Source organism: Rutidosis leptorrhynchoides, chromosome 2 (assembly GCF_046630445.1).
Source record: "Rutidosis leptorrhynchoides isolate AG116_Rl617_1_P2 chromosome 2, CSIRO_AGI_Rlap_v1, whole genome shotgun sequence".
Classification (NCBI taxonomy): Eukaryota; Viridiplantae; Streptophyta; class Magnoliopsida; order Asterales; family Asteraceae; genus Rutidosis; species Rutidosis leptorrhynchoides.
Window position 1 is genome coordinate 171,726,162 of NC_092334.1, and position 72,089 is coordinate 171,798,250.

At 36.2% G+C, this 72,089-nt stretch overlaps 2 protein-coding genes and 1 long non-coding RNA gene across 3 annotated transcripts; 2 read left to right on the forward strand and 1 right to left on the reverse strand.

The window, feature by feature from the left end:
* The first annotated feature begins 19,489 nt into the window (after positions 1-19,489).
* On the forward strand, positions 19,490-20,584 carry LOC139891564 (uncharacterized). The gene is made up of 2 exons (XM_071874536.1): positions 19,490-19,861; positions 20,146-20,584. Exons 1-2 carry the CDS (start codon positions 19,553-19,555, stop codon positions 20,419-20,421), a joined length of 585 nt encoding a protein of 194 aa, XP_071730637.1. The 5' UTR covers positions 19,490-19,552; the 3' UTR covers positions 20,422-20,584.
* A 1,098-nt stretch (positions 20,585-21,682) lies between these two features.
* On the reverse strand, positions 21,683-22,577 carry LOC139891565 (uncharacterized). Its single transcript, XM_071874537.1, has one exon. It carries the CDS (start codon positions 22,310-22,312, stop codon positions 21,869-21,871), a length of 444 nt encoding a protein of 147 aa, XP_071730638.1. The 5' UTR covers positions 22,313-22,577; the 3' UTR covers positions 21,683-21,868.
* A 45,929-nt stretch (positions 22,578-68,506) lies between these two features.
* Positions 68,507-70,151, forward strand: LOC139891566 (uncharacterized). The gene is made up of 5 exons (XR_011773705.1): positions 68,507-68,710; positions 68,879-68,993; positions 69,165-69,245; positions 69,897-69,985; positions 70,060-70,151. It is a non-coding gene; the product is annotated as an uncharacterized lncRNA (long non-coding RNA).
* The last annotated feature ends 1,938 nt before the right edge of the window (positions 70,152-72,089 follow it).

Here is a 72,089-nt window from a genome sequence, read left to right on the forward strand (position 1 = left end):
AAGGTGGTGATGATGGACAAGTTGAGGTTTTGCATTGCCTTCGCTGGTATACTCATGAATTGATGAGAAAACATGACCTACTAGAGAGATAGAGAGATGATGGTTCGAGTCTAACAAGAAGTGTTGAAGAACTTGTATCGGAAGTCTACTCTTCCGACATATGTGATGAGTGTGTGTGTTCCAAATGACATTTTTGGCAGTATGTATGATGGTTTGACAATCTTGGTTAGTGTTGGGTTGACGAAGATTAGGTTTTCTTAAAGTCTCCTTCAAGTGGGAAATTGTTGGAGTGAAGAAGCTTGAACAAAAATGAAGGAACGATGTAACTAGCAACCGTGAGCCTCTTGGTCGCGATCGCGAGGTTTGAGAAGGCAGGAGCTCGCGAGATGGAAAGCTGAATTCGCGACTAGAGTTTGCCATCGAAACATATCTTGCGATCGTAAGAATAAAGGCATGGACAGCCTCGCGATCGCGAACATGGGTCTTGTTAGGATTTATGGGACCCAACAAGACTAGTAATTTAAACCAATCATCAAACCCACGAATGATAAACGATAAAATAAAGCATTTAACGATAAATGTAAATGACACGAAATTTAACGTGGTTATATTCCAACTCCAAAACAAGGTGAATGGTTTACTCCACGGGCGCAAACCAGAGATTTTTCACTATGATTTTCGTGCACACAATTACAGGTTACATTATGGTGTTTATATAGCCAAGGAAACAACTTAAGAAGCAAGAAAACTTGATTCTAGAAAAATCAGCCCGTCGGGACTTGGGCCGCGTCGCGCCAAGAAGGGCCGCATCGTGCCTTAAGGTGTGATTTGCTGACAGCCTTTTTTTTCTTGTTGTTTTGATATCCTTCACACATCCAACAATCTCCCACTTGAAGGATGATCTAAACAGGGCCCATTTTTATCAACCAATCAACTATGTTAAACAAAACCACAATAACTCCAGATTAGCAGATTACCAACTCCTTTTGATACCGTCGGATGAGATACCCGAATCACACCGCACTTCACTCATTAACCCACGAGCAAGTGAAGTCTTTCGACACCAAAAAACACTGCTGAGCTATAATCCAATCTCTTAGTTACTAGCTTGGGCCATCTCGGTTTCTTTCACCACCATCTTCTTAAACTTGAAGATCATCTTCTTACACTAGAAGAATAATTGAAGTGAGCAAGACTTCAATCATAGGATTCTTCATAGGACAACACCACCTCACACATCGATCTAGACACGTCTAATCCCGAACACAGATGTCAACGACCACTCGTACAGATTATAACCGTCTATCTATGATTTCCTTCACCAACAAAAACGAATCCCCAACAGACACCTTTGTAGACTATTCCTCAAAATACCCTAGTGAGAACGCAATCACCACCTTGATGTCTACCACCTTTTCCAACTTTCCGCTTTCTCGTTGGTACAATAACCTCCTCATAGCTATGAATTTCACAAACCCCATCTTCTCATCCCAAGCACGCTCCCATTGTACGAGCAAGAATTAAACTGCGGCTAGTCGAGAAGAAACTCGGTTCGTATCACCGGTTAGTCACAAATTACTTTGTCATCGGAGAGTAAAACAAGTACTCGAAGCCCTAATGTTACACGGAATTAACACATTTATCTTGAGAACATTGGACAAACTCCACCAGTAGTCTAACTCCCACTAACTCGATAACTTCCGTCGGTTACTGATATGCAAAACGTGGTATATGAATTGTTATATGAAATAGTATGGAAAAATACCGATTAAAGATTTTTACACACTAACGGGCAATGTACCCGATCGTGTAGTATTATAAATAATGGTTTAGTTCCGTGTATCGTTCCAAGGACAGTTGTATTAGTCAAACTAGAATTAGAAACTATATTATGATTACTAAGTAAATAAAACTTAAAGGTACAAGATATTATGTTTTTGTGGCTATTTAACGATTTAGCCAAATCAGAGAAGATTAAAAGTAAAAACAATATTTTTGGTCTTTTAAGTTTATATAATGAAAACGAGTGCAAAGAAAGCAAATAAGATAGTTTGATTAAGATCAAAGATACGAAATGTTCATCTAGATATTTTACCCTCGGTATTGGATGTAAGTTACATAGTTAAGACCCGATTGAATGAATATGTGTGTAAGTTACCTAATAGATTTACCAAGAGTTCTCTTAGTAAATATGCAAACTCGATTACAAGATCAAGGGTTCCCTTTTCTCTATAGTTCTCGTGTTTGTAACCAAATAACTATGATATATATGCTAATCACCCAAATCGACTTGCCAAGAGTTCTCTTTAGCAAGTACTCAAACTAGAATTACTAAGTGGAGGGTTCCCTATCACCTAGACCTTTTCGTTTGTGACTAGTTGATTTAGCTAGATCAAAGACTTGAATACCAATTGTCTTTTACGTTCGCTCTAGACAAGTTGATTGTAAATCAATATGATACATCAACAAGAATTCTCTTTATCAATAACATATCAATTAACTAGATACAAATGATTTGACATCAATAAGTATGGTTCTTTGATTCAAGCTTTAATCTATCACACATAATACATTCAATCAATAAGATTACATCCAATACCTCAGTTATTAATCTAGACAAACATTATAGAGTTTAGCCAACAATCATATTAACAAACAAAATAACAATCAATTGATAAGTAGAATTCATTGTGAAGAACAAGAAATCAACCTAATAGAGAATGAATCTTGAACGGAGAAAGTGTTGAATCTTGATTCTTGGATGTTAAGCCTCTTCAAAGAGCTTGGAATTCTCTAATTTTGCTCCTAAAATCGTCTCAGAACTCCTCTGGTTCGTATCTGCACATTTCTGATCGTATCTCTCTTTTTTAAAGTAGTCAAAGTTGGTCAAAAAGCAAAAGTAGGCTGAAACGTACTTCTGGATGGCGTCCAGATTTCTGGACGGCGTTCAGTTGTAAAGGCCTGGACGGCGTCCAGATTTCTGGATGGCATCCAGTTGTGAAGGGCTGGACGGCGTCCAGATTTCTGGATGGCGTCCAGTTGTGCTGAATTGTACTGTCTCGTTTTTTCATAATCTCCCTTCATTTGGACGGAGTCCCAATCATTTTGGACGGCGTCCAACATACCTGAAGCCTTGTTTTATCATTTTAGAGCGCTAATTTGACCATAACTTGTATCGGGATCAACTATGATGAAATCACAACTTATAGAATGGTCATAATTCACCAAAACTCTTTATAAACCACTTTCCGATACACTTTTCATACCTTTGTGTTTTACTTGTAGAAACTGCCTTAACTATCCTTGATTCGAGAGTATTTCACACGATATTGCGAGATATATATATGATGTATTTGAGCAATATCAAAACACCCCACACTTAAACCTTGCTTGTCCTCAAGCAATTCATTCTTACAAAGTAGAAAACTATCAAACACACTTACACAATATAGAGTACACACATCACACAAGTTACGCGAAACACATGAAACACACACGTTTATTTGAAATGCAAACTCATGCTATATGAAACACATGCTTTAAGTATAACACACCTTTATTGTAATCACACTCACGCTATATACACAATGAGAACACACGCACACATTTTTGGGAGTTTAGAGCCAAGTATCCGAAAAATTTGATCCTACAGAAATCAGACCTTATGAAAAACGTTTTATGTTTTTGAAAATATAATGCTAGTTTTTACACTAGGCACGTTTTTCGATTTTTGTCGGATTTTTTGAATTTTGGAAAATGAGTGCGGGTTTCCCGCTATTGGTCAAGCCAATCCCTCCCACGGTACCTAACATCGCTAGATGTTGGTAAGAAAATAATGCGTTTAGGAGGATACACATTACGTCCAGATATCATCGATAATCATGAGGTAATCATCTAATCCGTTAAGTCAACCATAAAGATTGAGGTTCATCAGGCTTACAAGCTGATATCTTACCTTTTCGGAGGTTATCCACTGGGAATCTGATCAATCACTGACATTTTGTGTATCATGGTGCGCTTCCCATTTGGCCAGCAAATCTCCCTCATTGAGATAAGCTTTGACTACCAGTTTCTCTGTTTGACGTTGAGGCCTGGTAGATTTCCAGTCGATTTTACCAATGACTTTTCAAGATTTTTCGTCACCCTACAACTGGTCTGGACTACAACTTCTGAAATAAATCAGCAAGTGTGTCGTTCGGAAGACTTTACTTCCTTGAGGATGGAATGGATACATCCTATGGGTAATAATAAAGTGGTCGGACACAACATTGTCCTTGTTAGGAGAAACAATGAGGATCGTCCTGTTTTAGTTTTCGATCTGGAGCGAGGTCCGGTTTCCGACCACGCTATGCAATCACCGCTCCCTCACGGTTTACACTCGTTTTGGTACAAGTGACCTACAAGTTAGCTTTACTAAAATAGTAGGATTTTCATTCAAAATAATTGAATGATAGTACAACTTCGAAGACTATTAATAATTTAAAACATAACTCAACATTTCTTTTCTAGTTTTAGAACACAATGTATGTAGAATGGTTTTTTGACAATTTTCGTTTGTAAGGCTACCTGAAAATTTTAAAATTTTGATCATAAACGCCTTAATTTTTGTAAAACGAATTCTCGATAAATTTCTATCTCCCACCCCACACTTAAGATCATGCAAGGCCCTCATTGCATGAAATCAGAAAAAGGATTAAATTTAGAGGGCAAAGTTATAGGGTGATTGTAGAAATTTTCAAATTTTTAACCTGTAAATCGTGAAAAATGTAGAAGAATGCCGCTGAACTTACTGCCAGCATAAGAGCATCATCCATTCCTCGATTATCAACATACATACATCATAATATCAAATGTTGCTGAACTTAATGCCAGTCTTTGAAGTTCAACCACGCTGCACAAATTAACGAACCACACAAATAATAATAAAAATAACGGTGTTTCCACAATCACAACCATTATCAAACCACACAATTAGTTTAAAAATACAAACCAATATTGTTTTAATACACACCATAACAAATAAAAAGATTGTTTGAAAATGTAACAAAAGGATCATAGGCTCGCAGGCCTTCAGTTATCATAAGGCCAAAAGTAATTTTCCGAGCCATCTCTGCTTCGGCGTCCCTGCGGATATTCCTGCTTAAATCGGTTTCTGGCATCCTGCATCACACCGTTAGTATTATAAATTGGGTAAGGCGGAGGTGGGTTTTCAGGATCAGTGTAGTATTGGGGTGTCAGACGTGTTGTCCCATAGTACTGATCGGGGTTGGAATAATATAACTCGGTGTTATGGTTATTCCAATCAATACCATAACTGTTCCAACCTTGATTATGTACTTGAGCAATCTGGCGTTGCTCCATTCCTTACTGACTCACCCTCATGTTGTTCATATTGTTGACCAAATCATCCCAACCAGATTGAGACGGATACCAAGGACCTTGATCTTGAACATTTGTCTGGGCTTCCATTTCTGCTTCCTCTTCCTCTTGCTGTTCCTGTTGAACATTCGCTCCACTACCACTCGCGCCACCTGCCACAAAAGGTACCAAATGCCTATTTGCGTCGTACATCAAAATCTCAGCGTTAACATAAGAAACCTTTTTCAAAGGTTTCATTGCATGGTCACATTCTATCAGGCGATTAAGATCAATATTAAAGTGACGAGCAATCCGCGTAATGTAGTGGCCCCCTAGAAGCGGTTTGTCTCTTCGTGCATCCGTAGCGATACCCAGCAAATAGTTCCCAATTAACCCCGGTATATCGGTGTGACAACCCCGTTTTATTTGATCCATTATCCATAGATCTAGAGATTTTACCTTTTCATGTCCTTCGACTCTCACATTAAAGGTACATGCGATAAGTCGATGGAGTAGCTTATCGTCAGGGGTTGCTATTTCAGTATACATGTGTCTGCTTGATTTGAACGGGCTAGAAGCATTTGGCCCCCTAATCCTTCTCCAAAAGGATTGTTCATTAAAACCCACTCTCCCATGATACTCTGAGCTTATCAAATATTGCCTTAATTGTGCGTCAGTAAGCTCGTGAAAAATACACATAACTCTACATAACCCAAAACTACTCAAACTTCTTTCATCACCCCCTAGTTGGAATCTAAAGAAAGCATCCGAGAGTGGATCGCGAACATTATTGAATCGGAAAGTTGAGTAAAATTCTTTACATAGCACGGGAAACACTTGATCGTGTAGACTGAAAATTTGTTCCCATGCGTAAGTCAATATGTTACTATATGGTATAGCTAACAAACGAGTAACATGGGCATGCATACTCGCCTCAATCAAAGGAGCCCAGTTGAGATACCACGTAGCATTAATTGGCCTATGGGTAATTCGAGCAAAAGTTTCCCCGTAATCATCATTGTCCCGAAGATGTTCTAACCATACTATTGGATTATTTTGAGCGTCTTCTTCTTCGCCGGATGATGATGATGAATGTTGTTGAACCGGTGGTGGTGGTGGAACGTTTCTTGATGTTCTGCCTCTTTTCGGTTGTCCACCTCTGCTAGATTGTCCCTGCAAAACATAATAACACCAAACCAAAGAACATAGAAACTGTTGTGTTAATGTTAGCTAAAAACATAACCGAGTAGCAAGGGGAATTTGTCATTCCATTCAAAGTTGATAAGCATTGTGATTCATATAAGCAAGAGTGTATGTTTAGAATAATTGATCACAATCAACCAAAGTCAACCTAAACTAGCAAATACACTCTCACAAAAATGTGGTTCACAAAATTCACAATTAGGCATCAACTTAGGACTTAAGCATGTTGCGTTCATAGGTTATGACATTTAAACTTGCATTCTAACGATATTCATTACAATCATAGCACTAGTTATCACAATTTAGTTCAAAATGACCATTATAACGCCACTACATTATAGCATTTCATACCATCCATCCACTTCAATAGGCTTAAACAAATGAAAATCAAGCATACATCCTTCATAAGATCATTACAATTCAAAGCATGCTAAAAATTCAAGAACATTCAATTTATGACCGGCCAAATTAACATCTATATCATCAACATTAATTAAACACTTCACAAGCTTCATAAGCATTACAAACAAACTCAATATCTTGAATTAACTACCCTAATTTCGGATTTAATCATCACAAACCCTAGAATCATGAGCATACCCCTAAAACATGTAATTATTGTAGAATCAAGACATAATGGGTAATTAAACAACTAAGGCATGTTAACCTAAACAAGAATCATGCAAATCAAACACCCCACACTTATCTTTCACCAAATTATACATATAGACATACAAATCAAGTTAAGAAAGACAAGTATGAAAAGAGATTAGTAATACCCTAGAAAACATGATTCAAGCTTCAATTTGAAGGAAGAAATCGCGAATTTGAAGGAAGAAATTAGGGTTTTTAGAGAGTTGGTTCGTTTGTGGGATAAGAAATAAGAGAGAAGTGTGTTTTGTGGTTGAAAATTGGGTTAGAATGTGTATAAAACGCGTTTTTTTCTGAGTCAGGCATCTGGACGGCGTCCAAAATTCTGGATGGCGTCCAGTATTGAAGAGCTGGACGGCATCCAGAAATCTGGACGGCGTCCAATAAAGAAAAGCTGGACGGCGTCCAAAATTCTGGACGGCGTCCAGTTAAACTAAAACTTACTGACTTCTTTTTGAGAAAATCCTTTGAAATTGGATGGCGTCCAAGGGTTTTTGGACGGCGTCCCACTGGTCTGGTGGCTCAAAATCTTCATAAAACTCATAAAAATTCCCATTTTCAACACACAAAAGCTCATATCATCATCATAGATCATTTTGTACATTAAAAACAATCAAACCAGTCATAAAACACTCAATTCACACTATTTACACGCGCGAACTTTCTTTAACGAGTCGTTCACCCAACTCGTCCCCATTTTGATTTAGGCTTTGTTCTCGAAGTTGAGGCTAACCTCGTCTTCGATTTCCAGGGGACCATCAACGTAGTGCTTGACCCGGTGGCCATTCACTTTAAAAATATCGCCCTTCCAGTTCACCACTTCAATTGTACCATAAGGGTACACTTTTCTAATAACAAATGGTCCCAACCATCGGGACTTGAGTTTTTCTGGTGATAACTTGAAACGGACATTGTAAACAAGGACACGATCTCCTTCCATGAATTCCTTTAGATTTTTCAATCTCTTGTCGTGCCATTGATTGGTATTTTCCTTATAAATTAGAGAGTTGTCACAGGCTTCAAGCCTCAACTCGTCTAATTCATTCAACTAGGTCAAACTTAACCGACCCACCTCTTGGTAATCCAAATTACATGCCCTTAGCGCCCAATGCGCTTTGTGTTCAATCTCCAAAGGGAGATGGCATGCTTTTCCGTATACCATTCGGAAAGGAGTGGTTCCAATAGGTGTTTTGTAGGCCGTTCGAAAGGCCCACAATGCATCGTTTAACTTAATAGACCACTCTTTTGGATTTGCACCAACGGTCTTTTCAAGTATGCGTTTTAGAGATCGATTGGTATTCTCTACCTGCCCACTTGTTTGAGGGTGATAAGATGTTGAAATTTTATGGATCACTCCATATCTTTTCAACACCTTTTCTAATTGCTTATTGCACAAGTGGGTGCCCCGGTCACTGATAAGGGCTTTAGGCGTGCCAAACCTTGAGAAAAGTTCCATTAAAAAGGTTACTACAACTCGGCCATCATTTGTGGGGAGAGGTTTTGCCTCCGCCCATTTGGAAACATAATCAATGGCTACAAGTATGTAGAGATAAGAATGAGATTTTGGAAAGGGTCCCATGAAGTCAATTCCCCAAACATCGAACACCTCGCATACTTGGATGCTTTGTTGAGGCATTTCATCCCGTTTAGTGATTTAACCGGCCCGTTGGCACGCGTCACAAGACTTACAAACGGAGTAGGCATCTTTGAATATTGTAGGCCAATAAAAACCGGCCTCGTAAACTTTCCTCCCCATAATTTGGGGACCAAAGTGCCCACCCGTTGGACCACGGTGACAATCAAGAAGAATTTGAGTGCATTCCTTTCCCGAAATGCACCTCCGAATCATACCATCTGCGCAACGCCTAAAAAGAAAAGGGTCTTCCCAGAAGTAGTATTTTAGTTCACTAAAGAATTTCTTTCTTTTCTGATGTGACCAACCGGTTTCTAAGTACCCTCCAACAAGATAGTTGGCTATGTCAACAAACCAAGGATCAACAATTTTCTCAATTTTCATGAGATTTTCGTCCAGAAAGTTATCTTGGATAACAGTCTCATGGAGAACCTCAAGATTCGGGTTCTCAAGGCGAGAAAGGTGATCGGCAGCTAGGTTTTCGGCCCCCTTTTTATCTTTAATATCAATGTCAAATTCTTGCAAAAGCAAGACCCAACGTATTAACCTGGGTTTAGCATCTTGCTTAGCAAGCAAGTAATTTAATGCTGAATGGTCTGTATAGACAACCGTCTTTGCTAGTACCAAATAGGATCGGAATTTATCAAATGAAAAGACAATTGCCAGGAGTTCCTTCTCAGTGGTAGTGTAATTAAGTTGGGCTCCTTGCAATGTCTTACTAGCATAATAAATGGGCTGAAAATGTTTTTCAATTCTTTGCCCCAAGACGGCACCAATAGAAAAATTACTAGCATCACACATAAGTTCGAATGGAATTGACCAATTCGGCAATATGAGAATGGGTGATTGCGTGAGTTTTGCTTTAAGGAGGTTAAAGGCGTTAAGACACTCGTCCGTGAAGACAAATGGAGCGTCTTTCTCAAGAAGTTTGTTCATCGGGGTCGCAATTTTAGAAAAATATTTAATGAACCGGCGTGCCCCAGAAAACTTCTTACACCTTTCACATTTGACGGTGGTAGTAATTTGGCTATGACTTCCACTTTAGCTCTATCCACCTCCAATCCCGCACAAGAAATTTTATGACCTAATACAATGCCCTCTCTTACCATAAAATGGCATTTTTCCCAGTTAAGTACAAGATTAGATTCTTCACACCTAATCAACATACGCTCAAGATTATGAAGACATGAGTCAAAAGAATCACTGAAGACTGAAAAGTCATCCATGAATACTTCCATAAAGTCTTCAATCATATCATGAAAAATAGCTACCATACACCTTTGAAAGGTAGCAGGAGCATTGCATAAGCCAAAGGGCATACGTCGGTAGGAGAAAGTACCATAAGGGCATGTAAAGGTGGTTTTCTATTGGTCCTCATGTGCTATATGGATTTGGAAATATCCCGAGAAACCTTCAAGAAAACAATAAAAGTTCTTTCCTGCTAACCTTTCCAACATTTGATCAATATAAGGAAGGGGAAAGTGGTCTTTTCAGGTAGCATCATTTAATTTTCTATAATCAATACATACCCTCCAACCCGTGATAGTCCTAGTGGAAATTAATTGATCATTTTCATTGGTGATAACGCTCATGCCACCCTTTTTGGGTACACATTGGACCGGACTCACCCAAGGACTATCCGAAATTTGGTAAATAAGACCCGCATCTAGGAGTTTGACAATCTCCTTTTTAACGACCTCTTGAATATTAGGGTTCAGTCGCCTTTGTCTTTGTACACATGGCTTATAGTTATCTTCCATTAATATCTTATGTGTACAATAAGAGGGACTTATACCCTTGATGTCATGAATTTTCCATGCTAGAGCCGGTTTATGGGCTTTTAACATGGAAACAAGTTTAGACTTCTCACTTACAGAGAGTTCGGATGAAATGATAACCGGAAGAGTAGAATCCTCTTGAAGGTAAGCATATTCCAAGTGACTTGGAAGTGGCTTGAGTTCCAAAACGGGAGGTTCTTCAATCGATGTTTTACATCGGTACTCATTTTTTAAATCCAACTTCCTGTATTCTTCATCATTTGGCTCATAACCGTTAGCCATCAAGGTGGTCAACATCTCCACTTCTTCCACCATGTTTTCTTCATCACCTTCCGCCAAAATGCATTCTCCTAAACCTTGCAATTCTGGAAATTCCTGCAACAACTCCGAATATGTGTCTATGGTTTGCACATAATAACATTTATCATCAGTAGACTCGGGGTATTGCATGGCATGGTCAACGGAAAAAGTTACCTTGACATCCTTAATACTAAGGGTCAATTTCTGCCCATAAACATCTATCATAGCCCTAGCAGTATTGTGGAAAGGTCGACCCAATATAAGAGGCACACGTATGTCCTCTTCCATGTCCAAAATTACAAAATCGGCCAGAAATACTAGGGTACCCACTTTTACTAACATATTCTCTAAAATTCCACGAGGGAATTTAACAGAGCGGTCTTCTAGTTGAATTGCCATTCGGGCTGGTTTTAGTACCCCGGGGTCTAGCTTAACATATAATGAATAAGGCATTAAATTTATGCTAGCCCCTAAATCTGCTAATGCTTTAATGCATTCCAAATCTCCTAGGAGACATGGTATGATAAAACTCCCGGGATCTGCTAACTTCTTTGGTATTTTGTTCATCAAGATTGTGGAACAATTAGCATTCATGGTGACTGATGAAAGTTCCTCCATTTTCTTCCGATTAGTAAGTAAGTCTTTTAAGAACTTAGCATACTTGGGCATACCTGAGATTACATCAATGAAAGGCATATTTATGTTAATTTGTTTAAACATATCTAAAAATTTTGACCTTTCGGCTTCGAGCCTCTCTTGTTGTTGTTTCCTTGGGTATGGGAGCGGTGGTTGATATGGCTTCACTACGGGTTTCTCCCGTTCTTCCTTTTCAACCACTTGTTCCGGCTCCTTAATCGGTTCATCATTTTTGTTCAACGGAACACTGAAATCAGAATCTTCGGGCATTCTTGGAGCTTCGTATGCTAGACCACTTCGTATGGTGATAACATTAGCGTGCTCATTTCGGGGGTTCTTATTAGTATCGCCCGGTAAACTCCCTGGTTTTCTCTCACTAAGTAAACTAGCTAAACCACTCATTTGCTTCTCCAAATTCTGAATTGAGGCTTGTTGGTTTCTAAACTGGTGTTCGTTTTTCTCGTTTATTTGGTTTATGTTTGTAACAAGCTGAGTTTGTGATGCAATCAACTTTTCCAACATACTCTCCAAATTTGACTTTTTATCTTCCTGTTGGGGTTTTTGATAAAAATCCGGAGTTTGTTGTTGGAACCCACTACTTGACCCTTGTTGGTAATTGGAATTTTGACCTTGAGGGTTGTATGGGTTGTTAAAGTTTCGGTTAAATTGGGCTCTTCCTTGAAATTGATTATTATTTCTTTGGCTTATGAAAGCCACTTCTTTTTTTTTTGAGCCATTGTTAAACAGGCATCACAATCTTTTCCTAAATGGAGACCACCACAGTATTCACAACCTACCTTCATACTATGAATTTCCTTGGTGATTTTGTCCATGTTTCGAGCAACACCGTCTATTTTCACACTTAGGGAACTAAGGTCATCATAAGCACCGGTGCTATGGACTTGAGCATTACGAGTAATTGGTCGTTCTTAATGCCACTCGTGAGAATAATCGGCTAGCTTCTCGATTATCTCATAAGCCTCTTGCTCGGTTTTGTCCATGAGTGAACCTCCGGCCGCTTGATCAATGGAAATTCGGGTTGCAACATCACAACCCTTGTAAAAGATTTGGACTTTTTGGAAGGTATCCAAACCATGGTTTGGACAACCTCTTAGCATTTTGGAAAATCGATTCCATGCTTCGTACAAGGTTTGCATCGGCTTTTGACAAAATTGGGTAATTTCTTGTTGGAGTCTCGCCGACTTAGAAGCTGGAAAATATTTCTTAAGAAATTTTTCCAACATACCATCCCAAGTTTCTATCGTAGCCTCGGCCAATGAATCTAACCAACTTCTTGCTTCCCCGTGGAGTGTCCATGAGAAAAGTCTTAAAAATATGGCCTGGTCAGTGTCTGGTTTAAGTTTGAAAAGAAGACATATCTCTTGAAAAAGACGAATATGTTCGTTTGCATCTTCATTCGGACCACCACCAAATTGACACCTGTTGTTAATCATTTGGAGAATAGGTCCTTTTATTTCAAATTTTTCCTCACCCGTTGGCGGAGTAATGGCACTACCTTGTCCGGTTCGGGTTGCTTTCATCTTGGCCGCCATTGATTGTCTTGGTACCACCTGCCTTGCCTCTCCTTCCATTTCAAAATTTGGAGGTTGAACGGTTTCACCAAATTCAGAGTATCTTGGCTTGGTTGTACTTGATTCTGAATCAAAAGTTTCTTGCTTTGATGAAAATTCAAAGAGTTTAAGTACTTCTTTTGGGATCCTACCAAGCTTTCTATCAGGTTCTGTAAGTGATGTAAGTAATGGAGAATCTGAACTTCGGGTATGTGGCATATGCAACCTAAAATCTGTCAATCACACAACTAACAAAACTTATTAAACGCACCGATTCTATAAGTCTAAAAATCAAAGACTATTAATAATTTAAAATAATTAAGAAACTACTTAATCACAAATTAGTTAACAATTCTATTTTGACACAAAACTGTCCCCGACAGCGGCGCCAAAAACTTGATGTGCAAAACACGGTATATGAATTGTTATATGAAATAGTATGGAAAAATACCGATTAAAGATTGTTACACACTAACGGGCAGTGTACCCGATCGTGTAGTAGTATAAATAATAGTTTAGGTCCTTGTATCGTTCCAAGGACAGTTGTATTAGTCAAACTAGAATTAGAAACTATATTATGATTACTAAGTAAATGAAACTTAAAGGTACAAGATATTATGTTTTTGTGGCTATTTAACGATTTAGCCAAATCAGAGAAGATTAAAAGTAAAAACAATATTTTTGGTATTTTAAGTTTATGTAATGAAAACAAGTGCAAAGAAAGCAAATAAGATAGTTTGATTAAGATCAAAGATACGAAATGTTCATCTAGATATTTTACCCTCGGTATTGGATGTAAATTACATAGTTAAGACCCGATTGAATGAATATGTGTGTAAGTTACCTAATAGATTTACCAAGAGTTCTCTTAGTAAACACGCAAACTCGATTACAAGATCAAGGGTTCCCTTTTCTCTATAGTTCTCGTGTTTGTAACCAAATAACTATGATATATATGCTAATCACCCAAATCGACTTGCCAAGAGTTCTCTTTAGTAAGTACTCAAACTAGAATTACTAAGTGGAGGGTTCCCTATCACATAGACCTTTTCGTTTGTGACTAGTTGATTTAGCTAGATCAAAGACTTGAATACCAATTGTCTTTTACGTTCGCTCTACACAATTCATCCCTATATCGTCTAATCGTTTTGATCTAATTTACCCCCTTGGTCCAGTTTAGTAAACAATCAATCTAAGACAAGTTAATTGTAAATCAATATGATACATCAACAAGAGTTCTCTTTATCAACAACATATCAATTAACTAGATACAAATGATTTGACATCAAGAAGCATGGTTCTTTGATTCAAGCTTTAATCTATCACACATAATACATTCAATCAATAAGATTACATCCAATACCTCAGTTATTAATCTAGACAAACATTATAGAGTTTAGCCAACAATCATATTAACAAACAAAATAACAATCAATTGATAAGTAGAATTCATTGTGAAGAACAAGAAATCAACCTAATAGAGAATGAATCTTGAATGGAGAATGTGTTGAATCTTGATTCTTGGATGTTAAGCCTCTTCAAAGAGCTTGGAATTCTCTAATTTTGCTCCTAAAATCGTCTCAGAACTCCTCTGGTTCGTATCTGCACGTTTCTGATCGTATCTCTCTTTTTTAAAGTAGTGAAAGTTGGTCAAAAAGCAAAAGTAGGCTGAAACCTACTTCTAGACGGCGTCCAGATTTTTGGATGGCGTCCAGTTGTAAAGGCTTGTGAACGGCTGGACGGCGTCCAGTTGTGCTGAATTGTACTGTCTCGTTTTTTCATAATCTCCCTTCATTTGGATGGAGTCCCAATCATTTTGGACGGCGTCCAACATACCTGAAGCCTTGTTTTATCGTTTTAGAGCGCTAATTTGACCATAACTTGTATCGGGATCAACTATGATGAAATCACAACTTATAGAATGGTCATAATTCACCAAAACTCTTTATAAACCACTTTCCGATACACTTTTCATACCTTTGTGTTTTACTTGTAGAAACCGACTTAACTATCCTTGATTCGAGAGTATTTCACACGATATTGCGAGATATATATATGATGTATTTGAGCAATATCAGTTACCGAACTCATACCGAGTTCCCAACACCCTCAACGATCCTAGAAAGCTCAAGTTCTGGGACTTACAAGATTATCTGCCCCTATCCATCACCTAAAGACTCCTAATTGATCACCTTCGAAGAAAAATGCACCCTTTGTTGAAACGTCAACCAAAAAACCCGAGCAACAGTCGAACGCGTTCTATCCGACTCCTTTCGACAATCAATTTTCTTAGTGACAAGGAACTATAACATGCCCGCATATTCCATTGGCTTGAAATATTCGACCATACACTTGGTTACCCAGTTTGATACCCACGCAAGCAACAAACTTCTCCGATAACTCCCACTATCGACTTTCAACTCGATGCATCCCGTTCATTACAACGCCACCCACATCTGAGTAAATCACCCTATTGAGCTTCCGTAACAAACTAACATCTTTGAAATCACAGGTCGTATCGCTTGAAGTTTCACGAGACAAAACCGTCTCACACTCTCGTCATCAAACCCGAAAAAGTTCAACCCTGAAACTGCCCAAATTTGGAAAATCATATCAGCAAATCTAACGGTCCAATCTGCCTCGAATGTTTACCACAACTAGACCTATGTGTGTAGATTCACTAATATCGACTAAAAAGTCACGTTTTCACCCCGTATTAAGGCCCAAAAACAAGAAAGATTCAAACTTTATCAGCAAAATACCCACTTTGTTGGTTAGAATTGAAGAACAAGTAATTACGAAGACAGTGCAAAAAGAATCAAGAGAATCGGAGCTAAAATGAAGATTCTAGAGTGAAAACGGTGAAAGACAAGAAATCAAGTTACGATCTAGGAAAGTCAGGATAGCAAAAGGCCTGCCATACGGCTTGCCAAACGGCCTGCCAGTATGGCAAAAGGCCTGCCAAACGGTCAGATCAAATGGGCTCGATAAACGGCTTGCCTTAGCAAACGGCCTCCAAAAACTGCCTGCCAAACGGCCTGCCAGCCGTTTGCAGGCAAAAATCATGTTTATTTAAAGGGTCTTTGTCATTCATTCCAACACACACTTTAATTCACTTCTTTCTCTCTCTTGTACAATATTAGTCATACTCTCAAGGCCTTCGACTCCGTGCAGAAAACCTAGTACCCGGAGAAGAACGCCGAAGATTGTATTATGAGCGGTCTGGAGTCTTGAAGTTGTCACTTTTGTATTCGGAACTCGTTTAATTTACTGGTACTTCTATCCCTTATCTTTATATAATGTCTTCTATCATTATGTTGTGTGATATTGTTGCCATGATTAGCGAGTAGTTATCTTTAGTGTATGCTATGATGTAAGCAGTTATAATGCCAAAATAATATTATGGTCTGTGTATGCTATTGAAATGCTTTTCGATTATGCTTTAAACTCAATCGCTTTTCCAACTAATAGAACGTAGTTATTGGCTCTGTTATTGGGAAGTCGCGAACCCCGATTCAGAGTACACTATCAGTGTCACCCCTTGGTAAGAGAAGTCTATCGGATACAACGTAAGATCGACTGAGGCACACCGGTTGTAGTAAGTCTATCAAGCTTTGGATTCCGACTGAGGACTCTTTCGTAGTGAAACATCTGACTAGACCCTTAGTACATTGTCGGTCCTAGACCATGCTAGTGTAGTCACCAAGCATATAAACTTCGTACGTGCATGCTGAAGAACAGCGGTTGTTGTAAGTTGTACCTCTGCTAAATAAGGCCATGGAACCCGGTCAGTGTTGATTAGTATACTGCACCATAACGCGGTCTCAAGCATTGCACCCCGCTTGAGGGATTCTTAGTTAATTAAGGAATTATTTGTTGAGACACATAAAGGATTGGACCGTTAGGATAACTGAACGTGTTTATGGAAGTCAGCTTGACTTGGCCATGGTGTTCTTTATGGTTGAACTTTTTTTAAGGGCCTAACTATCTTTTAAAACCAATCATTAACGAAAGCATTGAAACACACCACGTCTCTCGGATATGGTAAACCATGTATTCTATTATACTTAAGAAAGTTTAGACCATTGTGAAATGTTAATACGTCACCCAACCGAGTCGCTCAATTGGATGAGCCGTCTGAACGTGTATGCCTGTAGTCAGACTGCACGGGCATCGGGGGTAAGAGACGTTGATGTCTATTCAGAATCTTCAAGCCTAACGCAGTACTCAGTGACATGTCTTATGACAGGGGCATTTAGGACCAGTGTAATGAATACAAGGCACCTGCCTATTCATGTGCCAGCATTCCATAATCTCGGCAGAATAACTGATGAAGTCATAGTATGCACTCACTTTAACCTTATCTGAATTACGAATTTTATCGCATTTACTTTATCTGTCTTATAAATTAGAAAATCCCAAAATTAAGTAACCACTACTCCTTCCTAACTATCTTAGGCTTAAATATAGGTTCGATTCTACTGATATCTCAAAAATACGACTCTAGGTCATACTTCCCTTACTCATACTAAGGAGTAGTACGATTTAGGCCCCGCTAAATATAAATTTAAAACAGTACCTTCCCCCCTGGGTGGCTGATCCTGGCGCGCTGCGTTCCGACGACACCGCATGAATAAAAACCGTCCGTTTCGGCCATATCATTCACCGTCCCAAATATCAAGTCGATCCAACGATATACGGACCCACAATTAATTTTCTCGCACAGCTGCGCAAGCAAACCCTAAAAGGGTTTTTTCTGGCGGCTGCAAAATTCGTAAAAATATAACTCCATATTGAACGGTTCGATCACTACGAATTTTGGATACGTTTTATACCTACATGTCTACCACCTAAAAAAAAGTTTCAAGATGATCCGACGGTAAACGAAACCTTTATGAATTTTCGACCACAACCCTGCAATTAAACCCTAAACCGAGTTACTGCAACTTCGAAAAATTTTATCTCCCAATCCAACCGTCTGATCACTTTCAAATTTGGAACACCACTAGACCTGTGAGTCTAAAACTTACAGTTAAAATATCACAGAGATCCAACGGTTAACGAAACTGTTACGAATTTTCTACCACAGCTGCGCTAGAATTCTGAATTTCGAAAAAATCTCTCTTTCACAACAAAACCTATCGATCCGACCACCGACTCTGTTACCACCGCGAACTACCACAATAATCTATTATAATCATAGACAATTCTAATAGATTATATCACGAGTACATAGACCATACCCGCGAGTTCTTCTCGACCTTGTAACTAAATCTTTTTATCTCGATACATGTTACACAAACTAGTCGTTTGTTCACCATGATTTCAAATCGTCATCGCTCACACTCGAAACCTTGAGCTCTTGATACCACTTGTTAGGATTTATGGAACCCAACTAGTCCGGTGATTTAAACCAATCACCAAACCCACAAACGATAAAATAAAACATTTATCGTTAAATGCTTTATTTTATCGTTTATCGTTCGTGGGTTTGGTGATTGGTTTAAATCACCGGTCTTGTTGGGTCCCATAAATCCTAACAGGTCTGACTGGCCAAAGTTTCCAAAACCGAGTTTCTTGGTCCCTAAGTTGTTTCCATGTTATGTTATGCCTATATAAACCCCCTAACGTAACCCATACCATGTATCACGAATTCTATCAATAAAATCTCTCTAGTGTAGTCCGTGGATTAAAGTATTCAACCATAGATTACATATAATCGCGTTAAATTATCGTGTTCTTATTTTCTTTGCTATTGTCTTCGTTTGTCTTTGTGGGAGGGTGATTTTTCTGGAAATCACTCTTATTGTTGGGTCCTAAATCCTAACATTTACATAAACGAAATTTTCTCAATACCAAAAACCAAGAACTGAAATTGAAACCGAAACTGAATCCCGGTTGTTTCAACTTTCGGTATCGATACCGGTTCGATTTTGGTCCGGTTTAGTTATTTTAATTTTTGCTCATCCCTACTCTGCGATAAATTAGTAAATTGATATCGGGTCAAAAAATTTTGAGGATTTTAGCCATCCAGACCGAGTCACTGTAAGGTAGGCGGGTTTAGCCGCCCTGATGATCAACTTTTTATTTGATACAATGTACAATACAATTTTGTGTAATTAAATGTGAAATTGTTAATCGCCTCATTTAGAAAAATATTCTTGGATCCGCCAGTAATTCAACATATCTTGGTAACTATCCAACTTAAACGTTAGTTTGGTAGCAAGTATTTGTCTCCAATAATAGGCAGAAGGATACAATTCAATAACGTCAAATTCAAATGGTACACCTGGTACTATATGTACAAGTTTCACCATATATATATAACTAAATACAATCTACTTATTTGGTTTCATATTAATATTAAATATTAAATATCATTAAACACAACTAAATTACCTCTATTGTATCCAAGATCAGATATGATCATGTTGGGTGCAGGACATAAGAAAAACAAGAATGAAGGAAGAAGTAGATTCAGTAACGAACAAATCCAGTTTCTTGAGTGCATGTTTGAGACACAGTCGAGGCCCGACTTAAAATTGAAACAACAGGTTGCGGACAAACTTGGGCTTCATCCTCGCCAGGTGGCAATATGGTTCCAGAATAGAAGAGCTCGTTCAAAGTCGAGGCAGACTGAGCAAGAGTATAATAACCTCAAGCACAACTATGATACGTTAGCTTCTAAGTCTGAATCTTTGAAAGAAGAGAATCAGGCCCTGCATACACAGGTACCATGATAGTTAGATTTGACATAATGGGCAAGTCAAAACGGGTCATATTAGGTACATGTTGAACTGGGTCAGGTCAGAGTGGGTTGACCAAATCACTTTTTCTCCAAATTTCTTTATACATAAGCAACGTATCATTTTTTATTTTGACATATTTTAAGTTATTTTCGGTGATTTTTTTAAAGTTATTTGACATGTTTTCTTTCATACTTAGTTTACCCTTTTGCCAGTTGCAAATAAGCACAACTCAAATCAACTCTTTTGCCATGTAATTTGATCAACAGTTGCAAGTGCTAAAAGATCTAGAGAACACAAAAGAAGGGAATCAAGATACGAATGCTGGCAACAGCAACAAGAACATTAACCAAGAATTTGATGGTAGCATAACCTTGTCAACGACAAACAATTCAAAAGTTTTATCAGAAAACTATAGCCATGAATTTAGTGTCCCCTTCTATTATGGAACTTCAAATGATGGAGAAGATGTTAGAGGATTCGAAAATGAAGAACATACGGGCTGCTTGATTGGTTCAGACCGTTCGAGCTGGTGGGAACTCTAAATTTTCTTATTTAACTTAATTACTTATAGATAGTACAGGCTAGAGTCTTTTGTAAATTGCTGGAAATGTGTTACTCTTGTTTCCGCAAATATTGTTCACTGAATACATTATCATGTTAGGGTGCGTTTGATAAAACTGAATGATTTAGTATTGAATGGATCATAATCTGAATGATACAAAGGTTTTGAATGACTTTACTTCTGAATGACAATAACCTGTTTGATAATCATTTTGAACGAATAATATGAATGACGTAAAATTACATTATTAACCTTTGATATGAATAACAATTTCAAAATAGTTGTTTGATAAATGTTCTTGTTCTCAAGTATTTGACCCGTACATGATCAGTATCATACAGTTCAATATGTGAAGTTTTGCGCAGAGATTGCCTAATCAAACGTTGTTCTAACTTGTATGAAAAATAATTATGTGAAGGGTTAAGTGCTAAAGGTCACTTATTGTTACCTAATCTCAAAATGAATGCTAACAAGTAAATAATGTGGTATCACTTTCAAGTAATTCTCAATGTGATGTCATTAGCAATATGTTGTGACTTGATCTCTATCTTTTGCAGTCCCATCAAGGCCAATGATAAGCTTAGCTTTACAAGTATGAAAAGATCAACTCAACTTACAACATTATACTAGTTCTATATTAGATTTTATTTTTTTAATAAAAAATCAACAAAAATAAAGATTTTCTTGGATTTGAAGGGTAACTTAAAGGACATATTAATATTAATAAACAGAGTTAAATGACAAAGTTAAATCCTGTTTTTTTACTTTCACAATATTAGTCAAATCAATATTCATCACATCTACACCCTTGCAAATCGGAAATGTGTAATGGAAAACCAAACCATGGAAAAAGAGTTACTGATGTAATTGTTAAGTGTTAACCATAAAAGTATTAAAATTAACCACGTTATAGGTAAACAACTAACCGGATAAAGTTATCCTGTTCAGGCTACCTGTGGAGGCAAGAATATAAACTCAGATGTATGTGGTGTAAGGGGTTATCCCATGATTGTTTTCGACCCTTGTTCTTGGAAACCCGTACCACGTTACGGGTAACTCTAAAAAAAAATTCATTTGTTTGAACCAAACTAAAACTAGAACTAAGTTTTAAGATCAACAAACCAGTCGTTAATCCAGCTTAATGAAAACAGTTGCTTAACTTGTACACATAATATATATTTCATACTAGATGTAGCCATATGAAGGAGAAAACTTCACTTTTGGTGATCTGAAGAACCTTGTGTTTGTGTTAAACACTTGAGCATAATTAAATAACAAGTAACCCATATCATCCATGGTCACATAGGTGATTATCTATTCATCGCGATCAAAATAACATACAACTCAAAACAATAAAAATAAAATCGTCAACTTTTTAAAAACACTTATAACAATAACATAACACAAGTCAAGTATAGAAACTTGATTTACTTCTTGTCCTCAAGATACTTTTTCTTTTCTTCATCAGTCATAAAAGCCGTTACAGGAAAAGACTTTCCTACCCCAACCGGAATCTTGAAGTAAATTGTCGAACTATTTTCATCTTTCATACTCATCTCAACAATTGGTACCCACATCAAAAGCTGTTTACTTTTAACTCCAGTCATTTTTTTCATCTTACATTTTTCAATATATGCAGTCACTTCAGTAGCATAACTAACACGCGTATTTGTCCCTTCGAAAAAATGCTCATACGGCTCCTTTGTTTTCATCCAAACAAACCCCGTTTCACGAACTCTACCACACTCTACAAGATCCTTTAACGGGAGTACGCCTCGAGGGAAACCTAGCTCGTCTAATAGCTCGATTGAATGACGATGACACTCTTCGGCTCCGTACATGATCTCGGCCCCAGCTCTATTGTCTGCCATTTTTTATTTTTATTTTGTAACAAAGAGTGAATGTGAATATAAATATATTGTTAAGGTGAATATATACTTATTGATTGAGAGTGAACAAGTATTGGGTTTTATAGAATGGGTTGGTGTGTAGGGGTTGGGCTGAAATGATAAGTTTGGTTGGAATGGTGGTTCACCTATAATTATGATTCGGTTTATGGGTGGTGAGCCAACTGCATTTGTGTGTTAGACTCATGTAGCTATTTTGGGTTTACGGTTTTTGTTTGACTTGCATGTTTTTACTTATAATAGGAATTAAATGCTAAATATAAATTCAAATTTGTTGACGTATCTTATGTTGTTTTATATCTAGATCTATCTATAGAAAATGGAAATTATTTGTGGTCACGCAAATTAATATACACGTTACACCCGAAAATACTCTCATACGTTACACCTGTTACAATGTCATGATTAAATTGTTACATAATAAAAGGGGAGTAACGAGAATTAACTTATTTTTATATACATATGACGTCGATGGATTTAGTAGTATTATTATGAACGGAAGCAGTTATTTGAGAAAATTGTTTATTTTCATTTAATTAATCAAAGTGACTACAAAAGTTATTAGTATACATACAACTAAGACCCTCTCTATTGTGCGTGCTCTGGTTTTTTTTTTCATCAGCACACCGCTAACACCGGTGGCGAATCTAGGATCGTAATTTTATGGAGTTCTAAAAAAAAAAATTTCCTCGATAACTTGCTTAAACAAAAAATTCAACTTGTCAAGTCGGGTCGGATCAGATCAGGTCATTACAAATACCATCTAAGACTAAATCTAACGCGGCGTCAGATCTATACGCGTTAGACGATCTGGCATAATCTGACGCCCCTGACGCCTCTAATACGGCGTCAGAATCTGACGCGTGGGGGCGTCAGTTGGCTATTTGACGTGTGGGAAGATTCTCGTCAGGGACGCGTGTCACGAGCTGGGTGGATGGAGAATTCAACGGATATATATCCGTTTGAATTTCTTTCTTTTTTTTTTATTCCAAAAATTATTTTATTTAAAACTTATTTATTTCTTCGATCTTCATCATATATCTTCCATCTTCATCATTCTTCTATCTTCATCTCTTTCCTTTATTCAATCTTCATCCTTTTTCAACTTTTTCTCCAAAAAAAAATGTCACACCCAAATCAAAGACCAAATACTCCACCCGATTGGTACGGTAGTTATACGGGAGGTGGTTCATGAAACCCGAACAACTATCAACAAGTTCCATTGATTGCGCCTCAATTCCGAATCTTGACACCCGAACAACGACATCAACTTTTCTTGGAACAACAACGGCGCTATGAAGAAGCCCAACAATTTCGCAATTTTCAATCCCCGATGACTCCGATTTATCAAGAAACGGTGCCGAATCCGATCGAAACGGTTCCGGAAACACAAGATCGTTCCAAAAGAAAGCATAAAAAAAGAACGTCGAGTTAGGTATAAATTTTTTCCAAATTTTTTTTTTTTTTGCGTATGTTTTTTTCTGTTTTCTTTTTTTTTTTTTTGTATTTTTTCATAATTTTGTTTTACTGTTTTTTCTGTTTTTTTTGTAATTGTATGTGAATGTATATATATATATATATATATATATATATATATATATATATATATATATATATATATATATATATATTAGTTAGTATATGTAAATATGTATATGTATTTTTTAGTATATATATATATATATATATATATATATATATATATATATATATATATATATATATATATTAGTTAATATGTGTTATTTTTTTCGTATTTTTTTTCTATTTTTTCATTTTTTTTATGAATGTGTATATTTTTTTCTGTTTTTTCATGTATATGTATTTGTATTTGTTATATATTTGTTAATCGTATGTTTATATTTGTAGGTGAGGATCAATTTCGTTACTCTCCGCCCACCAAGAAGGTCACGGCGTGGTCACCGGAGGAAGAAGCATGGTTAGCTCAGTGTTGGGTTGATTCGTCTGAGGATAATCGAAAGGGAAATAATCAAAAGTATGTTCTTTGTGGGGTACGATTCACACCAAGTTCAACAACAATAACAACGGGTGGGCACGAGATGACGACCAATTGTCATCAAAATGGCAAAACATCAACAAGGCTTGTAGTGAGTTTGTCGCGGCGTTCAACGAGGAGGAACGCAATTGAAAAAGTGGATCAAATGATGTCGATGTCTTGACACGAGCCCACCAAATCTACGTGATTAATACAAAAGGAAAAAAGTTTAACAACCTAGACGCTTGGTATGTGTTGAAAGATAAATCAAAATGGCATGTTCCGGGCACGGGTGGTCGAGTTGATCTTGGTGCGAACGAGGAGGGTTTTGAACCTTCGTTGTCTCAAAACGATGTTTTTGATGATGATTTTGTTCGGAGGTCAATGGGACGTGACAAGGCTAAAAAGAAGGCCAAAAAATTACATGACTCCGATTCTAGTCAATCGTCTCGTTCCTCTCGTTCGTCAAAAGCGGAGGATGCTTTGAACGCTATTTAGAAGCATAAAAAGGCACAAACTAAAAGTATTAAACTTTTAGATCAACAAAAGCTCCTCCGAACCGCTTTAACGGGTGCGGGTGTTTTATCGGTGAAAACCGAAGATATCACCGACCCGGAACTACGAGACTTCATCACAAGGCTAAAGCAAATGTACCTAGATAATTTTAAGCCTTTGCTCGACAACCCACCGCAACCACAAAATCAAGACTCCGACGAAGATCAAACCGCGAAGACTAGTTTTATTTAAGTATTTGTCCTTTTTTAATGTTTTTTTTTATTTTTATATTTTTTCGGTGTGTTTTTTTAATAAAATGTTGTATTTTTTTATGAATAAAATAAATTAATTTTATTAATTTTATGTTTAAATATAATATGATAAAATGAATAAAATAAATAAAATGAATAAAATAAATAAATTAGTGGACCCTACTTACATTTGACACACTCCACTTGACATTTTGGATTATTGGGGTCAAATTTTGACATGATCCAGTCACAGGCACCTTACACTTTTTAGGCCAAAAAGTACACTTTTGCCGGCACGGTTAGAACTAATCTAAGAATAACTATATTATGCTCCCTCTTTCCCATATTTTGATATTTATTGTTGAGTATTTTTTTAGGATGCCTCAAAATAATTGTCTGATTTTTATTTATTTTTTTGTCCTACATGTATACAGTTACGAGTAAGTATATAAAAACTTTACATTCTTATTATTATCTATTTAAGGAAGTGAACTATTAATTTAGAACATCCCAAAAAGAAATACAGGACAATAAATTAGGAACGCGGAGAGTATTTTTCAGTGACTCATACTATAAAAATTATAAGTGAGCTGTAACGACCCCAAATCCGTTTAACAAAAACAAAGCACTATTTTTGTTTAAGTTAGGTCCCGTTCATACGTTCGTATTACATACCATTTCGATACGTTTAACAATTTATAACGACCCTTGGTACACAAATGATACATTACAAAAGTATTTGTAATAATGACCCAACCACACAAAAATCCGGGTTAATACTCAATAACCCAACCCGATACCAAGAGCATAATCTCGGGGGCTACCAAATCCCCAATCCGCGTTCAAATATGTAACGACCCAACCCGTTAAACATCGCAAAACATTTATTATTATTTTTTTTACAAAAATTAGACAGGCCAAGCCTGTAAGACTTAACCCGCGGTGCGGGTGGTCTAGCCGCGGCATGGCCTAACAAATACTCGCATGGTCAGAACCAACAAACCCTCGACATCACTTTTACCCTTTGACCCGCGACGCGCCCATTAGGGCCGCGGCGTGGCTTAACTCTTGGGCTGCTGCTTACTTTGATTTAATTATACAAGTCCCAAATTTTCGCAAGAACCGACAAAACTCATCACAAAGGATTCCCGCAACATAACTAAATAAAGTTTACATATTTTAAAGACTCCAAATCAAGTATTTGACCACTGAGCTTCATGCGACCATTTACACTTCAAAATGTAAGTTTCGACCGACAAGTTTAAATACCAAACAATAACCCGAGCATGGTGTTTGGGGTTAAACTACTCAAATCCTAGGTCAAACTTCAAAAGCAATTCTCTAGCGTAATCATATAGGGAGCCCGCTAGTCCAAACGTATACCCTTGCCTTTATCCGCGCCGGAGCTTAAAAAGGTAAACAACGAGAGGGTAAGTGTGACGATCGCTCCAAATCCATATGGACAATACGTCATTCATTGATTTCATTGCGAGGTATTTGACCTCTATATGATACGTTTTGTAAACATTGCATTCTTTTGAAAAGGCACACCATAAATGAATATTTAAATCAAAGGTTTTTAACATCTGATGATTTCTACATATAGACAATCACTGTAAATAATAGTTTACAATAGTACTTCCGTTGACAGTACAGTCAAAATAAGATACATGGTGATGATTTGGTGAATGCAACGTTTCCTTGAAAAATATGCCATGTATGACTCCATGCACATAGCTTGTCTAACATATAAGCAAACAGCGGAAGACTTCTAGAAACCTGAGAATAAACATGCTTCAAGTGTCAACACAAAGGTTGGTGAGTTCATAGTTTTAATATTACACATAATCCGTATATCAATGTGGATTTACAAAAGTTCAGTTGTTTTATTCAAAACGTTTATCAATAGGTTTTACATAAAAGGTGGATCACAAGATTTCAGTTGTTTCATCCGAAACGTTTATCAATCGGTTCTACAAAATTGAGCACCCTGGTAACTAAACTTTAATGCTTATATAATTTGTACCCTTTGTATAATCATCTTAATAATACACGTAAACCAACGTGTACGCTTCTCAAATAGCATACGTCCGTTAAAAGGCTAGTGCTCTAGCTCGGACGGGGATATCAAGCCCTATGGATCCATATACTACTACTCGCGCCCACCAGTTCTTATAACCGGCAGTTACTAGTTACCAAAGCTAAGGGATTTTCGGTTCAAACTCAGTATAGAATTTAGTATGTACTTGTGTCCATTATTTAAAATAAAGTGCATGTATTCTCAGCCCAAAAATATATATTGCAAAAGCATTTAAAAAGGAAGCAAATGAAACTCACGCATATAAATATTGTATATCGGTTAATAAAGCAATTGCATGTATTCTCAGCCCAAAAATGTAGAGAGTAAAAGGGATCTTATGAAACTCACTGTTTAATATTGATATACAATATTGCAAGAAAGCACGTAGACGCATCGGAGATGATAAACACGAGGTTTGATTCACAAAAAAAATACCCCCGAACATTACCCATAACCTCTGTAACATCCCGCGTTTTTCCGTTAAATTTATTTTAACACCGTCTTTTTTTTTTAAATAATATCTTTCGCGATTTAAATTTGTATCTTCATTAACTAACGTTCATAATATCCTCGTTATTTAAATATAACGTCACCCGTTTACTCGAGCGTTTTTAAAATATTCGTTTGGTTAATTCCCGCACCCGACTACAAACTCGAGGGACCATTTTTGCCATATGGCCAAACTAATCACTAGTAGTTGACTAAGTCAACTACTTCTCCACCATTCCCCACATTTTTAATTTCTTTTCTTTCTTCTTTTCTCTCAACCAAAAACTCAAACCTTAAATTCTTCATCATCTTCAATCATCATCCAAATTCAAGCAAGGAATCAAACATCAAAACAAATTGTACTTTTGGAATCCTCGTTTCATCCTCTTCGATTTGATACCAACCTCATTGATTTTGGGTAACATTTCTAAAACACTAAATTTCTCTAAATTCGTTTTAATTACTTGAAATGTTGTTAGTTAGTGACTATGGCTCGTGTATAACATGAATATATGATTTGTTTGCTTGATTTGTTGATTTTGGTGTAACTAGCTTGAAAATGAAAATTGTATGCTTAATCTTTGATTTGAATGATTAAAGGTTGTTAGATTGTTAAAGTTCATGTTTTAAAAGTGTTACTAGCATCATTAGCTTCATGTTGATATATAGATTGATCAAAGAAACTTCAAAAACGTGATTATTGATTTTGGTGTTGCTTGACTAGGGTTTGCTAGTTCTTGAAATGAATTTTTGGATGCTTGAATGCCATGGAATGTTAATTGTTAGTGATTAGTTGTAATGTATGCTTCATTACCTTCAAAACGGCATATCATATGTGTAAATTGGATTCCCGGAACTTAAAATGCATATTGATGAACTTGAGGCTTTGAAATGAGCGTTTATTGATCACATGACGAGAATTCGATTGTTGTAAATGATGTTTTTGTTTGAGGATTTGTGTTTAGTTGTGTTCCTTGTCAAAAGAGCTTTCCAACGGTATAAGATACGTCTTCTAATTGTTTGCGGTTTGCGTTTTGCGTTTGTTTGAAGTTTTGACCAAGACTTGAACCTTGAAAACGACCTGACACCAGACCATGTGTTATGTCGCGGCGCGACACCCCTTGCCGCGGCGCGACATTTGCCTTGTCCAGATTCTGTCCAACTTTTCCATTTTATCAAAAATGTTTGCCATGTTCTAGACCTCCAATTCACATGCAACTTGTTTTAACATGCTTATATATGAATAACTAGCATAGAAAATTTGTCCGAGACCCGACCCGAACGTGTTGACTTTTTCGTTGACTTTGACCAAGTTTGACTTTTAGTCAAACTTAACCAAATGATTTTTGCAACCTTCCTAACTTGTTTATATACTTGTATCTTGCATGAAACTTGACAATTTGATTTCACATGCTAAATAATCGAGTCGTAACGAGCCATAGGACTAATTGAACATCTTTGACCTATCGTGTTTACCGTTATTAATACAACCTATTTGTTTAGGTCAAGACTAGCATTGTTCTTTGCACACGTTACTTGTCGAAGTACTTTTTGGTTCGTGCATACAAGGTGAGATCATAGTCCCACTTTTACTCTTTTAAACTTACTTTTGGGATGAGAAAACATAAACGATTCTTTTGAACTAAGTGAACACAAGAACGGGAAAACAAACATTCTACATACGAGTTTAGAACGAAAATCCTCAATCCGATTATCATTAGTTACATCAGATGGTGTAAGCGAGAACTTATGTTATATGGCCATATGGGTTTGACAAACCCTCATTCAAACGGTTCGCTACCGTTTACGAATGAAATATATTTTCGGGAATAGTGTTGTTCTAGCACTAATTGATGGGGTATTCAACGGACGGAACGTTAAGCTTTGATAATTGGGTGCTCGTGAATATTAACTTTTAGAATGTACTATGGCTTTATCGATGTTGCAAATCTTGTGGTTCAACTTACTATTACTCATTTACTTATTTAAACCTATGATTTCACCAACGTTTTCGTTGACAGATTTCTATGTTTTTCTCAGGTCACTACACGATATGTGAAACATGCTTCCGCTTACTATATGATACTTGCATTGGATGTCGAGTATACGTGCATTTCATGGAGCGTCTTTTGACTTACCTTAAACTGTGTCGCCTAGATTTCAATCGTACTTATAACGTTGTAACTTAACTTTTGGTTGAACAATTCTGGTAAACTTTGAAACAATCCTTATTTTGAAATGAAGGCGACATATTTTGGTCAAACGTTATCTTAAAGACTTATAATCAGGTAATGGGACCCACGTAGTCGACGCCGTCACTTGACGATTTGTCGGGGTCGCTACAAGTGGTATCAGAGCCTTGGTTGTAGGGATTTAGAGTTCATTTGTGTCAACCCCGAGTCATAGGGTACATAGGTGAATCTAGACTACAACCGGCATATAGACTGAAGTAGGAATTACTTGACTATTTGTGCATTTATACTCGAACTCTTCTATCATATCTGACTTGTATTCGATCTTGATCTTACGTTGATAAATTTTGTTGATGCGCCACCTTGACTTTATGAAGTAATGTTAAATGCACATGAGAATCAGGGTAATATAATTTCCGGGATTATATTACGGTGATTCACATGGACGTTCCGACATTATGACATAAAGAATTTAAGGCGAGTCAAGGAAAATTTTTCTCTCTATCCTTATTCCATACTCCGGTTAGTATTGTTGAAAATACTAACCAACGATATTCTTGTGTCATGAAGGAACAATGGCTTACCAAGGTCAACACAATACTCCTCTCGAAACTCTGGAACAAACTCTTCAACGAATGATAACCACCGCCGTGGGTACGGCCGTGGCCGATCGCTTTTCTAACAACAACAATCATGGATCTGGTAATTCAAGCGAAGGTTGCTCCTACAAGAACTTCATGAAATACAACCCTCCCACTTTCGATGGAACCGGAGGACCGGTTACTCTCACCCGATGGTTTGAACAAATGGAGACCGTTTTTAACACAAGCGGTTGTCGAGACCAAGATAAGGTCAAGTTTTCCACTCTCACTTTCACCGGCATTGCTCTCTCGTGGTGGAACAAGTACGTACAATCGGTGGGTATCGATGAAGCCCACACACTCTCATGGACCGAATTAAGAGAAAGAATGATCACCGAATATTTTCTGCGCGACGAGACTCGAAGGCTCGAACAGGGTCTAAGGAATTTAAAAACGGTCGGGAATGACCTCGGAGCTTATAATCAACGGTTTACCGAACTAGTCTCAATGTGTCCGAATCTCATGACTCCCGAATCCCTAAGAGTCGAACTTTACATGGATGGCCTCCCTAAGAGCATTCAACACGGGGTAATGGCATCCCAACCCACTAACCTACAAGAGGCTTTAACAAAGGCCCACCAAACTTTAGAAACGGCGAATGAAATGGAAGCACCGGCACCAATGGTCGAGAACCACTCGAGTAACAACAAAAGAAAATGGGAAGCCTCGCAACCAAGCAACCACAACAATAACAACCGCTCCAAGAAGCCTCTCACCCCCGGCGGCAAGAAAGGGTATGCCGGAAATCTACCTTATTGTAACAAGTGTCGCAAACATCATTTTGGTGAGTGTGGCAAACCATTTTGCATCAAGTGTCACATAAGTGGACATGTGGCCCATGCCTGTAAGAGTACCGCTACCGTCGCTCGAAAGGTGCCCAACGCACACAGGACGGGTGCTTGCTTCGAATGTGGCCAACTAGGTCATTTTAGGAATGTGTGCCCAAAGAAGAAATCAACCCCAACGCACGCCGTTGAACTATCAACATCGACCCCTAGGATGCCCGAGACAACGATGGACTAGTCACGGGTACGTTTCTTCACAACAAACCGTATATTTCATACTTATTCGATTCGGTTACCGCTAGACGTTTTATAACCAAGGCTTTGACTCGTGCTCTTTGCACTCCACCTTTTCCCCTAGACACTACTTAGGCAATTTAAGTGACCAACGGAAAATATTGTGTGCCTATATATTTTATCGGAGGATATACGTTAAGAATTTTGACTTGACACCTATAGAACTAAGGAGCTCAAAACCTATTCGTTAGAAAGAAATTGTTTCCCCGACGTCTTGTATAGATCATTGTGAACTAAGTAATTTTCGGTTGAAAACCGATACCCTCTTCCTTGTATCCATGACCTCATGATTATTGCATGAATCCCGTGTGCGTCCTAAATCGACCTCCGTTCCGGTTAGGGGAGACGATGTCTCCTAAGCCATCTTCCGAACTCACAACGTTAGTTGTAAATCTCTCTTAGTACCATTCGATTTATTTAGGACTCTGTCCGTATTCATGAACCTCCTAAACCACGTATGCAAACTTATCTAGACAAATCGGTTATCGTATTTATAGATGACATCTTGAGTTATTCAAGTAAAGAAGGAAAACGAACAACATCACCATCTTACGCTCGAACTTTTGAGAAAAGAGCAACTCTATACCAAATTCTCCGAGTGAGAATTTCTGTTGAACGAAGTACAATTTTCTAAACCATGATGTGAATGGTCTAGGCATTTCAATCAATCTCGAAATCAAGCCACATGTAATCAGGAAACTCCCCCGACTCAGACTTGTATTCGTAAAATCTTAGATCTCGCCGGTTATTACCGAAGATTCATTTCTGCCTTTTCTCGTGTTACACGACTTTTAACCTCGTTAACTCACTGAGGGAAAAATTTAAACCCCCCCCCCCCATGTCCGAACCTTGAGCGTGATACTTCACACCAACATTTCTAGTTAAAATCGTATAGCACCAGATGGAACTCAATTATGAAAATATTTCTACATGAACGCCGGAAGGCATGCTCTCTCGACTCAAAATCAGTGTAACTGAAATTCGTTATTTTGCGCGAAAAATTCTAATACTAAATTGTGGATCCGATCAATTTTCTCGTCATCACATACCACGCTACATATCTCTGTTATTTCACCGTTACCGTCTGATATTACTGGAACTTAAGATAACACACGATCCAATGATACTTCACTCTTCTTTGACTTAATGTCATTGTGTTTCTAATAATCGGCCAACTATTATTCAACCCCGAACTAAACAACTACGTGTACGATCTCGTTTCTCTTTCAGACTTCAACTTTTGACAACTAGAGGCATGATATGGCAACCTCGAGATGTAAGCCCATCCTATTCTAAGTCCTCATTTCACTCCTATCTTTATCGCTCACATTTCCGTTTAAGGAAACTCCTTGTAACATTTCTCCATGGATAGAGAAACTCCTCATATTACATTAGTATTCGCCACGAGGGTGAATAGTCCTAACGAACATTTTTCGAACCCTAACTGACTTGTTCAAACATATCTTAAGAGATTCTATTCCAACACGGTGTATCCTTGTCAATTATCCCGTATCGAAATACTCGTTTCACTTCTAGTTTTACAAGAAACCTTGGAGACCCGCTTAGACATGAGTACCGCGTACCACCCACAAACCGATGAACCAAGCAAACGAACGATTTACGTCTTGAAAAGACATGTCACGAACTCGTATTGTCACCTTTAGTAGATCACTCTTACAACAGTAGTTACCACTCGTGTGTTCGCACGCACTTTCCGAAACCCCATATGACTGCTAATGTCATACCCCTGTTCATTCAATCAAAGCAAATCACCGAATCTGAACTCCATCAAGAAACAACAATTGAGATCTTTCAAGTCCGAGAAGGGCTCGAGACAACCCATGGTCGCCAGAAGAGTTATACCAAACTTAGATGAAAACCTCACAAATCCCAGTGTGTAGCCGCATAATGTTGAGAAACCGCACCTTGGAAAGGTGTAATCCATTTTGGGGAAATCGAGAAAGGCTAGCCGCAATATCGAACCTTTTGAAACCTTGGGGCGTATTGGGACCGCTTCCTACCGCTTAGAACTTTCGACTCAATTAAGTTTCCGTTTACCCTACATTTCGTGTAACAAATTTGGAAACGTGTCCTGCGGAACAGGAACGTGCAATCCTGCCAGATACACCAACTATTGATGACAAACTTCTCTTCATGGGAAAACCAGTTAAAACCAGGGATCGTGAAACCAAACCTTAAAACAACATATGATCCCGACCGTCAGGTTCGCTGAAATGTCCAAGGACGTACCTTCACTTATTCGTAGAATTGGCAACACGAGATCTGGAGGAAGATTCAACAAATACTACTTCCAACTAAATTTCGGGACGAAATTTCTTTTGAGGTGTGGATAATGTAACATCCCGCGTTTTTCCGTTAAATTTATTTTAACACCGTCTTTTTTTTTTAAATAATATCTTTCGCGATTTAAATTTGTATCTTCATTAACTAACGTTCATAATATCCTCGTTATTTAAATATAACGTCACCCGTTTACTCGAGCGTTTTTAAAATATTCGTTTGGTTAATTCCCGCACCCGACTACAAACTCGAGGGACCATTTTTGCCATATGGCCAAACTAATCACTAGTAGTTGACTAAGTCAACTACTTCTCCACCATTCCCCACATTTTTAATTTCTTTTCTTTCTTCTTTTCTCTCAACCAAAAACTCAAACCTTAAATTCTTCATCATCTTCAATCATCATCCAAATTCAAGCAAGGAATCAAACATCAAAACAAAGTGTACTTTTGGAATCCTCGTTTCATCCTCTTCGATTTGATACCAACCTCATTGATTTTGGGTAACATTTCTAAAACACTAAATTTCTCTAAATTCGTTTTAATTACTTGAAATGTTGTTAGTTAGTGACTATGGCTCGTGTATAACATGAATATATGATTTGTTTGCTTGATTTGTTGATTTTGGTGTAACTAGCTTGAAAATGAAAATTGTATGCTTAATCTTTGATTTGAATGATTAAAGGTTGTTAGATTGTTAAAGTTCATGTTTTAAAAGTGTTACTAGCATCATTAGCTTCATGTTGATATATAGATTGATCAAAGAAACTTCAAAAACGTGATTATTGATTTTGGTGTTGCTTGACTAGGGTTTGCTAGTTCTTGAAATGAATTTTTGGATGCTTGAATGCCATGGAATGTTAATTGTTAGTGATTAGTTGTAATGTATGCTTCATTACCTTCAAAACGGCATATCATATGTGTAAATTGGATTCCCGGAACTTAAAATGCATATTGATGAACTTGAGGCTTTGAAATGAGCGTTTATTGATCACATGACGAGAATTCGATTGTTGTAAATGATGTTTTTGTTTGAGGATTTGTGTTTAGTTGTGTTCCTTGTCAAAAGAGCTTTCCAACGGTATAAGATACGTCTTCTAATTGTTTGCGGTTTGCGTTTTGCGTTTGTTTGAAGTTTTGACCAAGACTTGAACCTTGAAAACGACCTGACACCAGACCATGTGTTATGTCGCGGCGCGACACCCCTTGCCGCGGCGCGACATTTGCCTTGTCCAGATTCTGTCCAACTTTTCCATTTTATCAAAAATGTTTGCCATGTTCTAGACCTCCAATTCACATGCAACTTGTTTTAACATGCTTATATATGAATAACTAGCATAGAAAATTTGTCCGAGACCCGACCCGAACGTGTTGACTTTTTCGTTGACTTTGACCAAGTTTGACTTTTAGTCAAACTTAACCAAATGATTTTTGCAACCTTCCTAACTTGTTTATATACTTGTATCTTGCATGAAACTTGACAATTTGATTTCACATGCTAAATAATCGAGTCGTAACGAGCCATAGGACTAATTGAACATCTTTGACCTATCGTGTTTACCGTTATTAATACAACCTATTTGTTTAGGTCAAGACTAGCATTGTTCTTTGCACACGTTACTTGTCGAAGTACTTTTTGGTTCGTGCATACAAGGTGAGATCATAGTCCCACTTTTACTCTTTTAAACTTACTTTTGGGATGAGAAAACATAAACGATTCTTTTGAACTAAGTGAACACAAGAACGGGAAAACAAACATTCTACATACGAGTTTAGAACGAAAATCCTCAATCCGATTATCATTAGTTACATCAGATGGTGTAAGCGAGAACTTATGTTATATGGCCATATGGGTTTGACAAACCCTCATTCAAACGGTTCGCTACCGTTTACGAATGAAATATATTTTCGGGAATAGTGTTGTTCTAGCACTAATTGATGGGGTATTCAACGGACGGAACGTTAAGCTTTGATAATTGGGTGCTCGTGAATATTAACTTTTAGAATATACTATGGCTTTATCGATGTTGCAAATCTTGTGGTTCAACTTACTATTACTCATTTACTTATTTAAACCTATGATTTCACCAACGTTTTCGTTGACAGATTTCTATGTTTTTCTCAGGTCACTACACGATATGTGAAACATGCTTCCGCTTACTATATGATACTTGCATTGGATGTCGAGTATACGTGCATTTCATGGAGCGTCTTTTGACTTACCTTAAACTGTGTCGCCTAGATTTCAATCGTACTTATAACGTTGTAACTTAACTTTTGGTTGAACAATTCTGGTAAACTTTGAAACAATCCTTATTTTGAAATGAAGGCGACATATTTTGGTCAAACGTTATCTTAAAGACTTATAATCAGGTAATGGGACCCACGTAGTCGACGCCGTCACTTGACGATTTGTCGGGGTCGCTACAAGTGGTATCAGAGCCTTGGTTGTAGGGATTTAGAGTTCATTTGTGTCAACCCCGAGTCATAGGGTACATAGGTGAATCTAGACTACAACCGGCATATAGACTGAAGTAGGAATTACTTGACTATTTGTGCATTTATACTCGAACTCTTCTATCATATCTGACTTGTATTCGATCTTGATCTTACGTTGATATATTTTGTTGATGCGCCACCTTGACTTTATGAAGTAATGTTAAATGCACATGAGAATCAGGGTAATATAATTTCCGGGATTATATTACGGTGATTCACATGGACGTTCCGACATTATGACATAAAGAATTTAAGGCGAGTCAAGGAAAATTTTTCTCTCTATCCTTATTCCATACTCCGGTTAGTATTGTTGAAAATACTAACCAACGATATTCTTGTGTCATGAAGGAACAATGGCTTACCAAGGTCAACACAATACTCCTCTCAAAACTCTGGAACAAACTCTTCAACGAATGATAACCACCGCCGTGGGTACGGCCGTGGCCGATCGCTTTTCTAACAACAACAATCATGGATCCGGTAATTCAAGCGAAGGTTGCTCCTACAAGAACTTCATGAAATACAACCCTCCCACTTTCGATGGAACCGGAGGACCGGTTACTCTCACCCGATGGTTTGAACAAATGGAGACCGTTTTTAACACAAGCGGTTGTCGAGACCAAGATAAGGTCAAGTTTTCCACTCTCACTTTCACCGGCATTGCTCTCTCGTGGTGGAACAAGTACGTACAATCGGTGGGTATCGATGAAGCCCACACACTCTCATGGACCGAATTAAGAGAAAGAATGATCACCGAATATTTTCTGCGCGACGAGACTCGAAGGCTCGAACAGGGTCTAAGGAATTTAAAAACGGTCGGGAATGACCTCGGAGCTTATAATCAACGGTTTACCGAACTAGTCTCAATGTGTCCGAATCTCATGACTCCCGAATCCCTAAGAGTCGAACTTTACATGGATGGCCTCCCTAAGAGCATTCAACACGGGGTAATGGCATCCCAACCCACTAACCTACAAGAGGCTTTAACAAAGGCCCACCAAACTTTAGAAACGGCGAATGAAATGGAAGCACCGGCACCAATGGTCGAGAACCACTCGAGTAACAACAAAAGAAAATGGGAAGCCTCGCAACCAAGCAACCACAACAATAACAACCGCTCCAAGAAGCCTCTCACCCCCGGCGGCAAGAAAGGGTATGCCGGAAATCTACCTTATTGTAACAAGTGTCGCAAACATCATTTTGGTGAGTGTGGCAAACCATTTTGCATCAAGTGTCACATAAGTGGACATGTGGCCCATGCCTGTAAGAGTACCGCTACCGTCGCTCGAAAGGTGCCCAACGCACACAGGACGGGTGCTTGCTTCGAATGTGGCCAACTGGGTCATTTTAGGAATGTGTGCCCAAAGAAGAAATCAACCCCAACGCACGCCGTTGAACTATCAACATCGACCCCTAGGATGCCCGAGACAACGATGGACTAGTCACGGGTACGTTTCTTCACAACAAACCGTATATTTCATACTTATTCGATTCGGTTACCGCTAGACGTTTTATAACCAAGGCTTTGACTCGTGCTCTTTGCACTCCACCTTTTCCCCTAGACACTACTTAGGCAATTTAAGTGACCAACGGAAAATATTGTGTGCCTATATATTTTATCGGAGGATATACGTTAAGAATTTTGACTTGACACCTATAGAACTAAGGAGCTCAAAACCTATTCGTTAGAAAGAAATTGTTTCCCCGACGTCTTGTATAGATCATTGTGAACTAAGTAATTTTCGGTTGAAAACCGATACCCTCTTCCTTGTATCCATGACCTCATGATTATTGCATGAATCCCGTGTGCGTCCTAAATCGACCTCCGTTCCGGTTAGGGGAGACGATGTCTCCTAAGCCATCTTCCGAATTCACAACGTTAGTTGTAAATCTCTCTTAGTACCATTCGATTTATTTAGGACTCTGTCCGTATTCATGAACCTCCTAAACCACGTATGCAAACTTATCTAGACAAATCGGTTATCGTATTTATAGATGACATCTTGAGTTATTCAAGTAAAGAAGGAAAACGAACAACATCACCATCTTACGCTCGAACTTTTGAGAAAAGAGCAACTCTATACCAAATTCTCCGAGTGAGAATTTCTGTTGAACGAAGTACAATTTTCTAAACCATGATGTGAATGGTCTAGGCATTTCAATCAATCTCGAAATCAAGCCACATGTAATCAGGAAACTCCCCCGACTCAGACTTGTATTCGTAAAATCTTAGATCTCGCCGGTTATTACCGAAGATTCATTTCTGCCTTTTCTCGTGTTACACGACTTTTAACCTCGTTAACTCACTGAGGGAAAAATTTAAACCCCCCCCCCCCCATGTCCGAACCTTGAGCGTGATACTTCACACCAACATTTCTAGTTAAAATCGTATAACACCAGATGGAACTCAATTATGAAAATATTTCTACATGAACGCCGGAAGGCATGCTCTCTCGACTCAAAATCAGTGTAACTGAAATTCGTTATTTTGCGCGAAAAATTCTAATACTAAATTGTGGATCCGATCAATTTTCTCGTCATCACATACCACGCTACATATCTCTGTTATTTCACCGTTACCGTCTGATATTACTGGAACTTAAGATAACACACGATCCAATGATACTTCACTCTTCTTTGACTTAATGTCATTGTGTTTCTAATAATCGGCCAACTATTATTCAACCCCGAACTAAACAACTACGTGTACGATCTCGTTTCTCTTTCAGACTTCAACTTTTGACAACTAGAGGCACGATATGGCAACCTCGAGATGTAAGCCCATCCTATTCTAAGTCCTCATTTCACTCCTATCTTTATCGCTCACATTTCCGTTTAAGGAAACTCCTTGTAACATTTCTCCATGGATAGAGAAACTCCTCATATTACATTAGTATTCGCCACGAGGGTGAATAGTCCTAACGAACATTTTTCGAACCCTAACTGACTTGTTCAAACATATCTTAAGAGATTCTATTCCAACACGGTGTATCCTTGTCAATTATCCCGTATCGAAATACTCGTTTCACTTCTAGTTTTACAAGAAACCTTGGAGACCCGCTTAGACATGAGTACCGCGTACCACCCACAAACCGATGAACCAAGCAAACGAACGATTTACGTCTTGAAAAGACATGTCACGAACTCGTATTGTCACCTTTAGTAGATCACTCTTACAACAGTAGTTACCACTCGTGTGTTCGCACGCACTTTCCGAAACCCCATATGACTGCTAATGTCATACCCCTGTTCATTCAATCAAAGCAAATCACCGAATCTGAACTCCATCAAGAAACAACAATTGAGATCTTTCAAGTCCGAGAAGGGCTCGAGACAACCCATGGTCGCCAGAAGAGTTATACCAAACTTAGATGAAAACCTCACAAATCCCAGTGTGTAGCCGCATAATGTTGAGAAACCGCACCTTGGAAAGGTGTAATCCATTTTGGGGAAATCGAGAAAGGCTAGCCGCAATATCGAACCTTTTGAAACCTTGGGGCGTATTGGGACCGCTTCCTACCGCTTAGAACTTTCGACTCAATTAAGTTTCCGTTTACCCTACATTTCGTGTAACAAATTTGGAAACGTGTCCTGCGGAACAGGAACGTGCAATCCTGCCAGATACACCAACTATTGATGACAAACTTCTCTTCATGGGAAAACCAGTTAAAACCAGGGATCGTGAAACCAAACCTTAAAACAACATATGATCCCGACCGTCAGGTTCGCTGAAATGTCCAAGGACGTACCTTCACTTATTCGTAGAATTGGCAACACGAGATCTGGAGGAAGATTCAACAAATACTACTTCCAACTAAATTTCGGGACGAAATTTCTTTTGAGGTGTGGATAATGTAACATCCCGCGTTTTTCCGTTAAATTTATTTTAACACCGTCTTTTTTTTTAAATAATATCTTTCGCGATTTAAATTTGTATCTTCATTAACTAACGTTCATAATATCCTCGTTATTTAAATATAACGTCACCCGTTTACTCGAGCGTTTTTAAAATATTCGTTTGGTTAATTCCCGCACCCGACTACAAACTCGAGGGACCATTTTTGCCATATGGCCAAACTAATCACTAGTAGTTGACTAAGTCAACTACTTCTCCACCATTCCCCACATTTTTAATTTCTTTTCTTTCTTCTTTTCTCTCAACCAAAAACTCAAACCTTAAATTCTTCATCATCTTCAATCATCATCCAAATTCAAGCAAGGAATCAAACATCAAAACAAAGTGTACTTTTGGAATCCTCGTTTCATCCTCTTCGATTTGATACCAACCTCATTGATTATGGGTAACATTTCTAAAACACTAAATTTCTCTAAATTCGTTTTAATTACTTGAAATGTTGTTAGTTAGTGACTATGGCTCGTGTATAACATGAATATATGATTTGTTTGCTTGATTTGTTGATTTTGGTGTAACTAGCTTGAAAATGAAAATTGTATGCTTAATCTTTGATTTGAATGATTAAAGGTTGTTAGATTGTTAAAGTTCATGTTTTAAAAGTGTTACTAGCATCATTAGCTTCATGTTGATATATAGATTGATCAAAGAAACTTCAAAAACGTGATTATTGATTTTGGTGTTGCTTGACTAGGGTTTGCTAGTTCTTGAAATGAATTTTTGGATGCTTGAATGCCATGGAATGTTAATTGTTAGTGATTAGTTGTAATGTATGCTTCATTACCTTCAAAACGGCATATCATATGTGTAAATTGGATTCCCGGAACTTAAAATGCATATTGATGAACTTGAGGCTTTGAAATGAGCGTTTATTGATCACATGACGAGAATTCGATTGTTGTAAATGATGTTTTTGTTTGAGGATTTGTGTTTAGTTGTGTTCCTTGTCAAAAGAGCTTTCCAACGGTATAAGATACGTCTTCTAATTGTTTGCGGTTTGCGTTTTGCGTTTGTTTGAAGTTTTGACCAAGACTTGAACCTTGAAAACGACCTGACACCAGACCATGTGTTATGTCGCGGCGCGACACCCCTTGCCGCGGCGCGACATTTGCCTTGTCCAGATTCTGTCCAACTTTTCCATTTTATCAAAAATGTTTGCCATGTTCTAGACCTCCAATTCACATGCAACTTGTTTTAACATGCTTATATATGAATAACTAGCATAGAAAATTTGTCCGAGACCCGACCCGAACGTGTTGACTTTTTCGTTGACTTTGACCAAGTTTGACTTTTAGTCAAACTTAACCAAATGATTTTTGCAACCTTCCTAACTTGTTTATATACTTGTATCTTGCATGAAACTTGACAATTTGATTTCACATGCTAAATAATCGAGTCGTAACGAGCCATAGGACTAATTGAACATCTTTGACCTATCGTGTTTACCGTTATTAATACAACCTATTTGTTTAGGTCAAGACTAGCATTGTTCTTTGCACACGTTACTTGTCGAAGTACTTTTTGGTTCGTGCATACAAGGTGAGATCATAGTCCCACTTTTACTCTTTTAAACTTACTTTTGGGATGAGAAAACATAAACGATTCTTTTGAACTAAGTGAACACAAGAACGGGAAAACAAACATTCTACATACGAGTTTAGAACGAAAATCCTCAATCTGATTATCATTAGTTACATCAGATGGTGTAAGCGAGAACTTATGTTATATGGCCATATGGGTTTGACAAACCCTCATTCAAACGGTTCGCTACCGTTTACGAATGAAATATATTTTCGGGAATAGTGTTGTTCTAGCACTAATTGATGGGGTATTCAACGGACGGAACGTTAAGCTTTGATAATTGGGTGCTCGTGAATATTAACTTTTAGAATGTACTATGGCTTTATCGATGTTGCAAATCTTGTGGTTCAACTTACTATTACTCATTTACTTATTTAAACCTATGATTTCACCAACGTTTTCGTTGACAGATTTCTATGTTTTTCTCAGGTCACTACACGATATGTGAAACATGCTTCCGCTTACTATATGATACTTGCATTGGATGTCGAGTATACGTGCATTTCATGGAGCGTCTTTTGACTTACCTTAAACTGTGTCGCCTAGATTTCAATCGTACTTATAACGTTGTAACTTAACTTTTGGTTGAACAATTCTGGTAAACTTTGAAACAATCCTTATTTTGAAATGAAGGCGACATATTTTGGTCAAACGTTATCTTAAAGACTTATAATCAGGTAATGGGACCCACGTAGTCGACGCCGTCACTTGACGATTTGTCGGGGTCGCTACAACCTCCTTGGCAATAACCCATAATTTCCTTAGCTCTAGCTTGCTTGAAAACTCATTTTGAAAATTACTTGGACAGCACTCTGTCGTAATATTTTATGTACATTATTATTTTTGTATCGCAAAAATAATAACACTAATAATAAAAATAATAAGATTAATAATAATCTTATTATTATTAATAATAATAATAATAATAATAATAAAATAAATAAATACGGAGTAAAAATAATATATATGTGTGTGTGATTTATCTGGCCAAAACTCGAGAATTTATAGCACTTGGCCTGAAATCTGGAGTCATGCGACTCGCATGGAAATGGCCTTCTGGCCATGCGACTCGCATGAGGACCAGGGACAGCTCACATTGTTTTGTAATTTAGCTCGTCGACATAATTAATTATTAATATAATATATATAATTTAAATAATTAATTATATATTATATTAAATTCACGTGCATAGTTGACTTGTAATTTTTGTTCCGATAAGTCGTACGTCATCACTCGACTTATGTCCCGGTTCTGGTTTTTCGAATGTCCTTTCGTACGCTGAGAAAACTTGCATTTTACGTTTCGTGACACGTACCTTTGTCAAAATATAGCCTTAAGTTATCCATAAACTATACCACTCATAGTATATCTTAAACTTTCGAGTATTTTGGTCATTTACTTCTATAAATCATCATCTCGTTATTTGCTAAAAATACATTTTAAAATAGTGTTTTACTGTAGCAAAGTTACTGTAGCAAAGTCAAATTTTACTGTAGCAATTCACTGTAGCAAATAGTGATTTTCGAAAACACTGTAGCATTTTGAGTAATGTGGCAATTTGAAAACACTGTAGCAAATTAGTGTTTAACTGGTTCATCTTAAACGCTTTAGTTAACTTATCTAAATATCAATTGAATCAATAAACGAATGTTACTATCGTTTATTATATATATGTATATATCTTTTTAATATACATAAATCAGCTTTTAAATACACATTGGACGTTATTTATAAATAAATTTTAATAATAAATATTTAAATTTATCATATACATTAAAATAGATATTTAAACCAATAAGTTTAATGTACGGTATCAAACAATTAATACATTGTTACCTTTTCATGTTATAGTATATATGTATCTTTTTACATATAATTGTTCACGAATCGTCGAAAACAACCGAAGGTATTTAAATATATAAAAGTAATTCAAAAATTTTGAGATTCAGTTTTACAGACTTTGCTTATCGTGTCGGAAATATTAATCATACAAAGATTAAGTTTAAATTTAGTCGAAATTTCTGGGTCATCACAGTAAGCAAAACGCTTAGTGAATACAATAATTATACACATACATATATAATATACCTACTTGCAAACACTTACTCACATACCGCATACACGCTAGCAATATAATTAGCATATCATCTCAAGTACGAAGCTAATAACCTCCAATACCGCAACTAGCATAATCAATAGCATATAATCGAAAAAATACAATATGCTACACTACAACGCATACGCAAACCATATGGTTAACCATACTCGCGTCATGGTGCTACCGGCTCTTTGGTTCACACCATACGCATTAGTCATGATGCTACCGGCTCTTTGGTTCACATCACAACTCGAGTCATACTCGAGCTAAAGTGCTACCGGCTCTTTGGTTCACACTACAACACACGTACTACGATGCTACCAGCTCTTTGGTTCATATCGTAGCACACTCGCACATGCTATGGCACTACCGGCTCTTTGGTTCATACCATAGCATTACAAATAAATACATTATATACATACGCATATAATTATTCCACTCACCTTGTATCCAAAACGAAGGTAAGCCAACAAGCTCTTCAACCGTCAATGAAAATTACCTATTACATTAGCATAAAATCATCACTTATCTAAGAGAGCTTTCGACCCGCCCAATTAGACACCTAGTGCAAATGTCCACCATTAGCACCCACAACGCCAATTGCAGGTCTAGATCACCACTAATCACTAAAGCTAGTGACCATGGCATTAAACCACCCATCCATACATCCCGAGGTCATTAAATTCGTGCTAGTGCACTTTTGACCCAAAAAACCATTTTGACCTAATAACGGGTCAAACCCTAAACTTGTAGTCTCATTCTCCAAATCACTAGTAAATCAAGTTCATTAGTGAACCTTAGCCAAGATTTACTCATATTATCATCAATTTCCACAACTAACTCAAAATCACCAATTTTAGGTTACTTACTCTTTCACCCATACCAAAACCCCCAAATTTTACCCAAAATTAGGGTTGATTACTTGCAAAACCCAAATATGAACTCTAAACACAATTACTTACAAAATTCGGTTTAGAGGCTTACCACAACACTCGATAAGATGCTAGAAGGTAGAAACACGAAGAATTGGACCCGCTCTAGCAAAAACCCACTTGAAAAGCTTCAAGATCTACTTTCTCTCACTACTCTCTCTCTCTCTCTCTACTTAAAGTGGAAGATGATAAGGTTGGTGGATGTGAAATAACGACTCCAACCAGCCTTTTAGTGGCCTTAACTCCGGCCTCAAGTGAAAAGACCAAATTACCCTCTCTTAAAATATAAATAAAACAAGGGATCTTCACCAAGCCGCAGCCACGCCGCGGGCCATTTGGCCACGCCGTGGCCCAAAGCTGAAGCTGATGCCGCCAGCATTTAATTTTATACAAAATGTACAATTTAGTTTCGGGTCTTACAAAATATCCAATAGCTACCCCATCAAGCCCAAGCGCTACTACACATCTAGTCTAACAACTAACTAGCTTCACAATCACAATACCTATAAAAAGGTAAACAACGAGAGCAGTAAGCATAAAGCTTAGTGAATGCAATAATTATACATATACATATATAATCTACTTACTTGCAAACATTTACACAAATACCGCATACGAGCTAGCAATTCAACAACCATGCAATCACAATGCAAAACTAATTATCCGCAATTCACAATAAGCTAGCATCGCCAATAGCGTATAGTTCACAATTTAATATGCTAAAACTACAACACATAACCATGGTTAACCAATCGTACAAGGGAATGGTGCTCGCGAAAGACCATCGATGTTCACAACATCCGTTAGCGTACTTAACACCGCGTATCACTAACCCCCGTGTGGTATCTTAACACTTCAATACTTCACCCATCATACATACCGGAGTGGTGTCTTAACACTTCGACCCATTATACTTTTCGGAGTGGTGTCTTAACACTTCGACACTTCACTCGTCACGTGAAATGTGGGGTCTTAACACTTCGACACTTCACATCTCACGCTACACAAATAAATACATCATATACATACACATATAATTATTCCACTCACCTTGGAATGCCCGCACAAGTCATGTATAACATGATCTCCGTCCTCAAATCCTAGAAAGTAACCACCTATAACACACATAGGCATAAAATACACATAAGTATATATTCTATAAAAGAGAATCCAATACAATCATCTCTTAGCCGAGGGATCACACCTTGCTCGCCAAAACCCGCCCATTTAACACATAATGGACACAATTCAATTACCACTTCGCGTGATAATTCAAACCCACACTACAAAGTACAATTTAATCCAAATTATACTTGACACCAAATTAGACCAACCTTGGTCCCGACACTAGGTTACTACTTAGGTAGTGACCATTTCAAACGCCAATTACACCAAAACTACAACATGTGCAATATTGACCCATATTGCACTTGACCACATTTGACTTATGTTAAAAACATCACTTTGACTCAAAATCACTTCTCATGAGCGATTACTTCCAAAAACGTCATTTAACACTTAACACACGTGTTTAAACATCTATTTGACCAAGACTAGTGTCATTCCAATTTTTGACCCATCAAAGTCAACCCATTTTGACACAATTCATAAAAACACCTATAATCACTAAACGGCTAGTGATTATATTTCTAAAATACCAATTAACACCTAAGCCAAGTATTTACATACTTGATCCACCAAAACTTTACTCAAAACTCTTTTTGACACCAAACCAAGTCAACACCTATTTTGACTAGCAAACTTGTTCTTAAGAACATCAAAATCACTAACAAACTTACAACCTAGTGATTAAACACCCAAACCATGACAAATACTACCAATTTCGTCATCAAACCTTAAACCCACAATAATCGGGTTCACTTACACTAACAATACAACAAAACCCCCAATTTCATGAGAAATGGGGTTTATAACCCTAACTAGCTCAAACCCTAAACCTGAACAAGAATCTTAAACAATGAATTTTGGAGTTAGAACTTACCAACACTACCACAACGTAGCCGTGAAGGAGGAGAACAACTTTAACTCTTGCACTCTTGACCGAATCACTCTTCTTCTTCCTCAAAATCCCAAATCTCTCTCTAAAACCTCTTGTTTCTCACTCTAGGGTTTCATGTGTTTGGATGAGAAGAAAAAGGAAGAAATGAGGTTTGGATAAGGTTGAGATCAGTTTTGAGGTGTTAGAACCGTCCATAAGCAAAATACCCATTTTACCCCCTCATTTAACCCCATTTAAAAATGCTGAAAAACCATCTGCTGCAGTTATAGCCCGTGGCGTGGCTGAATGCTGAAAAACACCCTCGACACTTTTCAGTAAACTTCACCATCATCTCACATTTTAGCCGCGGCGCGGCTCTAAAGCCCACGACGTGGCTCAATGCTGTATCTGATTCTGATTTGAAGTTCAGGGACTGAACTTGTCTGACTCTGATTCTGATGCAATTTCTGAAAATTCATAAGTATAAGTAGACTTTTTCTGACACTTTCTGAGAACACTCTCTGGTGACACTTTCTGGTGGCATTTCCTGATGCATAAGATTCAGGGTCTTGTTGTAAATATTTTTGTAGTAGCTCATATTTTTGTAGTAGCTCATATTATAAAATTATAAACTTGAAAAATATGCGGTGTCCTACTATTATATTTAGTGGTGACCTGTAAAAATTTTAATAAGCATTTGTAAAAAATTTGTCATAATTAGTGGTGTCACGGGACCTCCTTAACATACAACTACATTCGCCACTGGCTAACACGCTTCCAACGAAGCATCATGCTCACATCAAATTAAAGTAGGTGTGCCGCGTGCTCATTTTACGCTGCTAACACTGTAACGACCCAACTTCGTTTTACCAAAAACGCGACTTAATTTTTTTTTTTTTAAACAGACCATCTGGACGGCGTCCAGATCTCTGGACGGCGTCCAGTTACAAAGACCATGACGGCGTCCAAGGGTTTAGGACGGCGTCCAATTGAACTAAAGTTGACTGTGACAGAAAAATCCCAACCCACGTTATACTGGACGGCGTCCAACCAAACTAGACGGCGTCCAGGATACTTGATCAGTCCCATTTCATTTCAAAACACACTTAACACTTAAAATCAACAACCAAATACTTTGTAACACCCAATTCAAGTTTTACAACAACTAAAACGTTAAATAAAAGTGTTTACATCACAATATACGGGTTAAGACTCAATAAACCAACCCAATACCAAGAGCATAATCCCGGGGACTACTTGATGTTATGCGAGGTGTATATAAAATAGTTATTATTTTACTAGGAAAATACTATTAAATACGATACAATTTTACACAAGATATTTATTTATTTATAGAATGGATATACTTAAACCTTGCTACAACACTTATAGGCAGTGTACCTAATCGTACAGTAGTGTAGTTTTTAGTAAGTCCGGTTCGTTCCACAGGGAAATCTTTAAACAAAGCTCAACGCTATATTAGTTTACTTTTATAAAAATACAAATATATATAAGTAATATTATTATTATAAAGGGGGGTTTTTACCGTTTAATGACCGGTTTGTCGATTTTAAGACTTTAGTCGCAGTTAAAACCTAATGTAAAAAAATAAATACAAGACTTTAAATTAAAGCGTAAAGTAAATAACGATAATGAAATTGCGAATAATAAAAATGCGATAAAATAAAATTGCGATAATTAAAAAGTACGATAATTAAAAGTGCGATTAAATAACAATAAATAAAAGTGCGATAATTAGAAGTGCAATTAAATATAAAATAAAGGAAATTAAATATGAAATAAAAGAATTATGCTTATTTAAACTTCCGTAATCATGATGTTTGACGTGTTGATTTTAGTTTTATGCCCATGGGTTAATTGTCCTTTGTCCTGGATTATTCAATATGTCCGTCTGGTTTTTGTCCATAACAGTCCATCAGTCATAAATATAAATTGCAAGTGTCCTTGTCAAATTATTATTATACCCGAAGTTAAATATTCCAACTAATTGGGGATTCGAATTGTAACAAGGTTTTAATACTTTGTTTAATGAATACACCAGGTTATCGACTGCGTGTAAACCAAGGTTTTACTACTTTGTTAACAATTACACCAATTACCCTTGAATGTAATTTCACCCCTGTTTTAATTATTCTAGTGGCTATTAATCCATTCCCGTGTCCGGTTAAATGAACGATTATTCGTACATATAAATACCCCGCCCATCGTGTCCTATCGAGTGTATATGGTAATTTATAGGGACGCCCAATTGTAAATCTTTATATTAACATTAACAAACTTTCATTTAGTTAAAAAAATATAAAGCCCATTAATAGCCCATAGTCTAGTTTCCACAAGTGTCGTTCTTTTATCCAAACCCCAATTATGGTACAAAGCCCAATTACCCAATTTTAGTAATTAGCCCAACATCATGATTACTTCGTTTTAAATAAGCATAATAATAACTTAGCTACGAGACATTAATGTAAAAAGGTTGAACATAACTTACAATGATTAAAAATAGCGTAGCGTTACACGGACAGAATTTCGACTTACACCCTTACAACATTCGCTAACATACCCTTATTATTAGAATTAAAATTAAAATTAAAATTAAAATATAAATTATATATATATATTACTCGTATGAATGAGAAGAAAAAAGATATGAAATTTGATCAGAATTCGGTTGGCTTTATAGCCAGAGTTGAAAATTGGGGCTCCGCGACTCGCGGCAAAATGCCCTTAAAACTCCGCGAGTCGCGGAGATGTATTTACAGCTCACACCCTTGGAGTTTCTTGCTGCCGACAGTTTTTAATATATATATAATATATATATAATTAATATAATTAATTATATATTATATTATATTTATATACATAGTTAACTTGTAATTTTTAGTCCGTTGCGTCGAGCGTTAAGAGTTGACTCTGGTCCCGGTTCCGGATTTTCGAACGTCCTCGCGTACAATTTAATATCTTGTACTTTGCGTTTTGAATCTTGTACTCTTGTGATTTCGAGACGTTTCTTATCAATAATTGGAACCTTTTTTATTGTCTTTTGTTCTTTTGAGCTTTTTGGTCGTTTGCGTCTTCAAATCGTCGAATCTGTCTTCTGTCTTCACCTTTTATTATTTAAACGAATATCACTTGTAAATAGAACAATTGCAACTAAAAGCTTGTCTTTCTTGAGGAATAATGCTATGAAATATATGTTCGTTTTTAGCATTATCAAATATTCCCACACTTGAGCGTTGCTTGTCCTCAAGCAATATTGTCTTGAAATACTAGAATCACTTCTTTATTCTTCACACTTTGTACATCAGTGATTTCTATATGGCGGTATAAACAATGGTAGTAACGATATGGTTTACAGTCCCACATGACTATAAAAATTTAGATCCATTAAGGAAATTGGATCTTTATGAAAACATTTGATCTTTTGAAAATTAAATCTAGTTTTTACCCTAGATAAGTTTTCCGGAATAACCCTTTACCGGTGTTTGCAAAATATTTGTGGGTTTGGTGGGTTTCAGATTTGAAAATTTTAGCTCAAAACTTGCGGTTTTGTGTCACCCACTTGCTAACCTTGTATTTGGAAAGCAACACGTCCAGTTTACTTGTTCCGTATATTACCTTTCGGCAAACTACCGTCCGGTTGTAAAGGAAAGCGTTGAACAAGCAACTGTTAAGGCAATGTCCCGTGACATGCTTTTGATTATGGTCTATAACGTGTCGGACGCAATTACTATCCTTGGTAGGAGCAATAGTAAAGCTCACCCTTATAATTTTTTTTCGGTCTGGCACAAGGTCATGTCTTTGACCACTATGCAACCACCGTTCTTACGGTTGACACCCGATTTAGTTCAGGTGACCTAATGAATTTCAGGTGAATTCCTAGGATTTTACGTTCAATGGTAATGAACGCATTGAAAATAGGGTTTTCAGAAAACAAATCGGTTTATAATTTTGATCAAAATATTTTCTCGTTTAAGCTCGAGTTTAGATATCATTGAATTCCATGAGTTTGAATTCTCAATCTTTAAGGTCAATCTCTAGGATTGAGTAATATCAGTCTTAAAAGCTGATTTTTAATCTTTAAGGAGATTATCCTTTCTGGGGATCTGATTCATTAGTCTTATCAAGCTAATTTGCACGGTGCCTCCCCATTGTACGAGATAAATCCTTCTCATGGTTAGGATAAATCTGACCACTTGGCGACCCTGTTTAATGCTGAGGTCCGTGGATTTCCTGCTGATTTTAGTGATGACTTTTCTAGATTTTTCGTCAACCTACAGCTGGTCTGGACGACAACTTCATGACCTAAATCAAGAAGCGCGTTTCTTTTTCGGAAGACTTTACTTCCTTTTAATGATGGAATTGATTCATCGTGTAGATCCATCTCTTCTTTTCTTTCATTGGGTAAAACAATAATTTTAAATGAATTTTAACATTTTAATTTGTTTCTCAATTTATGTCCTTTCCGAGGTAACAATAATTTCGGTGTTAAAACCTAGTTTTATCGTTCATAAATATGTATAAACATGATTTTGAATTCATTTAATTGAAAATTTTGAAAAATTTTACTAGAATTGGGTAGTCAGTATATAAGACTAGGGCTGTTCTTTTTTATCAGAGAGCACTAGATTCTAATACAACTACTGCTTTACTAGTATTTTTAATGGTAACCAAGTGTATAAAGTAAAAAATTTTAAAATCCGAAAGAATTTAACCCCTTCCCACGCTTAAGATCTTGCAATGCCCTCATTTGCAAGAAATCAGTAACAATTTAAATTATTGAGGGTGATTTGTGTGAAAATGATTAAATTTTTACCAAAGTTTCCAAATATATTGGCGTTTGTTTGCTGAATGATAAATGGTGCACATCATTTATTCATTCCGTCTTGTTGTTATTTCACATATATTTTGCATCTTGTCGTCAAAATTAGTTGCTTTTGCTGAACTTAATGCCAGTCTTTGAAAATGCGTTGTTTTACCCTGTTGTGTACATAAGATAAACTGCAAACATATATACATATTTTTGAAGTTTGGTATATTACCCCACATTCAAAAATTATTAAAATCTAAGAATAAAAGTTAGATAATTATAAAAATGATTACAATATTAACAAAAATATTAAATGCATCAATAATTACAAATTACAAAATAATAAAAAAAAAATAAAAAGTAAACTAAGGATGATATTGGTACCAATAGGGGTTCCACGCATAACCATAAGTGCTATAGAATGCTTCAGCAGGGTCATACGTAGGATATGGTGGCTGCATCTCTATCGACCAAGGAGGGAAGACGGGTTTCGGTGTAGGAATATAGTTTCTACCTATATGTTGGCAATGCGCTATGATCTGGTTCTGATGAACTTGCCAATCTTCAAATGCCCTCTGTCTAGCATTTTCGTATTCCTGAGAAGCTATAAACCTATGCATTTCTTGCATCTCATTCCCCCCTCCTACATTACCTTGCTGCTGGTTTCTCTCTACCTGTGGATGTCTACCATTGTATCGTACTGCGGGGTTATTTCGCCGCTTCAAAACTTTCGCACCATGGTATACATTTAAACCTATAGTGTCGCGGGGTTCCGGCTCTTCTACTAATAATCCCCCCCGACTTATATCCACACCGAGATATTCACCAATCAAAGTAATAAAAATACCACCTCCTATTATGCTATGTGGACGCATCCCCCGAACCATAGCTGATAAATAATAACCCACACAATATGGTATACTTACAGCGCTGTGTGGGTCTCGAATACACATATGGTAAAACAAATCTTGTTCATTTACCTTTTCTTTGTTTTTACCCCTTTGTGTAATCGAATTAGCTAAAAACCTATGTATTACTCTTAATTCGGCTCTATCTATATCCAAATAAGAGTAGTTTCCCCCTTTGAAACGGTGATGGCTTGTCATTTGACTCCACACACCGTGTGTATCAAAATTCTCATCTATCTTTCTACCGTTTAGTATCAATCCTCTACAATCGGCAGACGCTAACTCCTCAGGCGTATATATACGTAAAGCCTGAGCCATGTCCAGTAAAGACATGTGGCGCATCGAACCGCCTAACAAAAATCTAATAAAAGAACGATCGGTTAAACTAGCTACCCGATCATTCAACTCTATACTACATAACAACTCTTCACACCATACTTTATATACAGGTCTGCGTATGGTGAATAAACATATCCAGTCATTAAAAGAAGAATTACCATACCTCTGTACCAGTAATTCCCTAATTGGCCCGGCCAATTCTACAGCTTCTAAGGGTCCCCATTCTATGACCCTCGGTACCTCAACAACCTTGGAATGAAGAGTATGCAAACCCCGTTGATATTTTGGATAATCTATCCAAAATCTGTCAAATCGCAGGTTCGGGTGCAACTGTTCCAAGTGCATATCTGAAAAGGTCATGACTGGATGAGGTACATCCTGCTTGTAGTAGTTATCTACCTCCTGTTGTTCCAAGTTCTCAGCAGGAGCATGGCGGGCTTGGGATGAAGATTCACCCCTTTCATTCTGCAAAACACATCAAACACAAATTTTGTGCATCCAAATATGCATTAGTGTCAGCAAAATCATCAATCAAAATAATTACAATGACATTATTAATTTATATCAAACTTAAGCTTATTTTCACATTTTTATCAAATCTACACTTTTTCAAATAAGCATATACGAAAATTTTCGCCAAGTTCATAAGCATTCAACTTAAATAACATGTCAAAATAATCATTACTAGCAATCAAACAAGTCTCAAATGGCATTATCTTTCAAAAATCAAGTTCATGAATTTTAGACTTGAAAAAGTCCACTTTAATTCTCAAAATCATGTTTAGGCTAAAAGTTTGGATCATTTAACTACCTAGACATGTTACACTACTCAATTTAGCAACAATTCATGACAAAAATCGGCCATAACCTGTTTATATCAAAAAGCCCCAAATTTGCTCAAGAACACAAACCCTAGATTATTCAAAAATTGAAGTTTAAGGCTTCTAATCATGTTAAACAACATCAATCTAGGTTATACAAGCATAATACATAAACAATTTAAGTCTAATTACACTAAAAAGCATCAAAATCAAATTGGGGAAAAAATAGCTCAAGAACACTAAAATTCGAATTAAATGGTGTTTAGGTGTAGAAATTTACCGTTTTTCTTGAGTAATTCTTAGATATCATCCTTCTCAACATGATTTTAGCAAAAAATTTGGTGATTAACGGTTAAAAATTGGGATTTTTGGGGTGTTTTTGGGTGGTTTTTTCGGGGTTTTTTCGCAGCTATTTCGCTGTGTTTTTGTGTGTTTTTGTGTGGGTTGAGTGAACTGATCGTGCAGCTCTTTTATTTTTTTTTCTGTAATTTGGTCCCTCCGCGAGTCGCGGAGGTTTTGCACTGCAAACTCCGCGAGTCGCGGAGTTTACCCTTTTTTTTTTTTTTTTTTTTTTTTTATAATCTTTAACTTATAAAACAATTAAGAAATTAATTTTAAAATTTTGTTTCCCTTGTTATTTAGGACGAGGTCGTTTCGGATCGATGTCCTAGTCCGTCCCTCGACAAAATTTTAAAATTTGTCTTTTTGTAGCGATTGTTTTAAAAGCTAAGATTTTTGGGTTTTTTAATGTTTTTGGCATACTTTAAATCAATAAGATTAAAAATAATGATAATAAAAGTTCTCGTCCCTCCCTCGGGTAAAGCAATTTCGGTTCAAAGACCTAGTCTTCAACTTACGACGAATTTTAAAAATCATATTCTTAACTTAATGAGATAAAGTAAATTTTTGTTTTTAAATTCACACAACTTAAATATAAAATTCAAAATTAAAAATTAAAAATTAAAAATTAAAAATTCACACCAAACTTAAAATTTGAAATGCATAAAATTTAAATTTCATATTTTAAAAATTAAAAATTCACACCAAACTTAATTTAAAAATTCATAAATTCATACCACACTTATATTAATTTTTCAAATATTTACAATTTTAAATATATTGTTTTTACAAAGTTTACAATATTAATTTAAGATTTAAATATTAATTTTAAAAACATGGTAAAAAAAAAAAAAATTAAAAATCTTTTTGTCTTTTTATCCCACTTTAATCAATCAAATATTATCAAAAATATGCGCCCCTCTTTTCGGTAAAGTAATTTCGGTTCCAAGACCTAATTTAACTCATGACGAATTTTTGAAATATTTTGGGTTGATTGATTAAAGATATTTATACCTTAAGAATAAACGTTAAATTTCGCAGTGATGTAATAAATTTTTGAATGATATCAATAATTTCGGTCGCCAAACCTAATTTTATTTAATACCAATTTAATACTTTTTAGCGAACAAATTAGCGTTTATTATCAAAAGGTTAAAAATAAAAATAAAAATAAAAACTGTACAGACATACCTGTGAAATAGATTTCTTAGTTATATGATCTATTATATTCATAAGATAGTCGGTTTAATTGGTTTTCCATGGCTGCATAGGCGTAACCTCGAGCATTCATTGTCTTTTCTTCTAAACATATGAACGGTCCGTCTCTGCATAAAGTAACAAATTCGGTATTTGAATAGGTTTGATTATTTGAACATTTACCTCCATGTGACCATTTTCCGCATTTGTGACATCGTTCTAGGTGTCGTGCTCTTCTTTTCGCTGCGGATTTTGATTTTCCTTTACCAAATTGTAACTTATTATCTTCGCATCTGGATCCTTTTCTAACTCCGTCCATTCTTTCTCTGATTACTGATACTAATTCACTCGGTAGTATGTCATTATTTCTTTTAGTGATCAAAGCGTGTAGCATTAGACCATGGTTTAATTCACAGGCAGTCTTCATTTTGTAAAAACCTAAAAAAAAATAAAAATTCAGAATGGGGGGAGAAGACTAGTTCTTTAGGGTCTGCTAGGGAAAGACCATTCGGGTTCCATTTTCGAAAACTACACGAAAACAGACAATCTAACTCTAACAGAAATACATATTATCCTTTAAAGACTTGATTCTCCCCACACTTAGTTAGCTGTGGTGTCGAAATTGTGATTAACTTCGTTGTCGACTTCCATCGGACCCTGTATGTAATGTTTAACTCTGTGACCATTAACTTTAAATTCAATCCCATTTGAATTTATTAATTCTATCGTTCCGTATGGGAAAACTCTTTTGACTATGAATGGTCCAGACCATCTTGATTTCAATTTTCCAGGAAATAGCTTGAATCGTGAATTGAAAAGAAGAACTCTGTCTCCTTCTTTGAATTCTTTTGAACTTCTGATTCTTTTATCATGCCATTTCTTCGTTCTTTCTTTATAGATTAACGAATTTTTGTATGCTTCATGTCTTAATTCTTCTAATTCGTTTAGTTGACTTAATCGTAGACGTCCGGCTTCATGTAAATCAAGATTACATGTTTTCAAAGCCCAAAATGCTTTGTGTTCAATTTCTACTGGAAGATGACATGCTTTTCCATACACAAGTCTAAAAGGTGTGGTTCCAATTGGAGTTTTGTAGGCTGTTCTAAAAGCCCAGAGTGCATCCTCCAATTTAATGGACCATTCCTTCGGATTTGATCCTACGGTTTTCTCTAGAATACGTTTTAAAGCTCGGTTTGTATTTTCAACTTGTCCACTTGTTTGTGGATGATATGCGGTGGAGATTTTATGAGTTACTCCATATCTTTTAAGAACTTTCTCAAGTTGATTATTACAGAAATGAGTACCCCGATCACTTATTAAAGCTTTCGGTGTTCCAAACCTTGCAAAAAGACGTTTTAAAAAGTTGACTACAACTCGTGCATCGTTAGTTGGGAGAGCTTGTGCTTCCGCCCATTTAGATACATAATCAATGGCTACGAGTATATATAGATTATTATGAGATTTTGGAAATGGACCCATAAAGTCAATACCCCAAATGTCAAATACTTCACATACTTGGATGACATTTTGTGGCATTTCATCACGTTGACTTATTTTTCCGGCCCTTTGACATGCATCACAGGATTTGCAAAGAAGGTGTGCGTCTTTGTAAATTGTAGGCCAATAGAATCCAGCTTCATAAACTTTTCTTGCTGTTAGTTGAGGCCCATAATGCCCTCCTGTTGGTCCTGTGTGACAATGGTTTAAAATTTTACTAGCTTCATCTCCAAATACACATCGGCGTATTATTCCATCGGGACAACTTTTAAACAGATGTGGATCTTCCCAGAAATAGTGTTTTATATCACTGAAGAATTTCTTTCGTCTTTGGTACGATAATCCTTTTTCAAGGAATCCACAAACTAAGTAGTTTGCATAGTCTGCAAACCATGGGATTTCTTTATAATCTATCTTCAATAGATATTCATCAGGAAAGTTGTCTTGTATGGCCGATTCATTTAGAACTTCTAATTCGGGATTTTCAAGACGAGAAAGATGATCAGCGGCGAGATTTTCTGCTCCTCTTTTATCTCGGATTTCAATATCAAACTCTTGTAAGAGTAAGATCCAACGGATTAATCTTGGTTTAGCATCTTGTTTTGAAAATAGGTATCTAAGAGCAGAATGGTCGGTATAGACCACCGTTTTTGCTAGAACGAGATATGATCGAAATTTGTCAAAAGCAAAGACAATAGCAAGGAGTTCTTTTTCAGTAGTTGTATAGTTCGTTTGTGCTCCTTGTAACGTCTTACTAGCATAATATATAGGTTGAAATCGTTTTTCAATCCTTTGTCCTAAAACGGCTCCCATTGCAAAATCACTTGCATCGCACATTAGTTCAAATGGTAGATTCCAATTTGGTGTTATCATGATTGGTGCATTAGTGAGTTTTTCTTTAAGAATATTAAAAGATTTGATACACTCATCTGAAAAGATGAATGGCGCATCCTTTTCTAGGAGTTTATTCATAGGAGTGGCAATTTTAGAAAAATATTTTATGAAACGTCGGTAAAAACCGGCATGCCCTAGAAAACTCCTAACTCCTCTAACATTGGTGGGATGTGGAAGTTTAGCAATTACATCTACTTTAGCTCTATCCACTTCAATTCCTTCTTTTGAAATTTTATGTCCAAGAACGATGCCTTCTTTAACCATGAAATGGCATTTCTCCCAATTAAGTACTAGATTTGATTTTTCGCATCTAATTAGCATTCGTTCCAGATTAACTAGACATGATTTAAATGTATCACCGAAGACTGAAAAGTCATCCATGAATACTTCCATGCATTCTTCTATCATGTCATGAAAAATCGCCATCATACACCTTTGAAAGGTTGCAGGGGCGTTACAAAGTCCAAATGGCATGCGTTTGTAAGCAAAAGTACCATAAGGGCACGTGAATGTGGTTTTCTCTTGATCTTCGGGTGCTATTGGAATTTGAAAATATCCGGAAAATCCATCTAGAAAACAATAGTAACTATTTCCGGCTAATCTTTCCAACATTTGATCTATGAAAGGTAAGGGAAAGTGATCTTTTCTGGTGGCGTCATTTAATTTTCTATAATCAATACATACACGCCATCCTGTTACAGTCCTAGTAGGAATAAGCTCATTTTTCTCATTTGTGATGACAGTCATGCCACCCTTCTTAGGCACGCATTGAACTGGGCTTACCCATGGACTATCAGAGATTGGATATATTAAACCTGCATCTAGCAGTTTAATAATCTCTTTCTTAACTACATCTTGCATATTAGGATTTAGTCTTCGTTGACGTTGCACATACGTTTTATGACCTTCTTCCATAAGGATTTTATGTGTGCAATACGAAGGACTTATTCCTTTAATATCATGAATCTTCCATGCAATGGCTGGTTTATGAGCTTTCAACACAGAAATGAGTTGTGATTTCTCATTTTCAGTAAGAGAAGACGATATTATTACAGGTAATTCAGATTCACCATGTAAATAAGCGTATTCCAAATGGTTTGGAAGTGGCTTTAACTCTAATTTCGGAGGTTCTTCTATCGATGATTTATATCGATATCTGTCTTCTTCTTTTAGCATTTGAATTTCTTCTGTTGTTGGTTCATATCCATTAGCTATAAGTGTAGCTAACATTTCAGCTTCATCAATTGGTTCATTACCTTCTCCTAAAGAACATTCTCCTGTTCCTTGTAATTCTGGAAATTCTTCTAATAATTCTGCATGTGCATCTATAGTTTGAATATAATAACATGTATCATCTGCAGATTGTGGTTGTTGCATTGCTCTATCAACTGAAAAGGTAACACTCTCATCCTCTATACTTAGGGTCAGTTTCTTACCGAACACGTCTATCATTGCTTTAGCCGTGTTTAAGAATGGTCTTCCTAATATGAGAGGAACTTGAGAATCTTCTTCCATGTCCAAAACAACAAAATCTACTGGAAATACTAAAGTACCAACTTTAACTAGCATGTTCTCCATTATCCCTCTAGGATATTTTATTGATCTATCGGCTAGTTGTATGCTTATTCTGGTTGGTTTTAATTCTCCAAGGTCTAGTTTAGCGTATAGTGAATACGGCATTAGATTTATACTAGCACCTAAGTCTGCCAATGCTTCTATTGAACTAAGACTACCCAGAAAACATGGAATTGTGAAACTTCCTGGATCAGATAATTTTTCTGGTATCTTATTCAACAGCACTGCTGAACAATTAGCATTCATAGTAACAGCCGAGAGTTCTTCCATTTTCTTTCTATTCGTGATTAGATCTTTCAAGAATTTAGCATATCTTGGCATTCCTGAAATCACATCAATGAAAGGAAGATTTACATTTATCTGTTTAAACATATCCAAGAATTTGGATTGCTCGGCTTCAAGTTTTTCTTTCTTCATTTTACTCGGATAAGGAAGTGGTGGTTGGTATGGTTTAACATAAGGTTTATCCTTAACTGTGTTATCTTCATTAACCTTTTCAACTACCGGTTCTTTTTCCTTATCTTGATCAGGTTGTGGTTCTTGTGGAGTAGGAATAGTTTCATCAGAAGTTACAGGTATTTCAGGTGATTTAAGTGTTGTACCACTTCTTGTGGTAATAGCTTTAGCTGTTTCATTCCGGGGGTTAGCATTTGTATCACTAGGTAAACTTCCCGGTTTTCTTTCACCTATTAACCTTGCTAGGTTACTTACTTCTTGTTCCAGATTTTGAATAGAAGCTTGTTGATTTCTAAATGCTTGAGCATTTTGTTCATTGGTTTGTTTTTGAGATGTGAAAAACTGCGTTTGAGTTTCAACTAGCTTCGTCATCATATCTTCTAAATTCGGCTTTTTATCATCGGTTTGTTGTGGTGGTTTGTTTTGAAAATTAGGTCTTTGCTGATTGTAAGTATTATTGGATACTTGTTGATTGCTAGGACCTTGTTGGTTATTGTATGGAATATTTCGGTTATAGTTCTGATTTTGATTGTAAATAGGTCTTGGCGGTTGATAATTATTCTGATAATTATTTCCAGGCCTTTGGTTTATGTATGAAATATTCTCTCTTTGTTCCATTGTTAATTCAATACTGAGACAATCTTTTGTCAAATGTGGTCCTCCACACTGCTCACAACTAATTCGTATTGAGTGAATATCCTTAGTCATCTTTTCCATTCGTCTCTCGAAAGCATCTATCTTTGCTGAAATGGAATCTAAGTCATGGCTAGAATCGGCTCTAGCTGCTTTAGATGATCTAATGATATCTTTTTCTTGGTGCCACTCATGTGAGTGGGAAGCAGTGTTATCAATAATTTTGTAAGCATCAGTTTCGGTTTTCTTCATAATAGAACCACCAGCTGCTATATCTATGTCTTTCCTTGTAGTGATGTCGCATCCTTGGTAGAATATTTGTACTATTTGACAGGTGTCTAAACCATGTTGCGGACATCCTCTTAACAACTTTCCATATCTTGTCCACGCCTCATATAGAGTTTCATTTGGTTTCTGTGTGAACGTAACAATTTCTGCTTGAAGTCTTACGGCTTTAGATGCAGGAAAGAATTGTTTAAGAAATTTGTCAATTAAAACATCCCATGTATCGATCGCCCCTTCAGGTAACGATTCCAACCAATCTTTGGCTTCTCCCTTTAAAGTCCAGGGAAATAACATGAGATATATCTGTTCATCCTCCACTTCTCGGATTTTAAATAGTGTGCAGATCCTATTAAAGGTACGTAGATGTTCATTTGGATCTTCCTTCGGCGCACCACTAAATTGGCATTGATTAGTCACCATGTGTAGAATTTGTCCTTTGATTTCATAATCTGGCGCATTAATATCTGGATGAGTAATTGCGTGACCTTGGCCAGTGCGTTTAGCTCTCATTCGGTCTTCCATACTTAAAGGTTCCAGATTCTCCATAATTGAATTTGTTGAATCGGTATCACTAGATGATTCTGTTTTAATAGTTCGTTCCTCAACAATCTCTGTTTGAATGATTTGTGATTCCGGAGGAAAGTTTAATGGTTCAGGATCTACGAACCGTTCCTGAATATTCTCTGGATTCTCAATTGTGAGGTTGGGTTCAAAAAATGGATTATCGGAAATTTGAACTGAAGTACTTGGTCTACTGGATGACGATTCTAAAGAAAAATCAACGGCGGTTATATTTGTTAAACGATGTCTTGATCGAGTTACAGGTGGTGAACGTACAAAAGGTGGTGAACGTCTTGCTCGGTGCATTCACAGAATATCCTATTAGTTTTTAAAAGGAAAGAAAAATTATAATAAGTTATCCAATCAATAGACTTTTCTGATTTTGCCCACGTTTCGAATAGCCAAAAGATGCAGCAGAGGGGCAGGATTCGTTTGGTCTCAATATAATTGAGGACTGTTTGGCTCCAATAACCCGGTCCACGTACAAATCCAACTATTACTACGAACCAGAAAATTTTGATGTCTATCAATTTAACTACTCAAAATAAATTTTCGTAATTTTAAGAAATTTAGATAAGAAGTAGAATAAAATTCTAAGTCCTAAAAACTAGAATGGCGAGAAATAAGAAAGACAAAGAGTTCGTCGCAAAAGGTCGAAAAAGAAAAATGGTTGAAAAATAAAAGGTGACGGAAAAATAAAAGAAACTTATAAAAACTTAAAAATACTTAACTAATTTAACCTTATTACTACAACTAACTTAAAATTATAATCGCAAATTGATATTACTAATTGGAATGATAATTGATACATAGTAAAAGGTCTAAAAATATTAAAGCTTACAGGAAAAACTAAATCCCAAATGGAAATAACTTAAAAAGAAACTAAAACTTAAAAAGGCGTCGCAAAATTCTAAAGCACCTAATTCTTAGTCTAAAGAAAAAGCACTTAAGAAATTCTACGGCAAAGCCTAAAAATCTAGGAGTAAAAATAACTATAGCAAAAACTAAGTTTAAAATTAAATATGAGCTAAAAAATACAAATATTACGCTACAACGATTAAAAAGGGACAAAATATAAAAATATACAAAAAGTTGTAAAAAGTACAATTTTTATAAAAAAATATTATTTTTATATTATTTATTAAATAAAACTACTAATTTTACAATTTAATAAAACTAATTAAACTAAAATATATAAATAAAATAAAAAGTAAAAAAAAATAAAACTAAAACTAATACTAATAATAATAATAATAATAATTAGGTTTAATAATTAATAATAATTAATATTAACCGTAATTAATGCAGGTTTAGGGCTTCCTGTCGCCTGTCAGAAACCCTCCGCGAGTTGCGGTGATTAAAGAAGAAAACCCCGCGAGTCGCGGGGTTCAGAATTTGAGCTGACAGATTTATCTTTTTACGCGTTTTTCTTTTTTATTTTATTTTTTTATTTTCTGTTTTCTGTTTTTTAAATAAATAAAAGATTTTAAAATAAAACTTATATTTTTATAAACTAAAATAGAAATAAAGAAACTTATAAAACTTAAATATTTACAAAATCTTAAAAATACATATATTTTTGTTTTTTTTTTTCTTTTTTTTTGAATAATTAAAACGTATTTTTACAAAAGCGACTTTTAATAAAAGTAACTAAAAATCTTTTTTTTTTTTTATATTAGCGTTGCGCTTCCGGTTTTTAAGAGTGATCCCCGGCAGCGGCGCCAAAAATACTTGATGTTATGCGAGGTGTATATAAAATAGTTATTATTTTACTAGGAAAATACTATTAAATACGATACAATTTTACACAAGATATTTATTTATTTATAGAATGGATATACTTAAACCTTGCTACAACACTTATAGGCAGTGTACCTAATCGTACAGTAGTGTAGTTTTTAGTAAGTCCGGTTCGTTCCACAGGGAAATCTTTAAACAAAGCTCAACGCTATATTAGTTTACTTTTATAAAAATACAAATATATATAAGTAATATTATTATTATAAAGGGGGGTTTTTACCGTTTAATGACCGGTTTGTCGATTTTAAGACTTTAGTCGCAGTTAAAACCTAATGTAAAAAAATAAATACAAGACTTTAAATTAAAGCGTAAAGTAAATAACGATAATGAAATTGCGAATAATAAAAATGCGATAAAATAAAATTGCGATAATTAAAAAGTACGATAATTAAAAGTGCGATTAAATAACAATAAATAAAAGTGCGATAATTAGAAGTGCAATTAAATATAAAATAAAGGAAATTAAATATGAAATAAAAGAATTATGCTTATTTAAACTTCCGTAATCATGATGTTTGACGTGTTGATTTTAGTTTTATGCCCATGGGTTAATTGTCCTTTGTCCTGGATTATTCAATATGTCCGTCTGGTTTTTGTCCATAACAGTCCATCAGTCATAAATATAAATTGCAAGTGTCCTTGTCAAATTATTATTATACCCGAAGTTAAATATTCCAACTAATTGGGGATTCGAATTGTAACAAGGTTTTAATACTTTGTTTAATGAATACACCAGGTTATCGACTGCGTGTAAACCAAGGTTTTACTACTTTGTTAACAATTACACCAATTACCCTTGAATGTAATTTCACCCCTGTTTTAATTATTCTAGTGGCTATTAATCCATTCCCGTGTCCGGTTAAATGAACGATTATTCGTACATATAAATACCCCGCCCATCGTGTCCGATCGAGTGTATATGGTAATTTATAGGGACGCCCAATTGTAAATCTTTATATTAACATTAACAAACTTTCATTTAGTTAAACAAATATAAAGCCCATTAATAGCCCATAGTCTAGTTTCCACAAGTGTCGTTCTTTTATCCAAACCCCAATTATGGTACAAAGCCCAATTACCCAATTTTAGTAATTAGCCCAACATCATGATTACTTCGTTTTAAATAAGCATAATAATAACTTAGCTACGAGACATTAATGTAAAAAGGTTGAACATAACTTACAATGATTAAAAATAGCGTAGCGTTACACGGACAGAATTTCGACTTACACCCTTACAACATTCGCTAACATACCCTTATTATTAGAATTAAAATTAAAATTAAAATTAAAATATAAATTATATATATATATTACTCGTATGAATGAGAAGAAAAAAGATATGAAATTTGATCAGAATTCGGTTGGCTTTATAGCCAGAGTTGAAAATTGGGGCTCCGCGACTCGCGGCAAAATGCCCTTAAAACTCCGCGAGTCGCGGAGATGTATTTACAGCTCACACCCTTGGAGTTTCTTGCTGCCGACGGTTTTTAATATATATATATAATATATATATAATTAATATAATTAATTATATATTATATTATATTTATATACATAGTTAACTTGTAATTTTTAGTCCGTTGTGTCGAGCGTTAAGAGTTGACTCTGGTCCCGGTTCCGGATTTTCGAACGTCCTCGCGTACAATTTAATATCTTGTACTTTGCGTTTTGAATCTTGTACTCTTGTGATTTCGAGACGTTTCTTATCAATAATTGGAACCTTTTTGATTGTCTTTTGTTCTTTTGAGCTTTTTGGTCGTTTGCGTCTTCAAATCGTCGAATCTGTCTTCTGTCTTCACCTATTATTATTTAAACGAATATCACTTGTAAATAGAACAATTGCAACTAAAAGCTTGTCTTTCTTGAGGAATAATGCTATGAAATATATGTTCGTTTTTAGCATTATCACTACTAAATCCCCAATCCACGTCCAAATATCCAATAGCTACCCCATCGAGCCCAAGCGCTCCTACACGTCTAGTCTAACAACTAGCTAGCTTCATAATACAATACCTGTAAAAAGGTAAACAACGAGAGGGGTAAGCATAAAGCTTAGTGAATGCAATAATTATACATATACATATATAATCTACTTACTTGCAATCACTTACACAATTACCGCATACACGCTAGCAACATATATAGCATACCATTGCAAAGTATAACGCTAAATCGTCAAGACCACAAGCTAGCACAACAATAGCATATATAACTCGAATAATATAATATGCTACACTACAACACATAAACATGGTTAACCAATCGTACAAAGGGAATGGTACTCGAATTTTCCATCGGTGTTCATAACAACCGTTAGTGTACAACGAAATATATCACTAACCCCCGAGTGGTATCATACACGCGAACTTTAAACCCACCCGTCACGTGAAATGTGGTATCGTACACGCGAACCTTAAACCCACACTTCACTCCCACGCACACATAATGATATGGTATCGAACACGCGAACTTTAAACCCATACCACATGCCTATACAATGTGGTACCGTACACGCGAACTTTAAACCCACATCGCATCTCGCACAAATAAATACATTATATACATACACGTATAGTTATTCCACTCACCTCGAAATGACCGCACAAGTCATGTATGTAAATCTCCTTCAAACGTACCGAGCAAACCTTTTACCTATAATACGCATATAGATATACAAACAATCAACATACATTCTCTACGAGAGAATTCGACTTCAACACCCTTAACCACGGGTTTCTATCTAACTCAACAACCCGCCCATTTAGACACCTAAAATGGACTTCATCAATTACCACTACGGGTGATAATTTCGACCCATTCGAACAAGTACACACCAACACTTAATGCACTTGATCTTACAAAATCAACCCATAAGTGCAACTCGACCCAAATTGCACTTAACCATTAAAACAAGTCAAGTTCGACCCATAAGCACTATTAGTAGTGATTATGTCATAAAATCATCATTTGACACCAAAAATTAAGAACACTTGACCCATTTCGACACATAAACCCTAATTTTGACCCAATTCAAAACTAGTCTTTCAAACATACCCAAAAGGGTTCCAATACTTCCATAATCGATAAACTAAGTGATTACACTCATAATCAAAACCTAATCATGGCCAATTCGTCAACCAACCCAAAACCCCCCAAGTATCAAGAATAACTAGCCACAATAAACCCATTTCGTCGTCTAAACGGGTTTCACAACTAAACAAGCTCAAACCCTAACTTGAATATCAAATCAACAACATGAAATTCGGAGTTGAGACTTACCAATACCACCAAAATGTTGCCGTTGACGAGATGAACAACTTTAATACTCGAGCTTTGACCCGATTTACTCGAGCTTTGACCCGATTCGAAGTTGAGCTTTCTCTCACTAAAAACACTTCATCTCTCTAGGGTTTGAAGATGAGAGTGTTGGTGGGTGAAATATGATCCACAAATGAGATTGGATCAATTTTAGTGGCTCAAAACCGACCCCCAAGTGAAAAGACTCAAATATCCTTCATTAAAATATTAAAATTCCAACAGCTGGCCTGTCAGGCCATTTGGACGGCGTCCAAAATGGCTGGACGGCGTCCTAATGCACTGGGACTGAAACAACATTTTGTTTTGGTCGTAACTTTTAAACCGTAGCTCTGTTTTTGATGAATCAAATATCGTTGAAAACGTAATGAGATTTACTATCCAATGGTAAGGTTTTAGAACATCAACTCCAACTTTATTTGGGATTCAAATATACGCTTACATGCCTCGTAATTCAAATGACGTCCAAAACAACGCGTAACTGAAAAACGGGGTGTTACAAACATGCTTCCAACGCAATACTATGTAATTTGTCTTATTAACTTCTAATACTACACTATCAACATGTTGTATATGTATCGTCATCAATATATGTGTTTGTTAAAAACATATATAAAAGATAGTTAAAATAAAATATTAATTGAAGTTGTGATGTGGTTCAACGGTTGGTGGTCTGCCTTCTTTAGAGAAGCTCAGGAGTTCGATCCCGTTAGCTGTATATTAAAAACACGAGTTCTCAACGAAGCAAAAGATTCATGTTCGAATCTAAGCAGTGCCTAAGGTCGAATTAGCTGGGCTACTGACCACCAGAGGGGCGCCACATTTTGAACTAGTATTTATCCTTATGAGCTAACACATCAGTCACAAGGGGCGAAACTATTTGGGGGCAGGGTGGGGCGCCGCACCCAGTGAATTTGTAATTTTCAGTGTAAAAATTTTGGATTTTTCAACTTTGTCCCTGGTAGATTTTTTTTGCTCCAAAACCCACATATTTTGCCCAAAAACTATCAGATTTTGCCCAAGATTCTGTAATTTTTGCTTCAAAACCTTCAAATTTTGTCTAAAAATCTTCAAATATTTCCCAAAAAACATCATAATTTGCCTAAAAATCTCAACTTTTTGTCCTAAAACCTCTATATTTTGCCCAAAAAAATTGCTACGGTTTTAATTTTTTTAACCCCCAAGTGAAAAAAATCCTAATTCCGCCACTGTCAGTTACCACATTTTGTTAGGGAAGAATCACGTGATAGCCACATGCCATCTAATAGACTCATAACATCACATCATAAAACACCACAAATTACTCCAAACAAGCACGAACTTTTTACTAAATGAAGTAAAACTTAGAAGCTAAAAAACCACCAAACGGAAACGATGAACATGAATTTATTATTGCGAGAGATCTCAACATATCCTTTAATTTTTTTTTTGGAAGGCAAGAATTGTATAAATTAAAATACTAGCAAGAAGCTAGCAAGTACAACCCTCATTACAACGACAACGACAACGACAACGACACTAATGTATGTAAAACCAACGACACAAAATTACCGTATCAACGGAAATCACGCCACATAAACCGCGAAGAACGGGCCGAAGAATCACACCCTAGCAAATAACACCACCTCTATTTGAATGACACGAAAAATTAAAACGGAAATACAACACGAATGAATTATATCATGGGAAGAACTTGAGAATCCGAAACATTCTTCTAATATTTTGAGTCCGAGGACGAATAATCTTCATCAACTCCGTCATCTTCTTCCATGTTATCCATCTCGTCAATGGCCCGAATACACCGCTTGAATCTGTTGCGATATTATCACGTTTCAATTGTTTTTTTTTTTTTTAATGCCTCGAATGTAGTTAAAGAAGTGATGTTTATTTATCATTTACTTGGTCTTTTTCTTCTAATGAAATCAAACCGTTAAGCATTTTGGCGAGCTATCTACATATTTAATGGATTCAAACACGTAAGCCCCTTTGCCAAGGTTAGGCCCAATGTCACCAGATCCATTTGAATCCATGCTAGGCTAAAAAGAAGCACCATTACCAAGTATGGATTTCGGCCCAATAAAGGTCTCTCCAGGCACATTCTCTAGAGCATCTTGATTCCAACAAAATCATCAGGCCACTACTTGCATCAGACACAACCGGATCACGCGTGCCGCCTACAACTTCAGGAAGCACATCTTCATCTTTGAAATCCGCGAATCTAATGCCGGTTTTAATGTCAGTCAACCTTTGAGCATCCTCCGTCATCGGAAGCTCACCAGGAACCACAGCCGGATCAAATTCATTACCGGAGATACAGATCATTGATCTCTGCTAAATAGTTTGTAATTCATCATCGGAACGATAAGGTAAATTGGATACATTATATCTGTCTGTTTGATTTGGCTTTGTTGAATTATCGATTACTTTGATTTTTGCTTCTACTGTTAGTTCACTTTCATTGTTGTTGTTGTTGTTGTTGTTGTTGTTGTTTAATATATTTCTAACCTTTTATATTTGTTGTTCACTAAATATAGAGTAACAAATATGAGGTATATTAAGATCCATAATGCAAAGCTTCAATGGCGTCTAATTCAGCGTCATGCCATCTCAAAAGTTATCCATATGACGTGTTTCTGGACTTTAAAATAGGTAAATAATATATAGATTATTCATTATTCTATTCAATTGTTTTTTAATATTAGATAAATTACTTGTATTGTATGTTATAAAGACTAGGTAGAGGGTAATTAGGATATGTTTGATTTTTTTTTAACATGAAAGGATCAATAACTTATGTCAGATTCTAATTTATCGAAGTAGGAGAATATTCAAAGTGTTGATCACATTGCTACTAGTTACATTCGGCCTTCTTTCATCTTCACTAAAGAGCAAGAAAGAAAGGTTAGTTGATCTAAACTCCAAATTACTATTCAAGTTGTGTCGGAATTCGAGTTTAATCAACAACAACAACAAAACCCAATATTACATAAGTGGTGTATGGGGAGGTGAGGTGTAGGCAATCATTTCCCTATCCGAGAATAAAGACAAGTCATTTCTTCACCTAGAGTGAAAACACTCCCAAAGTAGAGAAAGTCATCCCTTTCTCTATTCGACGGATAGAGAAATTGCTTCGGAGTGGACCTTCGGCCAATAAGTAGGAAAGTGCTTTTAAAAATATAAAATAAAAATGAGACGCCATGAAAATGGTAAAATCAAATTTTCATAGGTTTTAAATCCTGCTTGAAATTTAATTTAGGCTCTAAGAGCCAGTCAAGTCGCCAATAAGTTGACGCTTGCTGTCGACTCAATAAGTAGAGCCGAATTTAATCGTAACGATTAAGTAAGCTGTTTATATACTTTGCTACGTAATTTTATACTTCACTTAGCCACCACAAATAATTATAGATCATTGGTGCCCTCCTTTGGCTTAAACCCCTTTACTTCTCAACTAAGTTTTTGCTTTGATATCTTAGAGATTAATATGGCTTATGTTAAGATCATCAATACATTTATAATGTTATGTACTAATAAGTTGACATTAATCTTATTTAGATATATATAGTTTACATGGAGCATCTCCTTGTGGGAGAATACAATCCTGCACTTCACGCCAAAATCTTGAAAGAAATAGTTGACCCCAGGTTAACCTTTAATCTTTGTTAATTCTACACTATCGAACTTCATTTTGGCTTACATTCAATTTGAAACTAAACAGATTTGCTAGTACTTCAGTACTAAGCAGCTATAAAAGAAATTTCAATGGGTTTCTGCAAAGCTCACAACAGTAGAAAAATATATACTGGCAGGTAGGTTTCTTTCTTTTGTTCTTTTTTATAAATAATATAATAAAATAAATGCTTGCATGTTAGAGGATAAGTGATGCTATGCTAATTAATATTAAATGTGTTCTCATTGATTTAGTTAATGTTATATAATTATCATGTAAATGTAATGTACGGTGAACCCTTGAATTTTGAAACTAAGAAGGGATTTAACTTATAAACTAATTGAGGTTTTTCAAAACATTCATTCGAGTCAAAGCTGACATGTATGGAATAATATATAATTAATAGTATAAAGAACTCTTTTGGGATCTTTTATGTATGGTAAAAACGACTACCATATAAACCATGCGTCAATAGAATCCATCTAGGATGTAGTTTCTGTTCATTATGTTGAATTCAGATGTTATTAATAAGATACCGTCTACACCGAGGAGATCAAATCATTAAAATCCAATACACAAACTACAAGAAACATCTTAAGCTTTGTTACCAAAATAACTCAATTAACTCAATGTATATAGTCACTCACAATTAATGTGTAAATTGTATGCGTGCAGAGTAGTGCATCTATGACAGCAGAAATTTTTAAGTAACATTTAATAATCTATAAAAGTGAGTTAAGTTTCTTTTAAGTAAACCTTTAATATTCCATTAAAGTGTGTTTAGTGTCTAAGAACGATATAATATACTTTGTAATCATATTGTTTAAATATATTCACCAAGAATGCTCTTAAAGGTTAGACACACAGGCCATTGATCATCCATTCTTGTATAAGGAACGCCATACGTATTAGAGAATTAGAAATCATTGAAGTTGAAAGAAAAATGTGAATTGGGTACCTACTACCTACTAAGATATAATCGAACAAATAAAGTGTCATCCCCCTAAATTGGACATGAATATAATAATAATAATAATAATATGTATTTATGTATTTATAGAATATACTTAATATTAAAATTTAATTATATTAATTACAGTAGTCGTTATAAGCTAGTAAAATGTACCATGCGAATCCACAAACTAATGCAAACAGTTTTGGAATATAGCAAGAATATCACAAACCAGGATGTGTACAACCTCATCATCCGTTTGTTTCAAACTACAAATCATCAAGAATGTGGGGCCTTATCATGTGTAGCTTTGAACATGAATCAAACAGTAGAACTTAGATGTGGAAATTTACACCACCCATTTGGATTATGTTTGTGTTTTACCTAGAACTGCTTTAAGGAGGGTGGTTCGAACGGGTTGAAGGTCACCCAAAGTATGTTGTTAGTGCACTCAGGTAACCTTATTATATGACTTTAGTTACTTATCCAAGTTATGATTATGATTGTAATAATAATATATGCAATAGAATAGCTGCCTAACTTGGCGTGGCCTATTCCTAATTAAAAAAAATTCGACCCTTTATCGAAAAGAAATTTACTTGATTGTATACAATTGATAAATGGAAAAATAACAAATTTACTTCTATGTTTTCTGATGCTTTGCAACCAGATAAAGCATCATGAGGTGGAAACCAATATGTATTTACACTTGTTTTGTTAAAAAATACCAATATGTATATCCATACTTTTGGCTAATTACTCTTTTAGCTAATCACTCTTTGGAGTTTAAAAAGTTGTTATTGGGCTCATGTGTAGAGATTATTATCGTTATTCATGCTTTTTATGAAAAAAGTAAGGTTTATGTAATTGTGTGTAATTGATGTCAAAGTGATCTTTTTGTTTGTTGATCTGTTTTAACATTTAACGACCAAATATTGCATTATTGACTTGTGTTGACTATATGTTTCAAATGACGAAATATTGTATCTTTGACTTGTGCAAATGAACAAATAAAAGGTGTGTACAAATACTTGCATACTGCCTGCACAGTTTCTACACAATTCATATTTTGTGTTTATACGTTATGTGTAATGATGATGAGTTGATTTGTTATATTACTCCACTG

Bases quoted from the DNA above. Each gene is read 5' to 3' on its own strand.
- LOC139891564 (XM_071874536.1), top strand. From the start codon at position 19,553: ATGATCATGTTGGGTGCAGGACATAAGAAAAACAAGAATGAAGGAAGA. The intron at 19,862-20,145 runs GTACCATGATAG...TTTGATCAACAG, and splicing joins ATCAGGCCCTGCATACACAG to TTGCAAGTGCTAAAAGATCT.
- LOC139891565 (XM_071874537.1), bottom strand. From the start codon at position 22,312: ATGGCAGACAATAGAGCTGGGGCCGAGATCATGTACGGAGCCGAAGAG.